We start from the raw sequence: 72089 nt of genomic DNA, 5'->3' as shown, positions 1-72089 counted from the left end.
TCTCGCTACCTCTCCACGGAGAAAGACAACAGGCCTTCCAAATGGCCGGTTCTCATAATTCCCATGATGTCATCAAAACACAATTATATGGCTTTTCTGCTCCAAGAGATATGTAACACTGATAAGGCTTTATATTTTGTTAGTATATCTAGATTTATATGGCACCATCATATTCCTTACAATCTAGACCAGCCGCGTAACTGTATCGCAGTGCGACCATTGCTTGAATGAATATTCTTACTAGACCTATGTATAGACTGACTGAAGAGCGAGCGGGTATGGTGGGAACGCCTAGCATCAGGACTGCGGCTAGGAAAGGTGAGGTGGAAGTCGGTAGAAGGAGAAGCATCCCTTCTGAAGTCTTGTTTACATGCGTAAGAGGAGAATTAAAAAAAACTTCACTCAGGTGGAATGAGATATGGAAAGATTCTACCATTTTATTGATTTACAAAAGCATAATTTAGTGCACCGATCATTGTATAGCTCATAAGACGACCCTGATTATAAGACGACCCCCCCAAAATCTGAATATTAATTTATGAAAAAAAGAAAAAGCCTGAATATAAGACGACCCTATAGGAAAAAAGTTTTACCAGTAAATGTTAATTCATGTAAACTATGTGAACTTTTTTTTTTTTAATAAAAGCTATGATTGAGAAAAATATTTTGTTTTTATTTCCTTTTTTTTCTTCAACCTGCCCCCCCCCAGTTATGCACATCTGCCCCCTGGCTTGCCACTCTGTCCCAGAAATGCCTTATACTAGACTTGTGCATTCGTCTTCGGGCGAACATGAAAACGAGCACGAAGAGGCCGTTTTTTTGTTCGTTCCGAAGGAACGTAGAACAGAATACAGTGCCGGCAAACCGTAGGCGAAGACGAAGACTCACAATCACGAAGATTCGAAGATTCTTCGTGATCGTCTTCGTTTTTGCCGCGCAACCGCCAAAATTTCAAACAGGAGTGAGCTGATCCTCGTCTGTCCAATCAGCTCACTCTTGTGACGTAACGCTAAGGGTCTCGTCCAATGCCTGTGCTGCTGTTTTTTGAATTCTGAAGGCGCCTTTATAAGACCAGAGCTTGCCTGAGAGATCCATTCATTTTTCGCTGTGACTGCTTTGGCAACACTGCTGTGCTGCATCCGAGCGTTACAGAGAGAGATTGTTCTGTTCTGTGTGAGACTGGTAAGCCTTAGCCTGCCATTTCTCACTGTGTACTTCATCCTCACTTCAGTGCTACTTAATTAATATATTTAATAATAATAATTTGATTAATTTAATTTTTTTAAAATTAATTTGTCATCAACTTTAGTGTAAGTGCTGTTGAGTTGACAGTGCACCCAGTGCCTCAGTGGCACTGGGGTGCCCTTGCCCTGGGCTGGCACTAGTGCCTATTGCCTGTCCTGCTTAAATAAATTAAATAGAATTTATAAATTACAATTTAATAGAATCTATAATTTAATAGTTCATTATAATATTATATATATATATATATTTGTCAGTCATATATATATATACTATAGTATACTAGTGTAGAGTGTACTGTAGACATTCATCTACTAGTGTCTAATTTAAAATCAGTAATATTAATTAATATAATTAATAATTGAATTCATTATAAAATTATATATATATTTGTCAGTTATAGTTAGTAATAGTATACTAGTGTAGAGTGTACTGTAGACATTCAGAACATCTACTAGTGTCTAATCTAAAATCAGTAATATCAATAATTCTCTAATTCTTTCTTATCTTAATAGTTAATTAAATTAGCTATAAATAAAAGTAATAATATTAATTAATTACTACTAGCGTATAGTTCAGCTAATCTTATTAGTACTGGTGCTGCAGCTCTATAGTTTGTGCTTTGTTTTAGCAACAGTAAGAGACCAAGTCAATTTTTCTTAATTAATCTTTCATTTTATTTCATTTGTTTTGCTCACCTCAGTCCATCAGTGAAGTGAACTTGTTGGGCTAGTGAGTGCAGCCGCATAAGTGCTGTGTTTTTTTTTGATCAGCAAGCAGTGACGTTAACTGTTTTGCAAAGATTTTCTCATTTATTTTACATTTTATTTCAATTTTATTAAAAGTACCCTTAGTGTTTTGCTCACCTCAGTCCATCAGTGAAGTGAACTTGTTGGGCTAGTGAGTGCAGCAAGCAGTGAAGATAACTGTTTTGCTGTGACATTTTATTTTATTTCTAATTCTTTTCAAGAAAAATTGACTGTGACGAGCTGTACTAAGCAAAGCTTCAAGCTACTAGCTGTAGTACTAAAATAATTCTAATCTTCTTTAATCTTAATCTATAATATATTATAAATAATAATATTCTAATTCATAATCTATAATATAAGTAATTCTAATTCTAAATTCTAATTCATAATCTATATTCTTCTATCTATAATACATAATATATAAGTAAATTAGTTCTAATCTATTAATATTATATAACTTAATATTAATTAATAAATCATATACTGAATCTGATTTAACCTCACTTTAGCTTAGTGGGTTTGAGAGCGTCTGCCTAGAGGTAGACTTATAGTAAGGAAATATAGCTTTAGGCTAGCATAGTGGTAGGCTAAGCTCTTAGGCCCGTGTAAATTCAAATTAAAAATAAAATACTGCTAGTTATTAAATAGTTAATCTTGAGTTAATAATTTCAATAACTTTAGGATTTTGGCAGATTGCACACAGCACAGTGCAGTAGTGCATAGTTTTACTTTTTAAGCAGTAGCACTGAAGAGAACTTCCTCTAATTTTTTTGTCTTTAATTCGTTTTTCCTTTTTTTTATTTTTATTTTTTTATTTTTTTTTTTATAGTTTTTTAAACACTACACTACACTACACTACACTACACTACACACACAACACAAAATTTGAAATGGATCCTCCTTTTGGGACTAAGGAGGGACAAGCTCCATCTACCACCACCACCACCACCACCAGCACCACCACCAGCACCACCACCAGCTCTAAGATGCAGCCTTTGCGTCAGTCTAGTCGGCCAAGTAGGCCAAGCTCTCGCTTATCATTTGGGGAAGCATTGCTTGAAGGATCATCAAGTAAAGGAAAGGCACCAAAAGCAGGCAGTAGTAGTGCGGCTAGGCCCACAAGCTCTATGGTTTTTTACGGAAAGCCTAAAGCACCAGAAGCACGTTCAAAGTTAAAGGGTAGCACAAGTAGTACCAGCCCAGTGACTAAAAAGAAGTGCCTTTTGCCCCAAGCAGCATCTTCCCCATCCACCAGCAGCATGCAAGGTACCAAGCAGAGCCAAATTAGCAGCAAGACTCAGAGGGGTCCCAAACCAAAGCGATCTCATTCCTTTGTAGGGAAAACCACCACCACCACCACCCCCGCCTCTACCACCACTAGTGCTGCGCCTACTGTTCCCACTGGTACCGCCACGCCATGTCCTCCTAGTACCTCTAGCAAGCCACCAAGTCCTTACAAAATTTTTGTAAAGACAGTTAGAGAGAGGGCTACACATAGTGGAACTCCACCTAGCGAGGTAGCAGAGGAGCCTGAGACTGAGAGGCCAAGTGCAGAGTCTATTCTTCCTGCTCGCACTACTACTAGTCACGAGTCTCACGACGATATCAGTCTTAGCTCCAGCCTAGCAGGAATTCCATTCGATCTGGCTAATGAAGAGCTAGACTATGAGCCAGAGGAAGTAGAGGAGATGAGTGGTCAGGAATCAGATTCCTCAGGGAGCAGTGTCCAAATGACTAGTGCACAATTTTCCCCTGAGCCTCCACCTTCTCCGCTACGATCATCACCATCACCACCACCAGCAGCAGCAGCAAAACCTAGCAAATCTAAAGCAATTAGCAGTCCCACTATGGCCAGTACTGTTACCACCAGTCCCACCACCACTAGTTCTGCCTCTGTTCATCCACCCCGAGCAGTAAGAGCAGCACCCAAGGCACACTCCAAGGCTATGCGCGCCCCAATTTGGGAGCACTTTGAAAATGTTGAAGAAGGGCGCTATGGAAAGTGCAAACATTGTGGGAAGCTAATAAGCAGAGGGAAAGTGTCTGGCCATTTTACCAGTGCTAGCATGAAGCATCACCTCAGCACTCAACACAACGCTGTGCTATTGGGGAAAGATGCAGAGGTAAAACTTAGTGCAGGCAGCATAGCTGGTGGCCGTGGAAAAACCCCAACAGCTTCTTCTTCTGAGCCAATAGCAGCAGCAGCAGCAGCAGCAACTAGTGCTGGCAGCCAGAGACCAAGGCAGGTTGGAGCACTGCATGCCCAGCCCACCCTGGAAGAATTTGGGGCATTCCACTCCAAGAGAACGATGCCCAAACAGCAGGCCAATAAAGTAACGCGACTTATTGGTCAGTTCATTGCTGTTGGAGGGGCATCCTTCTCCATGATTGAAGGGGAGCCTTTCAAACAATTGATGGCGGCTGTGGCTCCACAATACACAGTTCCGTCACGTTCCACTTTCAGCAGGAACATTGTCCCCTCGCTGTATCGGTCCTGTGTTGCAGCAGTGAAAGAGGAGCTTTCCAAGGCTGCTGGTCAGTGTGTTCATTTCACTACAGATTTGTGGAGTGCACCTAGCGCCCAGCATGCCTTTCTTTCTTTGACAGCACACTGGTGGCAGCCCGGTGTGTCTAAGGAAGTTGCTGCAGCAGGCTACCGATCATTCCTTCTCCATGCAGAAGTGATGGATGAAAAGCACACTTCCCAAAATATTCTGCATGCGATTAGGAAAATGTTTAGCCTTTGGGTGGGAGCAGAGGCGGGCACCAATGTTGAAGTTGGTTTTGTGGTAACTGACGGAGGTGCCAATATGGTGAAAGCGCTGCGAGATGGTCATATTGTTGGTGTGCGCTGTGCAGCCCACATCATCCATCTTGTAGTGAAGGCAGCAATGTCAGAAGGAACTAATGTGGCAGCAGTAGTTCTGTCCCGCTGCAGAAAGATCGCTGGGCACTTTCACCATAGTGTTAAGGCTAGCCAACTTTTGAGGGAAGAGCAAGAGAGGTCAGGTCTTCCCGTACACTGCCTACGTCAGGATGTCAGTACACGGTGGAACTCCACGTTAGACATGCTAGAGAGGATTTTGGAGCAGCAGAGGGCAATCCATAATCTTGCCTCAGAGCACAATATTGGGATTACCTCTCCATTGAATAGGGAGGATTGGACAGTGATCGCCCAGCTAGTGGCAGTCCTTAAACCATTCAGGGATGCCACAGAAAATTTAAGCTCAAACACTGCCAGTCTGGCCCAGGTAATCCCAGTGTTCTCCCATCTAGGCAGCAAGATGGATGTGTTCCTTGGAAACCGTGAGGCTGTTCAAGGTGGCACTCTACATCCTGACGTAGCAGCCATAGTCAGGAAGCTGAAGGATCTGCTAAAAGTACACCTTCGCAAGCGAATGGAAGAGAGTCCCGAAATGATGCTAGCGTGCCTTTGTGATCCAAGAATTAAGGGAAAGCTAGCTTTGAAATTCAATGTTCTCAGTAGCTACCGGGAGCAATTGGTCAACAAGGTGCGTGACTGGCAGCGTAAAATGGGAATGCTGTCCGAGGAGGGTGAGGTGCAGGAGGAGGAAGAGATGATGTGGTCTGCTACCCCTAGCAGCAGCATCAGCAGCAGTGCCACAAGCAGCACAACACAGCTGAGTGGAGCAGCTGCGTTTTGGGAAGAGGCACTTGGCAGTATAGTTGGACCATCTGACAGAGCTAGCAGCAGAAAGGAGAGTAGTGCTGCTGAAATGGTCAAACTTTACCTCTGTGAAGTTCCTTCTGCTCCTAATGTTGATCCTCTTAGCTACTGGGATGAAAAGAAGAGTGTGTGGCCTGCACTCTCATGGGTTGCGCAGCAGCTTCTATCATGTCCGCCAACCACTGTTCAAAGTGAGCGCGTGTTTTCTATGACTGGAAACATACTGAGTCCACAGCGCTCACGCATGGCACCTCATCTGATGGAGCAGATTGCCTTTCTTAAATTCAATCTGCCCAAATTGGGTTACCCAGCTCTTAGCTTGGAAAGTTAAATTTTTTCTCTCTAATGTTTAAGGTAGTTTCTCCCCCTGGTTGCACTTGCTGCGGTGTGGCAATGCCTGCTACCTCCGCTGGTGTAGCCAATTTACGCTAGGGCCTAGTGTCTGAGCTCTGTAAGTCCGCTCCCAAACGCCTAGGACTGACAGTCTTTGGATGCTTTGCCCTGGGGTGAAACAGGTGAGTGGGTCGTCAATTGCCCACTCATTCACCTTTTTCCGTTTCCAACGCTGCTGCTGGTGGTGGTGCCAGTATCTTTTGCCAGTTCGCTTCCTGGCTGAAATCATGCCTCAGATGTCCCTAATGGAAAGGGTAGTTTCTCCCCCCTGGTTGCACTTGCTGCGGTGTGGCAACGCCTGCTACCTCCGCCGGTGTAGCTAGCTTATGCTAGGGCCTTGTGTCTGAGTTCTGTAGGTCTGCTCCCAAACGCCAAGGACTGACAGTGCTTGGATGCTTTGCCCTGGGGTGAAACAGGTGAGCGGGTCGTCAATTGCCCACTCATTCGCCTTTCCCAATTCTGCTGCTGCTGGTGGTGGTGCCAGTGTCTCTCTTCAATGCCAGTTCGCTTCCTGGCTAGTGTCATGCCTCGAATGTCCCTGATGGTAAGGGTAGTTTCTCCCCCCTGGTTGCACTTGTTGCGGTGTGGCAACGCCTGCTACCTCCGCCGGTGTAGCCAGCTTACGCTAGGGCCTTGTGTCTGAGTTCTGGAAGTCCGCTCCCAAACGCCAAGGACTGACAGTTTTTGGATGCTTTGCCCTGGGGTGAAACAGGTGAGCGGGTCGTCAATTGCCCACTCATTCGCCTTTTCCAATGCTGCTGCTGCTGCTGCTGGTGGTGGTGCCAGTGTCTCTTCTCTGCCAGTTCGCTTCCTGGCTAGTGTCATGCCTCAAATGTCCCTTATGGTAAGGGCAGTTTCTCCCCCCTGGTTGCACTTGCTGCGGTGTGGCAACGCCTGCTACCTCCGCCAATGTAGCCAGCTTACGCTAGGGCCTTGTGTCTGAGCTCTGGAAGTCCGCTCCCAAACGCCAAGGACTGACAGTGTTTGGATGCTTTGCTCTGGGGTGAAACAGGTGAGTGGGTCGCCAATTGCCCACTCATTCGCCTTTCCCAATTCTGCTGCTGCTGCTGCTGGTGGTGGTGCCAGTGTCTCTTCGATGCCAGTTCGCTTCCTGGCTAGTGTCATGAATCAAATGTCCCTAATGGTAAGGGCAGTTTCTCCCCCCTGGCTGCCTCTGTCTGCGGTGTGGCAACGCCTGCTACCTCCGCCGGAGTGGCCAGCTTACGCTAGGGCCTTGTGTCTGAGCTCTGGAAGTCTGCTGCCAAACGTCTAAGACTGACAGTGTTTGGGTGCTTTGCCCTGGGGTGAAACAGGTGAGTGGGTCGCCAATTGCCCACTCATTCGCCTTTTCAATGCTGCTGCTGGTGGTGGTGCCAGCATCTCTTCTCTGCCAGTTCGCTTCCTGGCTAGTGTCATGCCTCAAATGTCCCTAATTGTAAGGGCAGTTTCTCCCCCCTGGCTGCCTCTGTCTGCGGTGTGGCAACGCCTGCTACCTCCGCCGGAGTGGCCAGCTTACGCTAGGGCCTTGTGTCTGAGCTCTGGAAGTCTGCTGCCAAACGTCTAAGACTGACAGTGTTTGGGTGCTTTGCCCTGGGGTGAAACAGGTGAGCGGGTCGCCAATTGCCCTCTCATTCGCCTTTCCAATTTTTCAATGCTGCTGGTGGTGGTGGTGGTGGTGGTGGTGCCAGCATCTCTTCTCTGCCAGTTCGCTTCCTGGCTAGAGTCATGCCCAAAATGTCCCTAATTGTAAGGGCAGTTTCTCCCCCCTGGCTGCCTCTGTCTGCGGTGTGGCAACGCCTGCTACCTCCGCCGGAGTGGCCAGCTTACGCTAGGGCCTTGTGTCTGAGCTCTGGAAGTCTGCTGCCAAACGTCTAAGACTGACAGTGTTTGGGTGCTTTGCCCTGGGGTGAAACAGGTGAGTGGGTCGCCAATTGCCCACTCATTCGCCTTTTCAATGCTGCTGCTGGTGGTGGTGCCAGCATCTCTTCTCTGCCAGTTCGCTTCCTGGCTAGAGTCATGCCCAAAATGTCCCTAATGGTAAGGGCAGTTTCTCCCCCCTGGCTGCCTCTGTTTGCGGTGTGGCAACGCCTGCTACCTCCGCCGGAGTGGCCAGCTTACGCTAGGGCCTTGTGTCTGAGCTCTGGAAGTCTGCTGCCAAACGTCTAAGACTGACAGTGTTTGGGTGCTTTGCCCTGGGGTGAAACAGGTGAGCGGGTCGCCAATTGCCCACTCATTTGCCTTTCCCATTTCCTTTTCCATTTCATTATTTTCCTTCTGATACACAACCAACCAAACATAACACACACAATAACACATATAACACATATAACACACAGTGACATCACACATAACACACATACACACACACTTACAATGCACAAAACACAAGGACCTTTTCCTTGTTATTTGCCCTGGCCTTCACTCACTAATAGCATTACATTAACACTATAACTCACACTTCACCCTATAACATTTTTCCATCCACATACCTGCCAACAGACCCAACTTTTTCAGGGACAGTCCTGCTTTTTTCCAGTCCTGTCCCATCTAATTTAGCTAAACTAGGTATGCAAAATGCAAATACACATAGGTAGTTATAGCTCGGTAGGTAACGCTACTATAAACATTTAATAAATATAATCAAGTACTAAATAATAAATCTAACTTTAAAATACATTTAAATAAACCCCTATTTTTTTTTAAAAAAAAACATTAAAATTTAATTATTATTATTTAGACATAATCCATCTTTAACCAAACCAGTGCACTGCTACTAATCTTAAACATAACCGTACATTAACCCTAAGCTATTTTTTAGTTCTTGTCCAACATTTTTCCATCAGCATACCTGCCAACACACCCAAGATTTTGGTGGACAGTCCTGCTATTTTCCAGTCCTGTCCAATAAGTAAGTTGGGTTGTTGCAAAGTATGCCATTGTAAATAGGTAGCAAATGTTAGGCATGTAAAGTGGTCCAAAATCAATTTAAAAATGTAAAATATTCCCTATTCTTTTATTAAACATCTATGGACAGTACACCTCGGTATGTGTGTGCAACTCTATTGGTCGTTTCGGCAGGGGGCTCGCCTGCCATCAACGAATGAAGTGCATTCTGCAGTTCTGCAATTCACTCGTTGATGCCAGACCAGCCCCCTGCCGAAACGACCAATAGAGCTGCACACACGTACCTTCACGGCAGCTGCTGCTGCTGTGATGTGTTATTAACCCCGTATTAACCCCTGCTAGGCAACCAGGAGGAAAACGAAGATTAAACGAGCACGAAGAATGTCCGCGAATATTCGCCCGAAGAGAAGACAGGAACGGGCGAATATTCGCGGAATACGAAGATTTTTTTTTCCCCGAAGACGAGCACGAAGACGAACACGAAGAGCCCCCTGGTGCCCAAGTCTACCTTATACCCCCTATATGCCACTTTGCCCCATGATATGCCTTTTAACCCTCTAAATGCCACTGTACCCCATGATATGCCTTTTGATCCCTATGTGCCCCTCTGCCTCCAGAATTGCCTTATACCCTATATGCCACTCTGGCATTTAGGGGGTTAAAAGGCCTATTATAGGGCAGAGTGGCATATAGGGAGGTATAAGGCATTTCAGGAGGCAGAGTGGCATATAGAGGGTTAAAAGGCATTTCTGGAGGCAGAGTGGCATTAAGAGGGTTAAAAGGCATTTTACAGAGCACTCTGCCTCCAGAAATGCCTTATGCCCCCCATTTAACACTCCCTCCCCCTCCCTCCTCCAAACTTACCGGTACTTCTGACTCCCGGTGCATAGTCCGGGCAGCGTGTAGAGATTTACGCTATTCGTGTACACAACTTCCGCTGCAGCCGGGAGGAAGTGCGTTTAGCAGCAAGGGTTGTCTGTGTCCATCGCGCAGACCTTCCCCGACTGTCAGAGTTCCCCGGCCGCCCCGGTGCGGGAGACTCTGATCTCTGACAGCCGGGGAAGGTCTGCGCGATGGACACAGACAACCCTTGCTGCTAAACGCACTTCCTCCCGGCTCCAACGGAAGTTGTCTACGCGAATTGCATAGAGCTCTACACGCTGCCCGGACTAAGCACCGGGAGTCAGAAGCACCGGTAAGTGGTGTGTGGGGGGGGGGGGTGACAGGAGGATCCAGGTCCCCTGCATTGCTGCGGTGGATCTGGATCTTAGTCTCACAGTCAGACCTAGTTGACGTCTGATTATAAGACGACCCCGATTATAAGACGAGGGGTATTTTTCGTCTTATAATCGAGCAAATACGGTATGTATTATTATCAAATTCAGTCTACAATTATAATACTGATGAGGGTGCCTGTTGGAAACAACAGACAATAAGCTTTATAGAAGGTACAGATCATTAATTAAAGGCTAATATAATCTATGAAAACCACACAAGTGTCTGCGCACCCAAATAATAAGTGAGTAAATTATATGTGCAACACAAAAATAATATGTACAAAGATAACCTTCCAGCGAGAGTTCCCACACACAGTATCCAGAAGGTTCATATATATAAAAGGAAGAGAAAAAAGAAAGAAAAAAAATTATGGTGTAGTATATCAAAGTAGGTCTTAAAAAAACGCTATTAAGCAGATCGGACCCTTACAATTTAAATGGCATAAATATGCCCCTACATAGAGTGTAATGGTCTCCTTAGCACTTCCTTTATCCCACACCGGTACTTGTAGATAAAGAAGGTAGGCAGCGGAGGGGAGTAGGTAAAAACGATAATTTTAATGTATAAAAGAAAGGCAAACTTGTTGTCCTCCGTTTCGGATGTAACAGAGTCCAGGCTTCAAACTTCGTAGCAGCGCTAAAACAAAGAGACGCCGTCTTAGTCCTCTGATCCACTGTTTGATTTCCTGGGCGGCCTTACACCAATTAGGATAGACCGGCTGCTTTATAAACCAGTAGGCAGAGCGTCAAGAGCATGCGCCAGATGAAGCGATAAGCGAAGCGCGCAGTGCGTGTTGACGACATTGGGAGGAGGAGTAGCATTACGGAAGTGGATCTTTGTTTTAGCGCTGCTACGAAGTTTGAAGCCTGGACTCTGTAACATCCGAAACGGAGGACAACAAGTTTGCCTTTCTTTTATACATTAAAATTATCGTTTTTCTCTTCCTTTTATATATATGAGCCTTTTGGATACTGTGTGTGGGAACTCTCGCTGGAAGGGTATCTTTGTACATATTATTTTAGTGTTGCACATATAATTTACTCACTTGTTATTTGGGTGCGCAGACACTTGTGTGGTTTTGATTGTATTTAATTTGGAACATTTTGGGGAGTTTGTTCCTGTGTTTTTGCAGCACCACTTCACCAGAAGGTGTAATACTTATATTTAATTAGAATATTGCGCTTCACTTTTTTGTATTTTGAGTAATATAACCTATGGTTGACATGTCTTTAAGAACAATGGCCCTGAAAGATCATGACATTTTAGAAATCTTTCATGTTAGAACTTCCCATCTTCTAGGAACCATTTGGCTATACTCGGGATGGTCTGGTAGACAGGAGCCTGCCTCAATGCTCTACAGACTTTGCAATAGCTACTAGGCCACCCTTCCCTTGTCCACACGCGGTACTGGGCTCTCCAGTTAAAGTATCTCCTGTATTTCTCGTCATCCTTGTCCAACTCAAGAAGGTAGGCAGCCAGTTCCTTGGGGCTGGAGAAATCGTCTACGTGAATGAAGGCATCTGCAGGAACAAAACGCTCATAGTTCTTCCGAGATGTTCCTAACACAACTGGCACAGCCCAGGAACCCAATGCGTTGGACCATAACTTCTCAGTGATGTAGTCCTTATAGATGGAATTTTCAAAGGACAAATAAAATTTGTACTGAGAGATAGTGCTGTGCAGATCAGCTTTGCTCAACGTCATGTATCCTTTCCCGTAGATGTCAATTGCAAGATGTTTCTGTAGCTCTTGATAATAAAGTACGCGAGGAGCACCTGGGTACCACTTGCTAACCACCCAAGCAACCAGCTTAGACTTTGTAGGAATGGTAATATTTTGAGGTTCTTTCAATGCTTGAAGCCGACCGTAAGGGCTTGCAATGTCAGAGTCTTGCCGGAATGTCAGGGTCATGTTGAAGAGATTATCTAGAAAATGCAAGTTTCTTATAATCAATGGAGGTTCCAAGTTGAACCAGACCCAATGTTGGTGATGAGGTCTTGGTTGCTGTGGCAATGACTTTTTGTCATACATGATATCTACATGATGCATGACCACAGCATCAGCTATATTGTAAAATTTCCTGTCTACCGTCAGCTTACACCCAGGAATATCGAAAATTGAGTGGCAAGTGTCCAGCGGGAATCGCATTCCATAGGGCCAAGTCCACAGTAGGACAACAAGCTCCTTCTCCATCTCTACCTTCAAACTTTGAATTGTCACATTTTTTTGGTAAGCTGTTTTTTCATTGGCCTTAAGTGGTGGACACCGAAGCATATTTGGGACAATGTCATGTCTCCTCAAAATAAACGAAATGAGGAATATAAAGAAGATGGCGGGGAGGAAGATCACCATCCGCGAGCAGGTTTGTGTCTGAGCCATATTTAAACTGTCGAGAAAGAAAACACTTCAGAATTTATTCATAAATTAATACAGACACACATAAAACAGTAATATACGCTATAAGCAGTGGCGTATTTTGGCTTTGACCCACCACTGACCACTGCAGCCGCCATCTTGTATGTCGAGCGCCAAAGTCATATCGCAGCGAACTGTATTTTGAGGATGTTTTTTGCGATGTAGCCTGGAGCCTGCGCCGATCAATGGAGGGGCAGCAGGCTGTTAAGCCCGATCATCCAATATGACTATTTGCCCCCCCCTAGTTTCTCAGTACAGGGCTGCCGCCCCCTGCAACTGCCACCCTCGATGGCCTAGACCAGAATACCCCACTTAATATAGGTAATCGTGGACACCGACTAAGGTGCTGTATGGGTATGTATGTATATTTCTGGTTTATCTTGTGAGATAGGTGGGCTCCATACCCTCAAGGTTATTCTTTTGCTTTCGAACCTTCATCCCACCAGTACTGGATGTGGGTCACGGGGTATTGGGTAGCTCCTGTAGGTTAATTATATGTCAACACCACCATTCCACTGGTAATTGTTATGGTATCGGCATGCCTGGGAACTTTCACCTGTCATTATTTAAAGATACACTTAATTAAGTCACCTGCATTCAAGCAGGAGATCAACAGTAACATTCTGGGAACAAAAGGACCAATTGGGAGTCTTATATATGATCACAGAGGGGGGGAGGCATAGAAAGGAGTCAGCTCCAGTCTGTGTGACCCGGACAATCTGCCCTTTCACCCTGCGACTGGGGCAAAAACCCTGATAGTTCCCAGGCACGGGTATAAGTTATTCTTTCACTTTAAAAAAATATTACCAACACAAAAAATATTTAATACAGTATTTCATATGAATATAATTGTAACATAAGAGTTTATCCCACCATATAAACACAAGACTCACCGACACAAACTCACTCTGATCACCCTTAGCCAGTGGCGTTGCTACAGGGGGGCAAGGGGGGGCAATTGCCACCCCTAGGTTATTCCTTGCCCCCCCTGTTGCCCCCCAGCCGAATTTGTAACCACCCAGGACAGTCCTTGACTGCTAACGACGGCATGGTGCCGTCGATGGAGGTCTGTGGACCTCCATCACCACCTACCCCGGCGATCTGCCCCTCACACTGAAGGGCATCACCGGGGCCACCCGATCTGCCCGGTGACGTCTCGCGCAATGACGCGATGACGTCACCGCGCAACTTTATTAACAACTGACAATTGTCAGTTAAAGAGGCATGGGGGCATGGGCGCCGGCGTGGTCTTCGGGAACAAAAAATCTTTGTATTCTACGAATATTCGCCTGTTCCTATGCAGAGTAGGGGTTGATAGGGAAATCGGTAGGATCGCACAAGCATTTAAAGGTCCATAGGAGCGACTCTATTGGTCTCCGGCAGGGGGCTCGTTTACGTTTATCCGTCGCCATATTCATTTGTTCCTTATTCGGTTTCAACAACTCAAACACAACATTTTTGTTCGTTTTTTAATTTTCTCCTGAATACAAATACACAAGTCTAATAAATAATCACAAGGCGTGGTTCTTTGTCTTATATTGCATGGTTTAATTAACTATAATAACGCCAGGCTTCGTAGAAAAATTCAGGTAATTTCCCTCATGAAATAATGCAAATACTAATCTAATTGTTATCATGGTCACTGTCATGTCATTATAATACCGCATCCACCCTAGTTTGTCCTCAAGCTCTTCTCCATTAATGAACTTTAAACATACACACAAGTCAGGCTGGCATGCATTCTACCCCGTTCTAACGATCCAGTACTATGTACTATGTTGACCTCAAAAATTCTTTCCATGGTAAATACATTTGTTAAAAGGGTGTTCAGCGTGAACGTTTGTGGGTGTCAGAATTCCAAAATGCGGTTTCTCCATCAACCCGAGTCTTAACGAGGGATTCACCTGCAAGCTGACGTTATCGGTACAAGGACTGCAATAATGGCTTAAGGTAGAAGCAGAGCTGGTGGGTTTGACCAAATCTTCATCCTTGAGAGGGCGTTAGAACTTCAATGTTCTAGAAACCACGTGGCTATACTTGGGATGGTCTGGTAAAATGGAGATTGTTTCATGTACCTGCAGATTCCACAGTAGGCTGTGTCTAGCCCTTTCCCATTCCAAACCTTGTACTGGGTTCTCCAGTTAAAGTATCTCCTGTATTTCTCGTCATCCTTGTCCAACTCGAGAAGGTAGGCAGCCAGTTCCTTGGGGCTGGAGAAATCGTCTACGTGAATGAAGGCCTCTGCAGGAACAAAACGCTCATAGTTCTTCCGAGATGTTCCTAACACAACTGGCACAGCCCAGGAACCCAATGCGTTGGACCATAACTTCTCAGTGATGTAGTCCTTATAGATGGAATTCTCAAAGGCCAAATAAAATTTGTACTGAGAGATAGTGCTGTGGAGGTCGGCTCTGCTCAGCTTCATGTTTCCTTTCCCGTAGACATCGATATCAATGTGTTCCTTAAGATCCTTATAGTAAGCTATACGAGGAGCACCAGGATACCACTGACTAACTACCCAAGACACCAGCTTGGTCTTGAGTGGGATGGTTACGTTTTGAGGTTCATTCAATGTTTGAATCCAACCATAAGGAGTTACAATATCAGAATCCTGGCGGAATGTCATAGTCACGTTGAAAAGATTATCTAGGTAATGCAAGTTTCTTATAATCAATGGAGGCTCCATGTTAAACCAGACCCAGCTCTGGTGATGAGGCCTTGGATTCTGGGGCAATGACTTTTTGTCATACATGATATCGGCATGGTGCATGACCACAGAATCAGCTACATTGTATAAATTCCTGTCTGCTGTCAACCTACAATCTGGAATACCATGAACAGGGAGGCAAGTGTCCAAAGGGAATTGGGTTCCGAAAGGCCAGTTCCAAACTAGGACAAGAAACTCCTTCTCTTGATTCCGTGTGGAGCCTGTTCCATTTTGTCCATCTACTGTTTTTGCAACGGCCCCGAATTGTTGACACACGAGGTTTTTTGGAATAAGATTGTTCCTTCTCCAGGCATTTGAAATTACAAACACAATGAGGATGGCGGCAAGGAAAATGATCACGGTCCGAGAGCAGAATGGTGCTAGAGCCATTGTTAAACTGTTAAGACAAAAGGAACTGTAAAATACCAACTCAAGCACATAATTTTTTGAGTGGGGAATACAATGTACCCAAAAGCCATCATACATTACGTTTTGTTTTCTACTATCACATCACACCAGGACAGACGAGGTCTAGACCTTCCGTTCTTGCCTTTTTGTACCATTAATTACTCTAACTATTCCTACTCAGGGAAGAGGCATGAGTGTCTGCAGAGTTTTTTCAAGTGGGGCAAAATACCCTTCCCCTCTCCCACCCTAATACCTCCTTACCTCATCCCCATTGGCTACCTTTGTTGGTTCAAAAGAGGGGTTTCCTGATTGGAGGTAAATGTCAAAAAAGGACTGAAGACTTCTTGTAGCCCCCAAATAAGATAAAAACTAACCTTTGGCACTCCAGTTGTACTCACTTTCCCATACCAGACTGTCTGAGAGTCATGGGAGCTGGAGTATTAACTAACCCTAGCTGCAATACATGTTAGAAATAAAACTACCTTCTGTCTGCAGCCTGCAAACTGTGTCTCTGCCCAGGCGGGGACTCTGTGTCTGTGAAGAAGCAGCTACCAGAGTAAAGGGGAGGAGAGCAGACCAAACCACTCTGACAGCAGAGGGGTGAACAGAATTAAATGAAAGCTTTTTGCCGATTACCGGGTGTTTTTTCTGTCTCTAAGTCTAGCTAAACAGTCCAAACAGCCTATTGTTTCTCCCTTCTCTGCTGCTGCTTCAGTGGGCCTCTTTGAATTTTCTTTTTTAATGTAATACAATGGCATGGAATAGTGCACCATGTGTATAATGCATAGCTACCAACATTCCTGAAATTATCCAGGCTTTTTAGCTGTTCTGGTAAATGTCCTAGCTTTTGAACTAGGTGTGAAAATGAAGACATGATTATTAAAGCAAACTGCTGGCGAGAAATATTGCACTTGGCCAGGCCAACATGTCTCGGTAGGTGATTGCAAGAAGGACCAATTTTATGATGAGGTCGCTATTCAACTAGATGCTGGGTGAGAGTTGTGGGAGTTTTATGTCACCACTTTTTTGCTGCTCCTGGAGATGTAGGCTCATTTTACAGTCAACTAGAGGGAAACAAACCAGAAGGGAGTATAAAGAACCCCCTGCTGGCAAGACGTAGTACTGCAATAGACCGTCTCTGTGAGTCTTATCCAAGGGATGAGTGTATCCAGTTGCACCATTGTTCAGATACATGACCCTTCTACATTCTGACTCCTCGAGCCCGAGATAAGCATCGTCCTAAAAAAGTCCTCGTTACTAAGGTGTTGAGGACTCTTGTTCAACCTGTTTTTCTTAGGGATGTGCCTCTGCCCTATGGCTCAAATTCCATGCATTATAAGTTTCTAAAACTGTAACATACGCTGGTAAATAACAATGTTACTTTGAGCTTTGAATTAAACGGCTTTCATTCAAGTTGCATAAGTGATGCGATATTTAGAAGACTAATTGTATGATGGTTTAAGGAACGTCGAGTCCCCACATAACTGAATAGATAATCCTCATTTAATAAACTCCAGTAATTATAAGAACACGGGCAGAAATACTAAGAAACAAGGAAGAGTCCGTAACAAAATGTATAAAACGGTGACTCTGTCCCATCAATTAACAAATGACAGCGTGAAATCCCTTGCGTCATGCCAAATTGCCCCAAAACAGGTGCGTTTATTCTGGAGGAGTGATAACCTCCGATACATAACATTTTTGAAAGATTCTGTTTCACAAAATCCATTTTATTAGCAGTCAGTGATGGGGTATTCCTGTAACAACACGAAATCTTTAAAAAAAAATGTTTTTAACTGTACATTTTACATTTTGATTTTTTTTTTATTGTTACACTTGTTTTTTGCGGTTTTGCTTCCCTTTTATCCCGTTAAGGACAAAGGCTGTTTTATATATTTTTTTTTATTTAAAGACCAACGCATTTTCAGTGATATTTATTTTTTAATAAAATATAATTTATTTAGTTTTTATTTAGTTTACCCGCCCAAATTATACATTTTGGCTTTTAATGAAATAGGAAAAAAAAAAAAAAAGAAACTAGAAATACAGCGCTGGTATTGCTTGTATATATTAAATTATATGAAAATATGCGAAACAAAAGTGAAAAATGTCCACTACTATTCCAAAAAAAAGACTATTAGTAGTAAATAATTACATATGTGAAATGAAGTGATAATTACCAGTCTTATCTCTATCGGTGGGAAAATTGTGATGAAAAAATAGTAGATAGTATTCCATATGTAGATGTTTTTAACAAAGCAGCTAGTCCTGAAGGGTTATGGAGTTCCACTTGGTTAGGGAAAACCTATAACGACAAAGAGTTAACCAAAAGAAGACAGCGCTCAAACAATATATGAATGTAGAAATATATATATTTTATTATAGAAAAAAGCAAAGAGCATATATTAAAAATATATCAATCGAAACATAGACAAAAAAAAAATGTAAAAAAAATGTACAGAGATGTAAATACTGGGATATATATCTCCAAAAAATCCAAGACAGAATAAAACAAACAATAAACAATAAATAGGAGGTTTAAAACTCACTGTCGAGTAAGTTATGCCTGGCCAGGCTGGCGCCAAGTGCCGGACGCGTTTCGTTCTATGACTTTCTCAGCTGCAAAAACGGCGCTTAACTGACTCAACGGAGACGTGATCTATTTATTTAGATGAAGCCTCGCAATGGCGACACGGCAACCATAGCGACCGACGTGGAGACTCGCATAGTCGGCATAGCGAGGCACAACGTCGGAAGCCAGGAGACCGTCCGCCATCCAAGCTTTTTGGAGATATATATCCCAGTATTTACATCTCTGTACCTTTTTTTTTTTTTTTGTCTATATGTTTTGATTGATATATTTTTAATATATGCTCTTTGCTTTTTTTTCTATAATAAAATATATATATATTTCTACATTCATATATTGAGCGCTGTCTTCTTTTAGTTACCTCTTTGTATATATAATGTATTAATATATATATGATTAATATTTATAATATACATAATATATAATTAACCTATATAATATATATATATAATACATAATTCATATGTATAATATATATAATATATAATGAATGTATATTTGTATATATTAATAAATAATTAATATATATTTATATTTGGTCCAATTGTCCCAATTTTATAATAACCCTGTTTCTCGATGATTTTAACCTTAATTTATGTATATATTAACCAATTATTTTGCCACTTATAATTATGCAAATTAATTTATATTTAGCAACTACCCCCCCCCACACACACACATAAGGAGTTTCGTTACTATTATTTTAGACGATATTAAAGGGATAGAATTTTTTTTTATTATTTTTTTAAATTTTGGGGTTGTTGGCCAAAGTAGAATTCTTAATCATTTTTTTTACATTTGTTTTATTTGTAGGAGCATGGAGTTTTTTATTTTCATTTTTTAAATCTTTTTTTTAATTAAATTATTTGTTCTGCTTTTTCAGTAACAAGTGCAACATTAATTAGAGGTTCTTTCTGGTCTTGTGTTTAATTTTTGGATTTGGATTTAGATACAGAGGCCCCGCTCTATGGATCACAAAGTGATTTTATTTCAGATTACAGCAAACAAATGTTTTAAAGCCATTGTTCTGTGTTTGCTCTGCAAACAGTGACTTTTTGTCAGTTTGTACCTCTGTGCCTCCATCTGCCAGCGTTAACCAACCCGTTTAGCTATTCATCTCCTGGGTAACTATAACTCCCATTACTCTAAGCTGGCATTCTGGTCCCTTGGGGGGCAGTAGGGCAGAGGCCGGGCTCACTGGGCTCCTTATGTGAGCGTGTGGGGGGCAGAGGGGCCACTAAACTTTATATGCCCCCCCTCCCAGGCTATACGTTGCCAGGTGATGCCCTTGACCTTTCACCCCCCCACACACACAACCTCCCCTTTCTGTGTATTTTCGTGCCGTGAAAGAATAATTGACGTACATTTATGGAGGAAAAGCTTTATATCTACCGGAATTGGGTAATAAGGAAATAGCTGAATATGAAGCAAATATTCGCTCGTAAAACTGTGTAATATAGTGGAAAAACAGGCTCTATACAATAAAGTGCAATAACATAAAAGCTGCTATAGGTGCTGTAGGTTCCGTCTAAAAATGGGTTGGAACGAAAAACACGAGGGGGACCTGACTGGTCTCAAGTCTAGGAAGCCTCGTAGTTAGGCCCAGGAGACTCGGGGCGAAGCGGCGAGCGCACCTCACTCCCCGACCAGTCCCCGTTAACGTCATTGGGAAAGAAAGTTGTGTTTTACCGAGAGGGTTATAGATAAGTGGAACAGCCTCCCAGCAGAGGTGGTAGAGGGTAATACAGGGAGGATATTAAACATGCATGGGATAGGCATATGGCTCCTGAATCCAGGCCGAGACAGACGACCGTCTCTTGCAATGCTTGCTTTCACCCATAAATTTATTTAATGGATCCTAACTAGATGTCCTACGGATAACTTACACCGGATCCTCTCTTTGCTGATTGGCTACAATGCTTTAGGGTTTGTGAAAACTTGGGGGAGAGGGGGAAAGACTATCAGTCAGATGATGACAGTGTGCAGGATACGTGGACCTCTCCCGCCGAGGAGTGATGATTGCAAAGGGCAAGGCTGGGCAATAAGCAGAGTAGATTGAACAGATGCAAGGAATGACGCAAAGGTCCTCGGTTCTTTTGAGTCCCGCCCATTACATGTATGAAAACCGACACAGTTACAGAATCATTTCTCTGGCATGCGGTGCTTCACGGCCTGACCAGCAGCAGATCAGAGTTTGTGCCGTGTGACTGTCCGCTGGATATGCCTGTCCGGTCAGGGGCCGTGCTAATGTCATTTTGCCATAAAGCATCAGCTCAGTGTGGTGTTTGAGCCGGGAAAGTCACCCAAAATATCACATGACTGACAGCGACGGCGGCTCCAGGTCGGCAGATAAAGGGAGTTTATTGGAACAAAATGTGATAAAACCAGACATTACTGTGTACAAAATAACCCAGGTTGTAAAGGGGTTAATGTAAAAACCAACATAATAATGGAGAGCAGGAAGAAAACACGTACAAGGAGGAAATGTAATGTGTTACGTGAGAAACCGGTCGCCAATAAATTTTATATGTATTGCAGAAAACAAACAAAAAATAAATAAATACTGTCGAGAACTAAAAAATAAAAAAAAAATCTACTTTTGTATCAATATTTTAATGTCGGATTCATAATAATAATGTCATAAATTTCCTTTTACAAAAACTCACCAAATTGCAAACTGTTAAAAAAAAAATTAAATACAGTGCCCGTCTTCACACACATTCATATTGATTAAAACTATCCCCAAAAAAATAACTCTTTGTTTTTTTATATATATATTATACATTTTTTGGACAGCTTTTTTTTTTTTTTTTAAACTTTTAAAGTTTTTAAACTTTCTGGTATCTACTACCTGTTCTTTAACATAGATTTTCCAAGTATCTACTAACATGCCGGCATTTTTCTTAAAATTATTATTATTATTTTTTCTACATAAAATGAGATAAAAAATAAAATAAAAAAACTTTTCGATGTCGTGCTAGCTGATGATATGGCGGCGAGTAGACTGGCTAGCCGGAGGTTGGTGCGTGAAATGAAAGAATTATTACGAAAATTGTCCTGCATGCAACACCCAGGGATTTCATCATTCGGAATTAACCCTTCGCCTCCTGCAGTAGATTACGACGCTACTGCAGGAGGCAAAGGGTTAATGCATGCATGGTCTTTTTCTATATCATTCATTGATTTCACATAGCGCCATCGTATTCCGCAGCGCTGTACAACGGATAAACGGGGCAAGCGGCGCATCGTGTAACAATACAGGTTTATGGAAACAAAAGGTAAGGAGGGCGCTGGGCACAGGAGCTTACGATCTAGAAGGAGTTGGGGGGGTATTACACAAGAGGTAAGTGTTTTAATAAAGTCTATGCATTATTTATATCATTTGAAGTTTTTCCCCTTAAAATAAGCATTTTTTTTAAAAAAAAATCATTTTATTAATTCATTTTAATTTTGGATTATTATTATATTTTTAATTCATCCAAAATTAATGGGAACAATAAAAATTAAAAGGAATCAACCAAACAAAAAAGGGACAATTTTACCCGCTTACCTGTCTCTCTCCTTATAAAACATCAATGCGGTGATGCCAAGGGCTATCAGCGACTGTCTTACTTCCATAGGACTACAATTCCCACTATCCTCACCTCCCCCCCCTGTTTGCGCACCAAAATATGGACACGATCCCCAGTCCCTGTCCTTTTTTTCAGACCAGTGATGGAAAACGACCACGCTCATCACTGTCAGCCAGACTATGAAGATGAGCCACGCAATAAAAAAAAAACAACCCTTGTAGTTTAAATATCCAAGCTGCTGCAAAACTAAAATTCCCATCATCCACTGCACAGCTGCAGCAATCCCTACCACCTTTAGGTAGATCTACTAAACGCAGCAATAAAGCAATTGTGTGATAATGTTCTCTTACCTGCGAGAGCTTTGAGGCGCAGAGTCTGTTTAAAGGGCATCCAGCGTCCAGGGTTCTGTCTTACCTCTGGGTGCAGTATAACCATTCGTGCCTCGTACCTCCGCCTTAATCTGCATTAAACTATACTGGGTTTTCCTGTTCAGTTTTGGGACAGAACGTTAATGTAATGACTCAATAATTTATTTATTTTTTAAATACACATATATATATATATATATATATATATAATAAATGAATTAAATAAATAAAAAAAATTAAAAACTACTCGGATTTGTAAAATAAAAAGTTTAAATACAGGAAAGGGTTAAAAAAAAAAGAGGCAGGTATATTTTGGAGGTGGAGAACGGCCGTGGCGATATGCCACAAATCTATTCGTTAAATCACAAGCTGTACAAAAGTTTTTAACAGGATGTTTTATGTAGGTAACTTTACTGAGAGGGTGGTAGATACATGGAACAGCTCCGAGCAGAGGTGGTAGAGGGTAATACAGTGAGGGGACTTAAACATGCATGGGATAGACATACGGCTCCTGAATTTAAGACGAGACCAACGACTGATTAAGGTTTGAGTTTTAACAGCAGGAGAAACGGGCGACTAGACGGGGGCCGGATGGGGCCGATCTGCTTATACGAGAATGTTGGAAAGAAGCCTAAAGCAAATGATCTTGCAGCTGTACAGTCTCTCATTACATCGCTATCGTGAAAGGGAAGTCCCATTGAACAAAAAAAACATTCCTCTTTGAGCATAACCCCCAGTGCTGTATACAGTAATATAACCCCCAGTGCTGTATACAGTAATATAACCCCCAGCGCTGTATACAGTAATATACCCCCAGTGCTGTATACAGTAATATAACCCCCAGCACTGTATACAGTAATATAACCCTCCAGCGCTGTATACAGTAATATAACCCCCAGCGCTGTATACAGTAATATAACCCTCCAGTGCTGTATACAGTAATATAACCCCCAGCGCTGTATACAGTAATATAACCCCCCAGCACTGTATACAGTAATATAACCCCCCAGCGCTGTATAAAGTAATATAACCCCCAGCGCTGTATACAGTAATATAACCCCCCGCGATGTATACAGTAATATAACCCCCAGCGCTGTATACAGTAATATAACCCCCAGTGCTGTATACAGTAATATAACCCCCCAGCGCTGTATACAGTAATATAACCCTGTGACAGGGCCAGGCTAGCTGGCTCATGCGTCATATGAAGTTTAGCCGGGTCACGGAGCACTTTTGTGTCCGGTTCTGTATACTGTGACCCGGTAATATATTATATTGTGTTTATTGTGTAACCGGCCCAGAGACTGATGTGGATTCAGCCCCAGCCTTCAAAGAGACGATCCTATAATCTGGCTGGGGCTCTTAATCAGCCAGCACAGCCCTGACTGCCCAGACGGCACCCGCACTACAGGGGGGATAACACAGGTGGGGGAACCCATTGTATTCTGTAATCCCCTCACCTGATACATCCCCTGTATACTGATGGGATTTGTGATGGGATGTGGCTGATGGGATTGGGGGCTGGGTTTTGTGTTCATTGAATTAAGGATCTATATAAGTTTGGTTTGTTGTGCAATAAAGAGTTCTTCTTCTGGTTGTACTCAGAATGGTGGTCTGACCAGGGCCGGCCCTATAATGGGGCAGACTGGGGCAATTGCCCCAGGCGGCACTTTAGAAGGGGCGGCACTTTGCCGCCCCAAGCGCTTTTTTTTTTTTGAAGCGGAGGAGAGAGAGAGGGGCACCGAGTGGTTTTCGCTTACCCGCTCGGCGCCCCTCTCTCTCCTCTGCGGCGAGTCTCCCTGTTCGGTCCCGGTGCCGGCTTGTAATGCAGAGCGCCGGAAGTGACGTCAATTTCCGGCGCTTAGCATTACAAGCCGGCACCGTGGCAGCGCAGGGAGACTCGCTGCAGGACTGTTTAAAGGTAAGTACCGGGGGGGGGGGACCGTAGATTATGGCGTCGGCGAAGTTTAAAATGCCGCCCCCCCCCCCGCGGGGGGGGGCGGCGTTTTAAACTTCGCCCCAGGCGGCGTTAAGTCTTCGGCCGGCCCTGGGTCTGACTGACCTGTGGATAGCTGAGTGCTATCCGTATGAGGGACTGACTGGTGATTCCTCAGCCCTCAAACAGGGGTACCCAGCCTTGGGTACGGTGACCCTGTAACAAACCCCCAGCGCTGTATACAGTAATATAACCCCCCAGCGCTGTATACAGTAATATAACCCCCAGCGCTGTATACAGTAATATAACCCCCCGCGATGTATACAGTAATATAACCCCCCCAGTGCTGTATACAGTAATATAACCCCCCCCCCAGTGCTGTATACAGTAATATACCCCCCAGTGCAGTAACAAGGTTAATGTTTAATGCATGGCGTTTGATGTTTCCGTGCCCTTTGTTCTCTTGTGGTCTCCCCTTGCTCTCGACTGGTAACTTGTGGTTGCCCCCCCATTCTTTTTTCAGCATCTAAACTCTGCAATACAATAAAGTCACAAAGATAATATTTGAAGTCACCTAACATAGACTTGGATCCAACAAATATAAATACACAGATCCAGAGAAACCTGCTAGACCCGCTCCATCTAAACACACAACATTTTATCTGTTACATATTACATGACCCTTGCACTGCCCATACCCAGGAGGTTCCCCATTTCCAAACCCGAAATAAGAGACAGACACCAGCAGGATTGGATTTAGAGAAGGCCGAGACATTTATTTAACAAATGTCTCGACATAACTTTATTTAACATCTTATAAATTGTTGTAAAAACACTTTAATAATAACTTCTGTATAAATAGTATACAGTCTTCTGTACACCTGTGTACAAACAGCTGAGGGTTCCCAACCTAAACACAAAACAATGGCTTCACACTACCCCTTCCGCCGGATACCACAATCGCCCAAGCGACCGCGGGTCGGATAGGGGAGCTCCACCTTAACGCTTTGGTTAATCCTGTACAGGGAGGGCATTAACTCTAACCTCTAACCAAAACCATCAACTCCCACTCCCATTATCCTTCAAACTTCTCCAGGGAACTCCTCCGCCAACAGCAAAGAAAACAGATCCTGCAAAAAGAAAGAGGGAAAGGGGGAAAGAAAAAACACACAAAGCCAACACAGAAACACAAAGCCAAAAGACAAAAAAGGGGGAGGGCGGGCGGGAAACTGCTCCTGTGGTGTTCAGTAATTGCCCCTTGCACGTGTGCTTAGAGGGGCTTTATAGCCCTGTCCCCTTCCCCCTACAGTCACTTTCCTTGTGACTTCCCCCTCGTTCCCTGTGCATTCTCACCTCGTGCTAACCCTTGCTGGGTTAACCCTTTCTTGCCCTAATACCATGTGCACCGTCCTGTAGTGCTGGCAGGGTCATGTTCCCCTTACGCCTATGACTCCAGGGCTTCTGGAGTGGCATCTTCTGGCCTGGTGGGCAAATAAAACCTATGGGCCCCTTTTCCGCCCTTATATATGCACTTGCACACACATGTATACACACTTACACAAACTTACATGTACTCCTCCTCAACACACACTTGCACACTCATGCTAACACAAACTCCTTCACACATACATACATATTCATGCTCACACACACTTACACATTCATGCTCACATACACAAGCTCTTTCATGTACATGCTCACACACATACACATACATGCTTTCACACACACTCACATACATATTCATGCTCACACACACTTACACATTCATGCTCACATACATATTCATGCTCACACACACTTACACATTCATGCTCACATACACAAACTCTTTCATGTACATGCTCACACACATACACATTCATGCTTTCACACACACTCACATACATATTCATGTTCACTCACACTTACACATTCATGCTTACGCACACACACACACATATTCATGCTCACTCACAAACCTTTACACATGAATAATCACACACAAACCCTTACACATACATGCTCACACACAAGCACACTAATACATACACTCTCATTCTTACATACATAAAGTCGATTAAAAAAACTGCCTCCTACCTGCTTCCCTTACCTCACTCGGAGCTGGAGAGCGAGCATGACAGTCCCCGGAAGCAGGCAAGTAGGGCAAGGGGGCAATGGCCACCCGTGCTGCCCTGGTTTTAGGTCACAACTTAAAACTTTTTTTGTAATTTCACTCTAATTTGCACATAAAGCTTGATTTCGCTTTATGGATTATTATTTTTTTTTAATTTATGGATTTTTGACTTTGATACAGTATCCATTGTGTCTTTAAGAAAATTCAGCCAACGCTGTGCTGTAGGGAGAAATCACGTAATGACTGCTCCCGGTAAACTTTTCAGTTTACTTTGCTATTATTTTTAGGTGGTGGAAGCTTAAAGAAATTAATTACGTAAAGAGGAAGCGTCCGTGCCAGAGCTTTCAGCCTAACGAAATTAATTAATCCTAAGGATTGTTTTTCTTGTTTGACAACAAAAGTTAGGCAGCAGCTTGCAGCAGAATCCATCAATATTGAATCAGCGTTCCCAAAGTGCTCACCCTTCTCTTCCCTACTGTTACAAAGGCTGCCTGACAATGTAATGGGGAGGAATAATCATGCAGACGTTACACAGACAATTAAGCCATAGATTTGGGCACCAGGGGGCTATTTATCTTCGTCCATTCCACGAATATTCGCCCGTTCCTGTCTTCTCTTCGGGCGAATATTCGTGGACATTCTTCGTGTTTGGTTTTTCTTCGTTTTTCACTGGTTAAGGGGTTAATACCCTCTCACTCGCGGACATTACTTCTGTCGAGCTTGCAAAGTTTTTTTTTTCTATTTATTTTGGGGGGGGGTTGTATTAAACTGTTAGACAAAAGGATCATGGGAATACATTTTATTTGAATAAATGCAAATGAGCACACTACCATATATTGCTAATATATCTTCGGGCAGACTGCTGCCATCTATTGGTAAGATACATTGAGTAGCATAATAACTTTGGATTTCAAGCATATGGAACAATGCTACTCAATGTATCTAACCAATAGAGGACAGCATTCTGCCCGAAGCTATATTAGCCATATATGGTAGTGTGCTGATTTACATTTATTCAAATAAAATATATTCCCATGATCCTTTTGTCTAACAGTTTAATACAGGGCAATAAACTACAAATGGGTTAGTGATTTAATAATATCTAATTATCCTTGCTCTATCACAGCTGGAATCCCTGCTTGAATCCCTGCTTGAATACAGGTGACTTTATGTCATAGTTTCCGTAAGGTCGCTGCAATAACCTGAGCATCCCAATAGCCTTAACAAAGAAAATCATTGATAAAATAGAGAAGCAGATATTTTATTTTTTGTTTTGTACATTTAAAAATATATATTTTTTATTGTTATTTCCCATAAAATAGTATTTCCTGCCAGCATTTCCTGACTGTCCAATATATCTATAAATAATGAAATATTATGTTTAAGGGAATATGTTTTCTGTCCCGGTTGACCATTTGGCAAACATTGGTAACCATAATGCCAATATGGCATATTGCTTATTCTTTTCCAAAAAGAAAAAAAAAAAAAAAAAAATAATGCCAATATGGCCTCCTTGTGATGTATCAAAGATTGTATGACATCATATCCTGCCTTCCTGCTTCAATAAATCGCACAATGCCTTGACAAGTATGGTAGGTGGATACTCTTACCCCCGACCCTGCCTCTTACCAACCTGTTCTCTGACACCCTTATACATAAGCCCCGCACACTGTAGCCTTTAAGCATCTAAGCTTTTGTCCTAAGGCCGACTTCACCTCCCTGTTTCTTAAGCTATAAATCAGAGGATTCAACATGGGGATGGCAGCCGTGTTAAAGAGAGAGAACAATTTGTAAGAGACCACGGCGTTTCCGGACGCTGGCGTCAGATATTGGCATCCGAGGGTCACGTAGAGGAACACAACAACCGCCAGGTGTGAGGAACACGTGTAGAAAGCTTTACTGCGCCCGACGTCCGAACGTATTCGCAATACAGCGACGATAATAAACCCGTACGAGACGACGGTGAGAAGGCAAGGCGTGAGGTTTAAGAGCAACAGTCCGTCTGTATAAATTAATAACTCTGCACGAGAGTTTCATGATGGGAACGAGGTCGCAGTAGAAATGGTTGATGAGATTAGATTGGTAGCAGGAGAATCCCGATAGTAAAACTACGTATGGGATGACATGCAATAATCCCAAAACCCAACAGATGATGGCCAAAAGAAGGCACCTCCTTTGATTCATGACCAGCGGACAATTTAAAGGCACACAAACGGCGACGTATCTGTCATAACTCATGGCCGTCAGGAGCAGAAGCTCATCGCCGGTAAAGCTCGAGAAGAAATACACTTGGGCCATGCAAGATGGAAAGGAGATGGTGTTGTTGCCGGTGATGTAATTCAGGAGGACCCGATGTAGAGTGACCGTGGTGGAAAAGATATCCAGGGTGGACAAGTTCCCCAGGAAGAAGTACATGGGAGTGTGCAGGCGACGATCGACACAGACGAGGAGCAGGATGGTCAAGTTACCCCCAAGAGTGACGAGACAGATGAGAAGAACCAGGAGGAAGATCGGAAGCTGATGCTCGGGGGCGTCTGATATCCCTTTAATAATAAAAAACGTCACCGAGGACTCATTGGGGTGTCCCATATCTTCACAAATGTTGATTTGTTTAGTAAAAAAAAAAACAAAAAAAAAACCTCAACCCAAGCATCTCTATTCTACATCTCTGTCTCCACCAAAGCCCACCAATACTGTTCCAGAAGTAACTCTTGTAATACAAACCAACGTAGACCACCGAGTCTTCTGGCACATGTTCCATGGAGCTCCTGGACCAATAAGCCAATAATGCTGTTCTGGTGATCAGCACAGATTTCTGGTGCGTTTATCCAGTTTTTTTATTTTTTTTTTATTTTATTATATATCTTTATGGTGTTAATTAATACTGTTATACACAATGTGATATACCGGGGGTCACATTATTCCTCGCGGGAGGCCAGGCCAATCAACTTTTGTTGATTTACTCTAAAAAAGAATTAGGAGATAATCATAATCAGGACAAAGCAAGCTATGGATAGATATTTAGTTTAAGGCAGACTGTGCATTACATCATATAATAAAAAATAAAATACATTATTTGATCATATATGCCTAACCAAATAATAAATTGCCTAACACGAAATAATTTTCTTAAAAGCCTCCTCCAAAAACAACTATTACTACTATAAACTGCAAATGAAGCCTCAGTAGGTGGCGGTATACATAATAATGCAGCATGGGCCTCAGATAAGAAGGGGTTCAATTCCAAAATAATGCTAAAGGCAGAAAATCCTCATTTCCACAGGAACGCTAATCTTTTTTGCACCTGTAGTGCAAGTTTTTTGATGGTCACCCTCATCCTCAAAGTAATTATTTTAAAATATGTATTTATAATCTAATATTTCATTATAATATTAAATACCGGTAATAGTGATATAATAATAGAATGTTTGACTAAAAATACCTTTTTGGGCCTAGTTTCCAGTTGATTAGAGAAGCAGGACAACGTTTGACCATAAAACCAGAATTCTGTCATTTTAATAGCCATAAATCATTTCATGCCGTGTAAACCATTTTGCCTAAAAAAATGAAAATATGTTTTTTTCTGACAAAGAATGAAAATAAAATCACGAAGATCTCAACAATCGTAAGACACCGGCCAACAAATACTGATTATTCTTTTTGTTTCTCTGTAACCAACGCTGTTTTAAATGCTTGGCGTCTCATTGTTAAAGGCGGAATGATGGTTCACCTGCGGTTTTGATTTTGAAAGCCTCATCCTGGTCAATTTGGGAGAAGCTCCTTGGAGAAAGCGACGTCCCAAAGGCCGGACTCTCCAATTAGCTGAAAAACAATGGCAATAATCAGGTATTCCTTCGTTGCGTAACCTTTCTGTTATTAAATACCAGAGCATGACGCTTGGCAGCAGTAACATTGTTGCCAAAATCTGTCTCTTGTCCATCTGGATGGAATGAGATGACATTTGGTGAAATTAAGATGGTTCGGTAGCATGCGTCAAAAAGTGCAATTTCCACTTTTTTTTAAACTATGTCTTCTATTAGTTTAATTATTCTACACAATATATGGTTCATTTGGCAGTTAATTGTTTTAATAACTGATATAAGGGATGGACTGGCTGGATGGGCCACTCATCCCAGGGGCAAGTCCATTTATGTCGGCCCCAGTAATGAACCTGTAGAACACATTAGGCAGACACCATGCTCAACAAGGGTGAGCGTAGGGTTAACTGTGCCTGGGTGCAGTATTTCTACAGCACAACTTATACATGCACATACTAACACACACCCTCACTTTAACATCCACTCTTTCTAATGCCATACACTTACACACACACACGCTAACTCTATACACTAACACACATGCGCCCACTCTGACACCTTACGCTTATTCACACTCTCTAACACCATGCATGTCCTCTATCTTCAGGTCCTTCTTTCCTTCTCCTATCAATGAAGCTTGCGCAGATCTTCCTCCTTCTCTCTTACCTCTCGCTAAGTCCTGCCTTTAGTGCACCTTGAACTCTAGCTGCTGCGCTACTACCACGGGGGTCACATAATGCATTCAGCAACCATCACAACACCTTTCTTTCTCGTTGTTAAGGACTGAACTCACTTTACAAGTTTGGAAAGCTTTAGAGAAATGTGTCCTTCCATTATAAGTCTCCTCTACAGCAGAACTTTTTAGAGGCATTTTTTTTAACAATTCTCCAAAAAAATAAGAATTTCCAGGTTAAGAAATGGTTAAGAATTCTTGGAAAACAATTATCAAGTGTTTAATGTAAGGACGTGGATGATAACTATTTCCCAAAATAAAAAATCATGACTTTAGATTCCATAATTATGCATGTGAAGTATGAGATGATGGACACTTGGCCGCCCATAACCCCAAACAGGTACATTGAAGTGCATGTGTCTAATTACATGTATGTTGTCTTCTAACTCAGTGCTGTTTGGCTGGAAATTTAATCTGAAGAGTATCTTCAAAAAATCTTTCACTCCATCAGATGCCACTATTTTCCCCAACGCCCAATTTCTGTAGACTTTTGAATTCACGCCCCGTAGACTGAATGCATGTCAGCTTACGTAGAGTGTTTAAAATTCAATATGATGTTTATTTCTCATGATAATGTAACAGGATATCCAACTCACTGAAACGTGGGATGAAAGGACAGATGATGTGCGGAGTCCTGGTGTCGGGATTTAGAACATGGTGTCTGGTGGGAAAAGAATGGGGTTGCAAGTAGAATGTTCCTTCCTGCCCAACGAATGTCACGGGCAGATAACGATCATGACCGACCCTATGTTTTCTTTGGTAGGTGAGGCTCAACATCAGGAGACGGGCTCCCTGCGAACTGCCCTAGGGGGAAATTGGTCTAGTGGTGGTATAGCGGTCCTACAGACGCCATTATGTTGGTGGAATTTGTAGACCTTCTGTAATTTTACTTATGTTACCGTAACTAAATATTTTGTATTCAGAATTCGTTACATTTTGTTTTCAAGCCGTTATATGTTACTAAAATTTTTTTTTTTCTCTCATATTAATCTGTGCTGTCCATTAAATAAATACAGAATAGTTTTTTTTTCCCCAAAAAAAAATTCACTAGTTTGTATGTCATCCCATATCAGTTTACCCAAGAGAACTTGACCTATAAATTAGACAAGCAGGTTCATTAACATCCTTTATACACGAGAGGTTTGGAATCCTGAGAGTCCATTGCCGGCTGAGTGTCGGTCCGTCTGGGTGTTCAGTCTCTCAAAGGACGTATATTCCGGGATTAACCGAAACGTTATAAATTCTGGTGCTGAGAGCAGATACAGCGTAGCGGAGGATGACCTTGCATGGGAGCAGGTAGGCTTCGGAACTTGAATTAAATATCAGAGCAAATCTATTTTACTTGCTGTGAAAAATGTATATACAAATTCTTAAATATGAGACCCTTTTTTTTTTTTTGTTTGACAGCCGAAGGAAGCCAACAGGTAGTGAAAAAGTGACACAGATATCCAAATTTAGGATATCAAAAGCTACACATTTTTACACGAATAATTACAAAAATGTTTTTGTTTTTTTACTACATTAACATTTTCTCCATAAAATAAAATGTAAAAAAAACATTAAGGCTCGTTACGTTGGTATAGACCGAGGAGAGGACCCTGTCCTTGAAAACCTGCTTTTTTTATTGGACTAACATGTCGTTTTGAGTACAAAGCTTTAAAGAGGATCACCCCCCATTTATCAAGCTAAATTATGCCATATAACTGGACACCTATCCTCAACAACACATATATATATATATATATATATATATATATATATATGTATATGAAAAGAATAACAATAAAAAAAATATATATATACCGTGAAAAAAAAAAATAGTAAAAAAAAAAATATATATATATTAAACAGATTGCAGCTTTAACAGTGGTAGCATGAACCTTGGTAATGTAGCCTTGCAATATATATATGTTTTGTTATTTTATTAGACCAGTTATTGTATATCAGAGGAACACTTTTTTTTTCTTTTTAACCTTAGTTTTATATACAGCACACAGGTTGAGAATCCTATTTCGTTGAACCAGTTTAAAATGCCACCTCCCCATACTCTGCGAAGGCACCTGTTTTAAGGAACCCCTTCCTTATGTTTGGGTGTAATAAAAAAAAAACCCAAAAAACATATGATTAATAAAAAAATAGTAAACTAGTTAAACAATATCAATGTATCAATATATACAAATAATAATAAGAGGCAAACAATTCAGCTTCCATAAAGCGGTAGAGCAGAATATTTCGTTACTTAAGATGTCCCAATTTTTTATTTTTTTTTTAAATACGAGTTTAGGAGAATTAACATATAATTGAGTAATTGGTTTTTTTATTTAAATTTTAGAGTTTGCTGACTCAAGGAGCTCCCACTGTATTTTTATATCCTTCAGCTATTGTCCTATGATTGTAAGAGATATATATATATATATATATATATATATATATATATATATATGCAATATTTGATGCAAAAAATCTCATAAATAGTACCATTTATTATAAATATATTTCTATGTTTCATGCAAGTGCTCGCCTACCCATGACCCTTTGCTGTTCTCAATCTGCAAGCCTCTCGGAGATCTGAACACTGCACTGATTGGATGACACGAGCCACGACGGGCAACACAACCGTGTCAAGATTTTTTATTTAAGAAGTCACGTATTGTCACAAAAAGTGCAAAATGTATCTTTAAATACCACAATAGTCTGCTTTCACATACGTCAGCTCAGGCTAGTGCCATCCGCTGGTGTCCGCTTTCCACACGCAATCTCAGTTCACGCTGGGGATAACAGAAAACGAGAGACCCCCGTGCAAAGTTTTCCTGCCCTTCTGCTTGAAGTAACATAAATCTGCTCGGCGCACGTTTCCAGGTACCTGCCGAAAATGTAAATATGGCACATACAGCTAAAAAAAAATCGTGGAAATTCCTTTTTCTTTTCATCCAGAATATCATCCAATGAGCATTTAGTAAACTGTCCAATGGAACATCAGTACCCAGCCCTTAAAATTCTAAGGTTACTTTTTTAACATCAACCGCAATGGAACTTAACAACCAGACCATGGTGACATATTTTATTATTAAAGGGATTTCGGATGCCCCAGAGCTCCAATTCCCGATCTTCCTCTTGGTCCTTCTCATCTATGTCATTACTCTTGGCGGTAACTTGACCATTTTGCTCCTCGTTTGTCTAGATCGACACCTTCGCACTCCCATGTACTTCTTCTTGAGTAACCTGTCCATCCTGGACATGTGTTCCGTCACCGTCACGTTACATAAAGTCCTTATTATCTTTATAACTAAGGATAACACGGTGTCCTACTTCCCCTGCATGACACAGATGTATTTTTTCGGCTCCTTGATTTGTGACGAGCTGTTGCTCCTCACGGCCATGAGTTATGATCGGTACGTGGCCATCTGTAAGCCTTTGCATTATCACACGTCCATGAATGGCAGGGTGTGCGCCTCCTTGGCCATTGCTTGTTGGCTGTTTGGGTTCGTCGAAGTTATCCCTTATATCGAGTTATTAGTAGGGTTCTCGTGTTACAGATCCAATATCATCAATCATTTCTTCTGTGACCTCGTGCCTCTTATGAAACTCTCTTGTAGCGACACCTACCTTTTAGAAGTCTTGAGCCTCACAGAAGGTCTTCTCCTCATTACCATCGTGCCGTTTATGTTCACCTTCATCTCCTACGTTTTCATCATTATGACCATCGTAAGGATCCGAACCAGCTCCGGGAGACTTAAAGCCTTTTATACATGTTCCTCACACCTCACGGTTGTCGTTCTCCTCTACGGGATCCTCTTATCCCAATATCTGAGACCAGTTTCCACAAATACCTCAGACTCCAATAAGTTCTTCTCGCTTTTTAACACGGCTGTTGTCCCCATGCTAAACCCCCTAATATACAGTTTAAAAAATAAAGATGTGAAGAGGGCATTAGCACGACGGCTGGGGTGTTATCGAACTACAAGATGAATCGCAATAGATGACCTTCTCATAGGAAGAGAAGTTAATTCCACCCAAGTTCCGCAGGGGCCTCCTTCTGGTATCAGGACCGGCATATTTGGGTTTGGACAATGTCTTCGGGTTTTTTGCTCTTATGCCAGGCCAGCTCATGATGATGATGAGGATCTGGATTGGGTTTCTAGAACTGCTACATTGTTTCTTTAAGAGAACTAACTATTATTTGCTGCACAAATGTATTGCCATCGCCTTGGAGAGGATACACTTCATGTAAGCAATTTCTTCCTCTTTCATGTGGAATGATATCATAATAGATTGTAAGCTCATAGGAGCAGTGCCATCTTCACCTTCTGAACCAATATCTCTTAATGTGCTACTCTTATCATCGATCTGTATATTGCCAATTTTTTATGTTATTCTTCATTTTTACAACACCCTCCTCCATCATAGCGCTATGAAATCTGCTACATTGTATAAATAAATGTAACTAGCGATCTAAGCGCCTCCCTCCCATTTTTTCCCCTGCAATAAACACAATTATAAATAAAATAGATAAAAAAAATATATATATAATTCATCTAAATAAAAAAAAAATAATTAAAGGTCATAAGCTTGACGGAGTAAAATATTGTAGGATTTATTTAATAAGCAAAGAAGTGTTGAGAATTTTCCCAAATCAGACTCAGTTTTGAAAATCTCGTACAATTCTCTTGAAATCGGTAACCCCGCATTGTCTCCCCATATCTTTTTATTTAAATTAACCATCTCTTTTACTCCCTCTTTTTTTAACCCCTCCTAATTTACCTCCCCCCATTTCTATTTTTTATTAAACTCATTGGTTACTCTTTTTTTGCCTTTTCTTATTATTCCCCTCCTTTATATTCCCCCCTCTCATTAGTTTTTTTTTATTAAATTACTCCTTGTTTCACTCGGTTTAACCCTCACTATGTCAGGGCATTGAGGTCCGTTGCTACCAGCCTGTGAACAATGAGGATACTTAACTGGAATTAAATACTGAGTTGATTTTTGTTGTGTTACGGCCTCCTCTTTACTGATCCATCAAAAATGTATTTTAAAAAGTTACATGAAGTTTTTGGGGTTTTTTTTTTTCTCATTATTCTTTTTCATGCTGGAAGATGTATTTTCTGTAGCTACAGTATCAGAGATCATTAGCGTGAAATAAATATCATGGAACATTCGCCTCTATTTACTAAACTGCGAATGTTTGCATGTTACAAAAGCCAAGTTGCGCATGAACTCACAGAGAGAAAATCACCCTTCTCACCCAACATCCATGCCTGACCTCACAAGTGCTCTTCTGGCTAAATTTCCCATAGACGCACACAAATTCCCCCCCGACACCAAAATCTTGGAAAACCTTCTCAGATGAGTGGAGGCGGTTATAGCCTCAAAGGGGGGGGGGCAACTCATGGAATGGGATGTAAAACAAGCTCATAGGTGTGATGGTGAGGTGTCCACATTTTTGGTCATATCGCGTATACATCTTTACTAATTAACTACCTAGCTCTCAATACCTAATTTTGCTCACGGCGTTCCCGGCGTCACGTAATCCTTCTCCTTATTGGACCGTTTACGAGCCCTAATTAAAGATAACAGGATGTTCGGAAAAATTGGTCTCAGGATACCGACACCTCCAGGAATATCCACCGTGTCTTCCAGAAGGTTATAAATCCTCGGTTCAGGGCAGAAACTTAACCTACGGATTCATTATTAGAAGGTAAGCGGGACAAATTATGCAGTAGAATATATTAACCCCTCAAGGACAGATAGGGCTTTCTTTTGATCCCGCTTTGAGATGTCCAACATTTACTATGAATAATATATATAAAAAAATAAAAATATATTTTTTTGTATGACCAAAATACATGAATTTAAGTGTCTTAAGTTTGGAAATATCTTATGTGTAAGAATTACTATATCTTTGTGGCAATTACAGAGCAAATATAAGAGGGAATACATTACTGGTTCAGCGTATATTTTTTTTCTCATTATTTTCGCAGTTCGTATTCGGGTTTGTAACGGTATTCACGATAATTGAATATTATTTATTATAATATTATTAATAAATAACGCACATATTGCATGTTTCTGGAAAGTACGCAGCCTGGGGGTATTTCACTAGGAGCTTTTAGGCTCTTCTTATACAGCCATTTGGCCACCAATCTTCCCCGAACTTGGAAAGTATTGTGGGGTTTTTTTGTGTTCTCTTTTAAAAAAACTATTTTATGTTTTGCACTAAAAATCACCAAAAGGTATTAAGCTGCCCCTCCAGATTACAGAAATACCCCCTATGAATAGGTTATTATATAATTTTTGTGATCTACAGGGCATTTTACACATGGTGTAGGGCAGGCTGGGCACATAGAAAATAAAGGGTTAAAAGGCAAAATACACTATACAAAAGCAGTTTAGATTTTAAAAAACATAGGGGCAACCGGGAGGGGCTAGCCCAGGAGCAGAGGGGCAATTGCCCCTAGGCCAGTTCAAAGCTCTTCACAAAGGGAGCGTCCAGGTCGACCCGGCCCTTTGTGAACAATTTTGGACTATTTCATGCATCCACAATCCTTCGTGGTTATATTTTGTAAAGTCTCTTATTATATTTGTTATTTGTAAATAAAGATTTTTATTACACTATTAAATTCCAGAAATATGGGTGTCTGCTTTTAATTAACTTTTTTTTTAACAATATTTATAGTATTTCAGTGTAATCAGTTATTCTGAAATGGGGTGAAAAGTGAATTATCACTATATTTATTTTGTTCTTGCATAGAGTGACTATATATACCATTTTGTTTTGTACAACCCCTGTGTTAATGAAGGGGTTAATTAATACCCAGAAAAGTGTTTTTGTTCGTAGATAAATCATTTTTTTGTAAATTTAGTATCTTGGCTAATCCTATATTGTTATCATACTTTGTCATATTATTAGTGAATGAATACAGTAGCTTTTTTCCAAAAAGTTGAAAAAATATTGTTCCAAAATTGTTGGATAAATTAAATATTTATATATATATATTCTAAAACAGTACTGTGTAAATATATAGAAATATTTATTATTGTAGATCATTGCTAATTGAATAAAAAATAATTAATTAAGAATTTTTTAAAATGAGTATTGTAATTCTAGTAATATAAACTTTTATTTCAGTTCTAGCGCATGGATAATACTCTGCATCGTCAGCAGGAAAAATAAACAATATTATCCTTATTTTATTGGTGTCATTTTTTTCTGATTATATTATAACACGTAGAGGGAAGCATATTGTGTATATATTTATAATATATGTACGGCACTGCAGAATATAATAGCGTTATATAAATCAATGAATAATAATAATTAATAATAACCTGTATCATTATATATATATATATGTATTGAACTTGTGCATTCAGATTGGTGCAAATTTTACCCAATTCATGCATTTTTTGAAGTTTTGAAAGAAAAGAAATGAGAAATGTCTGAATATTCTTTAGAGATTTATGCTTTTATGCTTTGTTTTAGCAGGCTTCCCTTGATCTGTAGGGAGAGGAAAAAAATTGAATTAAAAAAAAAATAAAAAAATGATTCTGAATTATTGAAATAGAAATTAAATTAATTGTCCAAAAATGAATGAGGCAAAAACAAAAAAATGATCCGAATCAATTTTGCTCTCTATATATACAAATATACACACTAAAATGTTTCTGCCAACTAAGTCTAATATTTTTTTGACCTTTCAGGGATCTAAACAAAGAAGCAAACTACGCACCGGGGGGCCACAAATACAAAATGTAAAAAAAATGACAAAATAAATAACAAAAATTATTTTTGACTTATTTTTGAAATTGTGTGTGCAGAAAAGAAATGTAAGGCAGCCAATGAGAAAAGGGCAGATTTAAAAGAAAACAAAATAATAATAATATACCAATTGTCCAAAAATTGTATCTGGCCATAAGAATCCCCCCATGGCGATTTATGTTTAATTCTCACGCCATGACTTAATTATTCAGCCTTCTCCCTTTTCAGATATCTGATCTCCAAAGTCATGGAGCCTTTCAACCAAAGCATGGTGACGTATTTCATTATTAAAGGGATTTCAGAAGACTCCGAGCTTCAGCTTCCCATCTTCTTCTTGGTTCTTCTCATCTATCTCATCACTGTCGGTGGTAACCTGACCGTCCTGCTCCTCATCTGTCTGGATCGGCACCTTCACACCCCCATGTACTTCTTCCTCGGGCTCTTGTCGTTGGTGGACGTGTCTTCAGCCACGGTCACTCTTCACAAGACCCTTTTCACATTTGTATCGGGAAATAAGACTATTCCTTACGCAAGTTGCTTGATACAGATGTTTTGTTTTGGGTGCTTCCTTACCGTCGAGCTGTTTATCATTACAGCTATGAGTTACGACCGCTACATGGCCGTCTGTTACCCATTGCAGTATGTAATGATCATGAACCATCGAGCTTGTGTTCTGTTGGCCAGCGCCTGCTTTATTTTAAGCCTCTTTGGGAACATGCCTATTGTGGTCTTAATTTCCCAGTTCTCCTGCTATAGATCCAACATCATTAATCACTTCTTCTGCGACCTCCTGCCCATTTTAACCATTTCTTGCAGCGACACATCTCTCCTAGAGACCGTGTTCCTTATCGAAGCAACTGTGTTTTTCAGCATCATCCCCTTTCTGCTCACCTTCATATCTTACGTTTTCATTATTGCCGCCATACTGAGGATCCGTTCCAGTATCGGGAGACGCAAAGCCTTCTACACGTGCTCCTCACACCTCACGCTAGTCATTCTACTCTATGCAACCCTTGTCTTCCAGTATCTACGCCCCATCTCAGAAGACACCTTAGATTACAATAAGCTTATCTCTCTGTTTAACACGGCTGCTGTCCCCATATTAAACCCGCTGATCTACACCGTAAAGAATAAAGATGTGAAGTCGGCATTCAGGCGAAAACTCTCTTATTTCCAAAATACTTTTAAGCGTTAAAAATATCTACAATGTGTTTTTGGATTCTCTTTTACGCTCAATGCCATTGTAAAGATACCTTTTAAAAGTTATAAATTAAATAAGGAAGTTATTGTTCCTTAAAGTGAAAAAAGTTTATATTACCAATGTTAGCATGATTATCCGCATCAATGGATGTTGCCATATTGGGCCAAGGGAAAATGGCGTCTTGATATCTTTTTATTTTGGCCAATTTAGAAACATATGTAACGTTACAAAGGCTTCTTGGACCTCTCGTCTTCAGATGGAATGTTACAGGGTCACCGTACCCAGCTGGGTCCCCCTGTTTGAGGGCTGAGGAATCACCGGTCAGTCCCTCATACGGCGCTCCTGCTATCCACGGGTCAGTCAGACCACCATTCGTAGTAAAACAAGAACAACTTTATTTACAAACACACAGAACTTTATTTATAATCTCAATTCAATGAGCACCGAACCCCCAATCCCATCAACCACATCTCATCACAAATCCCATCAGTATACAGGGGATGGATCAAGTGAGGGGATTACAGAATACAATGGGTTCCCCCACCTGTGTTATCCCCCCTGTAGTGCGGGTGCCGTCGGGGCCGACAGGGCTGTGTTGGCTGATTAAGAGCCCCAGCCAGATTATAGGATCGTCTCTTTGAAGGCCGGAGCTGCAGCCACATTCAGTCTCCGGGCCGGTTACACAATAAACACAATATAATATATTACCGGGTCACGGTATACGGAACCGGACACAAAAGTGCTCCATGACCCGGCTAAAGTTCACACGGGCATATGACCCGGCTAGCCCGGCCCTGTCACATGGACCAGGATCAAAGGATTTCTACCTGAAAGCGGGGTTCTATTAGACATAAACTGGTCATACCGGTTCTCGAGACAATTGCGTTACTATATAAAACCCTTCTTAAATCATTACAGGTGACAATTATTGTTTCCATTGTTGAATTCTTCATGTAATTATATGAAATAGAATACCCACAAAAAGAGATTATTTTTAACGCCAATCCACACGTACACGTTGGAAGAGAAAAGGGAGTAGGTCCACGTGATATAAAACTGTTACTGTAAATCAAATTGTTTCTAGTGGATAAACACACATTTTATACAAACCTAAATTAAAGAAACATACACTCTGAAAGTTATTAAACTGTAACATTTATTAAATTAAAAGAAATTATTTGTTTTATTATTTTTTTCTGATTTTTCCTGTATATTTCCTTGGGGGGAGGGGACATGTTTTTTCTTTAAAAGGAAATCTTCACCATGGTTTTTTCTTCGTATCAGATTAAAAATAACTTTTCTAAAACATTGCTCTGTTTTCTTCATTAAAAAGTTGTATTTTTTGCCCTATAATATAATGCTTTCTTGCTCTGTTATCCGAGCCCCGATCTACTAAACCCCCCGACTCGGTATCATACGATAGAATGGCTCATGTAAGAGTAAAAGTACTTACCTGATGTATAATCTGCCCCCCAGGGGGGCACCTCAAATGTACAGGGACCATGCAGCGATCATATGTATTAAAGTGCTTTTTTAAAGATGCAGAAGGGGCATCAGAATGAAATAGACGAGGAATGAGGGCAATTTATAGACAAGGAATGAGGGTGAAATTTACTGTCACGGTAAAGTGGTGGGTTTTAGTGAAGCCCACCTTTGATTGCTAAGGTACCCCTAAATTAAAGTGGGTTCATGTTCTAACCTTGTCCCTAATCCTAGCTCCCTCTTATTCTTAATGATCATCCCTTCGTAACCGGCATAAAGCACTTTAACAACAACGTCGGCTATGCTGTCACGTCTAGATTTTCCTTAAAAGGTTCCTCTTGGTTTTCTCTAGCGCCTGTTTGACCTCGTTATTTCTAAGGCTGTATATTACAGGGTTCAGCATGGGAATACCCAAGGTATACAGTACAGAGAAGACCTTATCCTGCTCTATGGAGTACGCAGACTTCGGCCTCATATACATCGTGAGGATGATGCCAAAGAACATGATGACCACGATGAGGTGGGACGAGCAGGTGGAGAAGGCTTTGCGCTTCCCCTCCTTGGAGCGGATCCTCAGGATGGTGGATATAATGAAAATATAAGTGATGATAATAAATGCAAGTGGCGTGAATCCAAAAAGCGCTCCTGAGACTTGTATGGCAAACTCTACACTCTGCGTTCCGCTGCAGGACAACTTGAGTAGAGGTTTAAGGTCGCAAAATAAATGGTTAATGGCATTGGAGCTGCAGAAGGAATATTGAGACAACAAAGACACATAGGTTGTAGAGTCCAGGAACCCGAAGAACCAAGAAGCCACCGCCATCTGCACACAAACCCTGAGATTCATGAGCTGGGGATAATGTAGAGGATGGCAGATGGCGGAGTATCGGTCGAATGCCATGACCGCTAACAGGCAATACTCCGCCACGACACAAACGACAAAGAAAAACATCTGAGCCACACAGCCTGCGAATGATATGTTGCGTTGACCGGTCAGGCAGATATGCAAGAGCTTGGGAAGAATGGTTGACGTGAACGTAATGTCGAGGAAGGACAAGTTACACAGGAAGAAGTACATGGGCGTGTGGAGAAGGGGTTCCATGCCGATCACCAGGACAATCGTTAGGTTTCCAGACAACGCCACCAGATACGCCAGGAGGAACGCCACGAACAGCAGACGTTCTAGACCTGGAAGCTCATAGAATCCCAGGAGAAGAAATTCCGTGGCCTCCGTGTAATTTTCCATCTAAAATCAATGCAGAGTGCGCCTGTTAAGATGACCATTGAATAAATTAAAATAACCATAAACACCATGTAATACATATGGGGGGCACATATGGTATTTTCACGAGGGGAAGCTACGTTGAAGGGACCCCTCCCCAAGCATGAGCCCGTTCTGGATCTAAATATTATGGAGCAAATAAATACAATTGTGGTCAAAAATATAACCCGGTGGTACATAAGAAAACATCCTGGGATGTCATCAAAAAGATTATGGTCAATTTTTGAAGGGCTTGCTTATGTGCCAAGAAGCCTCAAGGGACCCCTTAGGACTTGGGGACCCCAAGTATTGAGAAATTAATTTAGGGTTATAATGCTCCCCCTCTTACCTGTAAATTCCTTGAGCCGACAAAATGTATTTAATTCAATCAAAAAAATATCCTGAAAGACAAAAAATATAATTGTTATTTTTATTCTCTATTTAAATTGCAAGCTCTCAAGCCCACTTGGGCATCTTTTTTATTTAATCTTGTGTTAATTTTGTAACTTTTTTTCCACTTGTATTTTCATACATTTTGGCTATTGGATGTACAATTAATAATTATATTCCACTGGGAGAAAAAAAAAGAAATTTCAAAGATTTTTACATTATTCAATGATTTGCCATTTTTTCTAAAGGTTTCCTAGGCTGCAACATTTAATTTGCATGCTTCATAATAGGAATTATTCTATTATATATTATATATATTGTATATTATATTATAGGAATAAAAAAATAAATAAAAAGCTTGCAATCCAACGCAATTCATTTGTGCTAAAAAGGTGACATTTTTACTCCAAATATTTTGTTATAAAAATGTTCATTACTTTTTATGGAGAAACAAGATAAATATTTCACTCCAACATTCTACTTACTACTGTATTCCAACATTGCAAGGAGGTCACGGTCACGGCTGGAAGAAATTATTCCATTCCATATTAAATCTGTTACAGAACCGTGGGTTAAAATAATCCAGGGCCAGGCTCTATAAACAAAGAACTGTCGCTGGAAATCTGGGAGAGTTGGCAGGTATGTGAATCTATCACAAAGCTTTTCTGTATGACCTCCGCCATCGTCTGTCTGTAACGCAGAGCAGGGTGACTTTATATGCTCAGGATGACAGTCCCAAAGGTTTGCTTTGCCGAAGCGCTGGGATTCAGGCATCGAAAACCAGTTTCCGACTATAACAGCAGAAGTAGAAATGGGGACACCTCGGAGCTTTGGTACTTAGCGCGAGACCCAAACTGGAAGCACGTTGGGGGAAATGGGCCAAGAGCAGGTCTGGTGAAAAACAATAAACATGGAGCAAGAGTTAGGGGTAGAGTAGGGGTAAGGTTGGGGTTGGGTTAGAGTAGGGGTTAGGGTTATGGTTGGGGTAGGGTCAGGGGAAGAGTTAGGGTACAGTAGGGGTAGGGTTGGGGTAGGGTTATGGGTAGAGTAGGGGTAGGGGTAGAGTTAGAGTAGGGGTAAGGGTAGGGTTACAGTAGAGGTAGGGTTAGGGGAAAAAGTAGGGTTATTGGAAAGGTTATGGTTAGGGTTGGGGAAGGGTTAGGGTAGGGTTGGACTTTGGGTCATACCTGATAACTGCAGAACTCTTCCAAATAACACCAGAATTACCATTATTACTTTCAGGGGGCATAGGCAGAAAAGATGGCATTCTTGCCCGCCCTCCATTCTACATGCCACCTTTGCCAGTTTTCCAAAAACATTTCTTACAGCCCTAAAAGTCACAATAATTGAAAAAATAGAAATTAAATTGTGTAATTTTTTTTTTCTGGGGGCCCCCAGTGGCAGTTTTGGAATTGAGTGTGTTATCGCGCATGTCTTCACCCACAATCCATCAGCAGGCCCGTGTTGTCCAATTACCTTCCACCAAAGCATTTCGGTGAATCTTCCAATTTGTGTTCCTGGAATTTTCCCTAACCTATCAATGAAGAGCTGAGATGAGCGCAGAGCCAGGCTACAGACGATAGAGCCAATCTCAGGCAGGTGACCAGCAAGACTAAAGGGTTAAATTGCCCACCCAAATCCTAAGAGCTTGCAAGAATGGACTAATGAGGTCACCATGTCAGCAGATGACATCATATTTGCAGGATAAAAATTGTCAGGAAATATTAAATGATCTCAATATGTACGACTTGGGTGGAGAGAAGAGAGAGGGGGATGGGAGGGAGACATTTAAATATAAAGGGATTTAACGAAGGACAGGAGGGGAGTTTATTTCAAAGGAGGAAAAAAGTTACAACAACAGACCAGAATCTAACACTAGAGGATCAGAGACTGAGATGGAATGGAAGGAAGTTTGACTTCACTGATAGGGTAGTAGTTAAGTGGAACAGCCTCCCAGCAGAAGTGGTAGAGGGTAATACAGTGAGAGGATTAAACATGCATGGGATAGACATTTGGTTCCTGAATCTAAGACGAGACCAACGACTGAAGGTTTGAGTCTTTACAGCAGGAGAAACGGGGCGACTAGACGGGGGCCGGATGGGGGCCTGATCTGCCGGCATCTTCTATGTTTTAAAAGTGAAAAGCTAAATTGGCCCAAAATGAATTCTAATTAAGAGTGAGTCTTCATCTTTTAAAATGTTATCTTCGGAAATCTATGCAAAGAAGCTACCAACACCAGCTGTCCATCCAAGCACCCTTTGGATGCCACAAAACAATCTGCAGGGCCAAAAAACGAGTACCATTAGTCCTGAAGTTTCAGCCCAAAGGAAGAGGCCGTCGAAAAGTAAAAGTATGGGAATAAAAGCTGATGCACCAGTGTTTGGAAGCCGCATTATATCCTCCATGGACCCGAATGCTCCCCAGCTTTCAAACAATTTGTCCGCTGGCACATCGTAGTATATCTACATTATACATGCTCCTGCACAATGGGTGAAGAAGAATTTATTTTACATTTTTTATGTTTTTACTTTTTCATTGTTTTTTTACATAAAAAGTAGCCCTTCCTTACACAATGGCAGTATATTAAAAAATAGCCGTTGTTTTAAAGCTGTATTAAATCCTTCATTGCCTTGAATAGGGTCTCTTCAAGCCTATGGACCCTATTCAAATCGATGGGGCTCATGCAAATCGATGGAAGATGCAATGCAGCTTCCAAACACTAGGGGTCGATGGTGTACAGGAGTATATACACATTCCTGCGCATGCAATGGCCAAACTTGGGGGGGGGGCGTCATATTCTTATATTTCTTTATTTTTAATGCTGCAAATAGAAAAGAAACACACAAAGCAACAAAGATTTATATAAATGCGTTTGCTTTATTTTTTTTACATGATGATGCAGCTTTGCGGACTACAACTCCCATTACTCTCTGCCATAATGATGATTAGTGATGGGGATTGTAGCTCTAAAGAGTGCTAAAAGCGTACTTGTAGATACTTTTTTTTCTTTTTCTATAATGATAGAATTTAACCTCTTCTTGCATGAGCCAAATGTATAATACCGTATATCATGTACTGTCACCTATATCCATAGTATGTGCAATCTACATATATGTAAAAATAAATAAATAAATACATTTACCAAGGGTGGTGAGGGCCTTTTGGGTTTTTTTACCCAAACTGTTTAATTTTGCATTTATACCATTATATAAGACCCATAGTTAAAGCTGGGTTAAAAATTAGATATACGTTCAGCCATATCCCTTTCCCACGTATGTTTAAATTCTCTCACTGTATTTGCCACTTCGGCTGGGAGGCTGTCACACTTATCTACCACCCTCAAACTGAAATAACATTACTAACAATCCAAGCCCTTTTCTCTGGCAATGCTCAGCTATAAATCAAAAAGTAAAATAAATATTATGGTACGTTGATCCATTTAAAGGTGCCACAAGGTTCTATGGGATATCTTTACGCTGCTATATGTTCTATTACTTGGCATATGCTTCATCACTTTTTTTTTCTATAACTGTCTAAGGTGAAAGTGGTATATGACTAAATATATCTCCAGTAATAGAAAATGACCAATGATTTCAAGGAGGAATGTCCACATTCACACTCTCACTCTATCATACTCTCATTTTCGTTCCTGCCAGGTTATGTCCGCGGAGATGCAGGTGAAGAAAGAAGAAAGCAGACTGAACAGAGAAAGGAGAAAAGAGAAGGGATACCATAGAAGAAGATGTGGCAGTGGAATTTGTCAGCAAAGAAAGTAAGGAAACATTTAGAGAGCGTAAGAGGTAGTGTATGAGAATGCGAGTGTGAGAGAATGAGAGAGAGAGTGTGGGTGAACGTGGACCCACAAATTTCATACGAAAATTCAGAGCTTTTGCTTTGTTTTCTTCCAATTCATGGGGGGTTTGGCCTCGTTTTCGGGACCTTGTATGAATCACTTAAGTTACCAAAATTCAGTAAATTTGCAATTCGTACGGAGACAAATGCACAGGTCTGTTACAAACATACTTATTGCGGTTTCGGATTTCGCTTTCAGTTTTCAGACACCGCCGCATCTCAGAACGTTCCTCTTGAGTCTCCCGAGAGCCTCTTTCACCTCTTTATTTCTCAAGCTGTATATAATGGGATTTAACGTGGGGATACACAGGGTGTACATGAGAGCGAGCGCCTTATCCTGCTCTATGGAGTACGCAGACTTCGGCCTCATGTACATGGTGAGGATAATTCCAAAGAACAAGATGACCACGGTGAGGTGGGACGAGCAGGTGGAGAAGGCTTTGCGCTTCCCTTCTCTGGAGCGGATCCTCAGGATTGCGGAAATTATCAAGACATAAGACACGAGAACGAAGACGAGAGGGACGACTCCGAAGAGGACAGCAGACACTTGGACGGCTAGCTCCAAAATGTCGGTTCTGCTGCAGGACAGCTTGATGAGGGGTTTGAGGTCACAAAATAAATGGTTAATGACCTTGGACTGACAAAAAGAGCACTGGGAAATCAATCCAAGAAACAAGAAGGATTCCAGGAGACCAAAACACCAAGAAGCCATCGCAAGTAGAGCGCAGACATTCAAGTTCATCAAATGCGGGTAAATGAGCGGGTTACAAATGGCCGCATATCGGTCGTAAGCCATGACCGCCAGGAGGAAGTATTCTGCCACCACGCATAAGACAAAGAGGAACACTTGCGCGATACACCCCGCGTACGGAATAGACTGGTCTCCGGTTAGGCAGATATGTAAGAGCTTGGGGACGACGGTCGACGTGTAGGTTATGTCGAGGAAGGACAAATTACACAGAAAGAAGTACATGGGCGTGCGTAGACGCCGGTCCTTAAATATCACCAGGATGATGGTCAGGTTGCCCGTTAAAGCCATAACGTAAATAAGAAGAAGGATGGCGAACAGAGTAACGTGCATATCCGGCCTCTCGTAAAATCCCAGGAGGATGAAGAAGTTCCACGTTGCGTTTCCTGCTTCCATTTATTTTGCAGCCTCGTGAAATACAGAACACAATTATTTCACAATTTAAACAACTAAAATTGCCAGTAAAAAAAATGGCTATTTTAACTGTATTTTCCTCTACGAGAGTCAGAAGGATATTGAACACATCGGGGGTCTATTCACTAATGGGAGAGTTTGCAGGAGACTTGTGTTTCAGCTTTTTGACCTCACTATACATTCTGAAGGACCAACCCCAGTGAGCTTCTGCTGCCGGCCCTGTACAATGTATAGTTATCAGTGAGATTTCGCTGTCCATCGACTTATACATAATACAGGGCCAGCTCTGCCTTCATAATCAACAGTGAAGTCATAGCTCTGAAACACGACTCTACTTTTAGTGAATAAACCCCACTGAGCAATGTTTCAATGAAAAGGAAATACTTGTAACCTTCCAAACCTGGCCAAGCCTGCGCCTGAATGTGGCTGAGGAAAGTAATTTGAGTAGCCATGTCCCTGTAACACGCCGGATTCTACTCTGCATACATGACGTGATACATGCATACATACACTACTGCACAAAAGTTTGGGATCACTTAGAAATGTCCTTGTTTTTTTAAAGAAAAGCAGATTTTGTTCAATTAAATAAAATGAAATGGGTCAGAAATCCAGCGCAGACGGGGTTAATGTTTTAAATTTCTAGTGTAGCTGGAAACGGCTGATTTTTAATGCAATCTCTTCAAAGGCTACAGAGGTCCTTTATCACTCCCATCACTCCTGTGTAACAATGGCCCATTATCACTCCCATCACTCCTGTGTCCCAATGGCCCTTTATCACTCCCATCACTCCCGTGTTCCAATGGCCCTTTATCACTCCCATCACTCCTGTGTTCCAATGGCCCTTTATCACTCCCATCACTCCTGTGTCCCAGCGGCCCTTTATCACTCCCATCACTCCTGTGTCCCAATGGCCCTTTATCACTCCCATCACTCCTGTGTTCTAATGGCCCTTTATCACTCCCATCACTCCTGTGTCCCAATGGCCCTTTATCACTCCCATCACTCCTGTGCTCCAATGGCCCTTTATCACTCCCATCACTCCTGTGTTCTAATGGCCCTTTATCACTCCCATCACTCCTGTGTCCCAATGGCCCTTTATCACTCCCATCACTCCTGTGTCCCAATGGCCCTTTATCACTCCCATCACTCCTGTGCTCCAATGGCCCTTTATCACTCCCATCACTCCTGTGTAACAATGGCCCATTATCACTCCCATCACTCCTGTGTCCCAATGGCCCTTTATCACTCCCATCACTCCTGTGTTCCAATGGCCCTTTATCACTCCCATCACTCCTGTGCTCCAATGGCCCTTTATCACTCCCATCACTCCTGTGTGCCAATGGCCCTTTATCACTCCCATCACTCCTGTGTTCCAATGGCCCTTTATCACTCCCATCACTCCCATCACTCCTGTGTTCCAATGGCCCTTTATCACTCCCATCACTCCTGTGTCCCAATGGCCCTTTATCACTCCCATCACTCCTGTGTTCCAATGGCCCTTTATCACTCCCATCACTCCTGTGTGCCAATGGCCCTTTATCACTCCCATCACTCCTGTGTTCCAATGGCCCTTTATCACTCCCATCACTCCCATCACTCCTGTGTTCCAATGGCCCTTTATCACTCCCATCACTCCTGTGTCCCAATGGCCCTTTATCACTCCCATCACTCCTGTGTTCCAATGGCCCTTTATCACTCCCATCACTCCTGTGTGCCAATGGCCCTTTATCACTCCCATCACTCCTGTGTTCCAATGGCACGTTGTGTTCGCTGATCCAAGTTTAAGCTTAAAATTTGCAATTATGTTACAGCCAGAAATTCCCTTGTTTTCCATGAAAACAGCCGAGTGACCCCAAACCTTTGAACGTTGGTGTGTATAATGCATACATGTAAACTGGTAGAGTAGAAAAAATATATGATTTTAGTAGTGAGAATATACTGGGTTTTGTTAATGGATTTAACACACATCTGCCATTTCCCCAAATCCTTCATTTTACAGCTTATTATATTAAAAAAAAAATTGTATAATGCTGTTAAGAAAAAAATTGGGAAAAACGGATATTAGTAACGAAACCCACCTTATGTCTATACCACGGAGCAGTCATCTTAACTTCCTCCAATGAAATTCTCTCATTCCTATCGTTAAATCGCTGATCGTAAGAGAGGAGAAAACCTAAGAATAGGAAACCGGTGACATAACGCTCGCTCCCCTGCGGTGAAATAGACAATTTATTTTTTATTTTTTTTTAATTCTCCCCCCCACCCTAAATAAAAATTATACAAAAAAAATACAAGTAGTAAAACGGGATATTTTCATATAGCTGCGTATATAAAGTGAGTGGACGTCAGGCGAACGCAGACCTTCTAAAACATACTGTTTTGTGGGCTGATTGGAGACGAGCGAGATTCAGAAACATATATTTTGTGGTAAATTCCGAAAACTGCAAAAACAATATACAAACTTTTATTTAAAAACTTAGAAAATTCCATTCCATATTAACATGATAAAGTATGACTAGTAGCAATATTTAGTACAATGTCTTAATTACTATATATATATATACACAATAGATATATTGTAAATGTTCTATTATCTATAGTATTATATATATAGACAGGAGACAGTGTATACAGAAACATAGATTTTTTTGGACAGCGGATACAAACCGTTCATCCAATCTAGTTCATTATATAAAGGATTAATCAGTCGTTGGTCTCGTCTTAAATTCAAGAGCCGTATGCCTATCCCATGCATGTTTAATACCCTCACTGTATTACCCTCTACCACTTCTGCTGGGAGGCTGTTCCACTTATCCACCACCCTCTAAGTAAAGTAAAGTAAAACTTCCTTCCATTCCATCTCAGTCTCTGACCCCTCTAGTGTTAGATTCTGGTCTCTTGTTGTAACTTTTCTCCTTCTTTGAAATAAACTCCCCTCCCGTCCTTTATTAAATTCCTTTTATGTATTTAAATCTCTCTCCCATCCCCTTCTCTCCCTTCTCTCCCCCAAGCCGGACAGATTGAGATCTTTTAGTCTTTCCTGATATTTTCGTCCTACAAACAATTCTCTGTTTGAGATATAAAGCTGTAGGCAAACAAATTAAAGTAATTACGATGTTTTATAGTCGTTACGCAGGATTGTAACTCTATTCTTTATAAGGAAGTTTAAAGCACATGAGACCGCCTGCGGCGCGTTACCTGGATAAACGTCTTCCTGTCCGCGTATCCTAATGACTTGCTCTGGATTACCGGGCTGGAGCAGGTTCTAGTTATATACAAAAGAGCAAAACTCCAGTGGGATATTAAGGATGAGTGACAGATACTTTGTAACAGGGTTACTAGCAGTTACAAGGTTAAAACGCTGGCTGTAACCACGTTCTGCTAATGAGATGCGGCAGCATCTGCTCATTAACCAACCAGACTGGTCTCAGTAGCTCATGGCTGTGTAAGGGTTAAGATAGACGCATCCTCCATATTGGTTGGACTGCATAAAATATTTACAAACAAAAAAGTAGATTTAATTTAATTTTTTTTTTTTTAAGCTATATTTGTTTTTGACAGCCATGGGCAACGGGGGGAAGGGGGCAAAAGGGGGAACCCCCCCAACCAGGAAATTCATAGAGGCTCACTAGAGCAGCAGCAGGGGAGGGAGCTATTATTTAATACTCTATACCCCTCTGCTGTCAGAGTGGTTTGGTCTGCTCTCCTCCCCTTCACTCTGCTAGCTGCTTCTTCACAGACACAGAGTCCCCGCCTGGGCAGAGACACAGTTTGCAGGCTGCAGACAGAAGGTAGTTTTATTTTATGTATTGCAGCTAGGGTTAGTTAATACTCCAGCTCCCATGACTCTCAGACAGTCTGAGGCATAAAGACATTGCATGGATGGCCATTCAGGGAGGCCTCCCCCTATTTATGCATGTCAGAAGATAGACATATATGCAGATATAGACATTACCCACAGTGCATTGTGGAATAGGAAACTGCCCTGGGTTTTGCTCAGAGATTCTAAAGGAAGATTCTGTGTCGCTGGGCTAAAGGAGCAGTGTTTGATACCCCGTTCCCAGCTGACATCCCCATTAAAAATAGTATTTGTTTTGTGATGTCAGTGTGACCTCCTATCCTCATCCTGCAGGGGGTGCTCTGAGAGTGACTGCTTGGCAGTATAAACAAATTCCGGTGGTCTAGTGCCCTTTCACCTTTCCTGGCTCTTTCAATACTCTTGATTAGGCTCAGGTTGCTGTTATAATGCTGAAAACCACTGAAACCAGTTTAGCCCCTTAAGGACTTAATTTTTGTGTTTTTGCGCTGTCTTTCTTTACTATTATTTCCCTATTTCTCATCTGCCCAATCCACAAAAAAAGATATTACTATTATTATACATTTTCATATATATATATATTTATAGTATCTCACAAAAGTGAGCACACCCCTCACATTTTTGTAAAGACTACATCTTTTCATGTGACAACACTGGAGAAATAACACTCAGCTATAATGTAAAGAACCAATCGCAAAAGTCACAGTAGGTAAAAGTGATTGAAAACCCTACCACTTATAATTAAGAGGGTAGTAGAAGCATTATCTACAACACAACCGTTTGGGTTTTTTTGGAAGCCCGAGGTGCGTGCTCATTTGGTGCCGCATTTTGTGCACAAGGCAGCAGAAGCCAGACTACGATACTGAGTTCCCTCACGGAGAACTCGGACAAATTCCATCCCCCCCTCCATGGGAGGGTCGGATCTTGAGTCTCACCCCGAAGAGTGAGACTCCTTGCTGGCCTTCTTGAAGAGAGGAAGGGGCCAGAAGGCTCCCAATCCTCCTCCAGCAAAGTCCGGGCTTCACTGCCTTTTAAAAAGAAAAACAGTGTCCAAAACGTAGTGACAAATTCGTGTGCCGAAGAATAGTGGGGGTCAAACCGTGAATTTTCAAGCCGTGAATTCAATTTTTTTTTGTATTTAAGTTTATTATACAAACTGGTTATGATAAAACAGACATCAACCTGTTTTAGCAGGAGTACATAAATCGGTATTATCGGTACAGGTAGACGATAAGCAGTACTGCGACGCAGCGCAGGGCAATACACGTTACAGTATGACTTCAGTTACGGAAAGCTCAGTAGAAGCAGTGTACAATTACATTCCCAGACATGGCGCATATGGTTAGCACTTGGTGGAACATAACCTGGGGAAATGGGGGGGGGGAGGGTGCCGAGGAGAATGGGGCTAGTCTTCAGCCTCTAGACTGTCCTTGAGAGAGTAGTCTCTCAGCAGGCTGTGGATAAGCCTGCGGCAGTCACGGACTGTGACCTGCTCCCTCCTCAGCACCAGGCGCTTCCTGGCAAACCATAGAGCGTCCTTTACACAGCACATGAGACGCCAAGCATCCTCAATGGCGCTCTCCGTGCGTGTTCCTGGAAAAAGTCCGTAAAGTACCGAATGGTAAGACAGGTACTTTCTCTCGATAGAGTCTTTGAGATCCAGCTCCAGGGCTCTGAACAAAGCCTGTGCAAGAACAAGTGAAGGGAAGTCTCCTCCTCCACAATGCACTGTGGTAGTGTGTCTATATCTGCACAGCCCCCTGGCATGCATAAATGTCCTTAGGGGGAGGCCTCCCTGAATGGCCATCCATGCCATGTCTTTATGCCTGTTGGTTAGCCTGCTCGACGACACGTTAGCCCAGACAGTCTTGGCTGTGGCGTCGGGGAGCCCTGGGATGTTCTCGATAGTGTCTTTGGCTCTGATGAACTTGTGGATCACACGGGGTAACCACAAATCTGGTTTAACTCCCTCCAGTTGGTGCTCCCTTACAAATTTGCCCACATCCGAGTAGAACCAGGGCATGGTCCAATTGTAAGGGACGGAGCTGTCCCACTTTTCCCACTTGAGCTGCCTCCACAGGGGCAGCAGGAAGAAGCGAGACATGGAGTTTCCAGCAGAGCCTTTCGCTACGTCTCTGAGAGTCCTGCGCACGCAGTTGCACACAAAGAAGGTCCTCAACATGGTAGGGATGTCAGGCACTCCTTTGCCTCCCTTGCCGGGTTCCTTGTACATCACTGCGCGCTTTACTCTGTCCATTTTGGAGCCCCAGATGAAGTGGAAAACTGCTCGGTTTATGGCTCGGTGAATGGTGACCAGCAAGGGCCAGGCCTGAGCCACGTACTGCAGCACGGGAAGAATCTCGTTGCGCAGCACCAGCACTTTCCCTTCGATGGTGAGGTCTCTGAGGCTCCACAGCCCAAATTTCTGCTTTACTTTGTTGAGTCTCTCCTCCCAGCTTTTCAGGGCCGCGCCGTCTCTGCCGAACCAGACTCCCAGGATCTTTAGGAAGTCGGTTTTGACGGGAAACGGGATCGGCTCAGAAGTCAGGTCCCACTGCACGAACAGCATGGTCTCCGACTTCCCGCAGTTGACCTTTGCGCCTGAAGCTCGGCTGAAGTGCTCGCACGTCTGGACGAGCGCTCTCACCGACCGGCGATCCGCGCAGAAGATGGTCACGTCATCCATGTAGAGCGAGCACTTTATCTCCTTCTTGTCTCTGCCCGGCGCGGTGATCCCTCTGATCTCTGGATTCCGTCTTATGCACTCGGCGAAGAGCTCTATACAACAGACAAAAAGAAGAGGTGAGAGAGGGCAGCCTTGCCTGACCCCAGAGAGGACCAGGAAGGGGTCAGTCTTCCAGCCGTTCACCAGCACCGAGCTGCGGATATCAAGGTACATCAGGTTAGCGTAAGAGCAGAACATCTCCCCCAGCCCAAACCTCCGCAGTACCTGACCCATAAAACCATGAGACAGTCGATCAAATGCCTTCTCTTGGTCTAGGGTGACCAGAGCGGCACGGACGTTGCGGTCCTTGATGTAGTAGATCCTGATGAGGGCCAGGCTGTCCGCGATCCGGCGTCCTGGGATGCCGCAGGTCTGGTCGGGGTGGACGATCTGCCCGATGACTTTCTTCAACCTGGTGGCTAGTACCTTGGCGAGGATCTTGTAGTCCACGTTCAGGAGACAGATGGGACGCCAATTTTTCAGGTCGCATCTCTCCCCCTTCCGCTTGTACAGGATCGTGATCATTCCCTCTCTCAGCGTGGGGGGCATCCTGCCCTCCACCACCATCTCATCGTACAGGTCGAGGAGGTCCGGGCCGATGAGGTCCCACAGCGTTGTGTACAACTCGGCTGGGAGGCCGTCACTGCCCGGTGTCCTGCCCTTCCTGAAGGATTTGGCGGCAGAGTGCAGCTCCTCCAGCGTCAAGGGGGCGTCCATGGCTGCGCGGGCTGCGGGATCAATGGTGTTAGTGATACCTGACAGGAACCGTTCAGCAGCCTCCGGGTCTGTGTCTTTGGGGGAGTAGAGATCTCGGTAGTAGTCGACGACCACTTTCTGGACCTCCTCCTTCCCCTGTCGTACCACACCTTCGCTGTCTCTCATTTCCGTCAGGGGCGTGTGGGCGGAGTGGAGCTTCCTGAAAAAGAAAGAATTGCATTTCTCACCCTTCTCCAGGTTCTCCACCTTGGAACGGAAGACGATTTGCTTGGATTCCTCCTCAAAGTGCCTTTTCAGGCCCTCCTTGGTCTCCTCCAGCTCCTTGTCCACGTCCCATCCGCATTCTTGGAGGTCCAACAGGGACTGCAGCTTGCGTTGCAGCGTCTGAATTTCCTCTTCCTCTCACACGCCTGGAGTCTTCCTTTAGCCTGAAAGAAAGAGCGCAGCTTTACTTTAGTAAACTCCCACCACTGGGTTACAGTTTTCATGTTTGCTCGAAGACAAATGCACAAGTCTAATATATATGATATATTTTGTTACTTAGGGCTTGCTTTTAACCATTATTCACACACGGAAGACATTATTCAAAAATAAATAAATAGAATCACAGTATTAACCTCTACCACTAAGATAATAATTATCAGTATTCATTTCCATACTATAATGATAATTATATCCGGTGATAATTAACATTTTACTCTATTATGCTACTGATTATTTTATTATAAGACAATCTAATCTATCGGTTCATTTTTTTTCTATTTGCTGATACTTTGCGGCAGCTTATAGGGAATTACAGAAAATGTTTGGCTTTAAAACACAGTTGAAGTCATCAAAGGAGTTAATAAGAGATACATTTACCGAATCCACCGTAGAATTCGGCACCCAAACCCCTCTGCCAATTATTATACTTTCCAATTAAAAGCGATCCACACGCACACTCTCCAAGCGCCGATCGCACGCCGTTCTATTTTGCAACATCGCGGGTAATTAAAGTTATTGTCGACTTTAAATTCCACGTGGGATTTAATGGTAGACGAACCCTTCGGGGCTAATTATAAAGTGATGTTTGCAAACCACGGAACCCTCGGCGGGGTATTTAAAACTTATGAGCAAACTGGCAAAAGGTTTAATGGTGAAAATAAAGACTTAGCTTTAGACTTTCCGGATATCAACGATGGCCGTCCAAAGTCACAAAGCTATTGTGATTCAATTTAAATGGGATATTTACCAAAACTCTCATAAAAAGGTGTCTTTATTTTCAGGATATTATTCATTAAATGATGCTAACCTGTTAAAGGTGCTGTTCCACCTAAAGAAAGTATTAATTGAATGCCCCTAGTCTACTAAACTCAGCAGGTCCGCCATTTTACACTTTCCTCCAAAGGTTCAATCCTTTAACTACAACGCCAACACTTTTGGCAAGGGTGACAATAAAAACCTCTATATGTGGTGTTATTACAGATTATATGGCACATACAGTATGTATGGGGATGCACATAGCACCAAAAGCAGCTGGCTGTCCTCGATGAGTTAATATCAAACTTTTAGGGTGATACCAATGGGTTTTCACCAATGAACGCTTTGAAGGCTGTAACATGCATCCAAAATTGTTCATTCGTTTATGCAAAGAGCTTGTATGCCCTAATGCACTATTACAAAAATCTCAATTACTATACCAGCTAGTCCCTACAACAAGGGCAGTCCAGGACAAAAAAAATATAAAAAAAATAAAAAAAAATCACAAGCTCATACTGGCTCATAAGCAGGGTCCAGTAGGGGCTCGCCCTAAGTGAAAGGGTATGTCCAAATGTTGACCTCCTTCCTGTCCTGTGCTTAACAAGCTTTTTACTTTGGATTGTTTCAACTTGTTTGCTGAAAATTGTTCACAGGAGTTACTGGTTTCCACTACCTCTGTGCAGCTGCACTAGTGATTGGCCCTGCCCCTTTCATTAGTCAATGAACCCTCCTGCCTACTTGAGTCATGTTAATGAAGGCAGAGAGTCATTCAAAGATCCGAATCTTACAGGGATCCGGGGCAGTTATGCTTAATGGGGTCTTCAGGGTTAATTTAGGGGCAGTTATGCTTAATGGAGTGTTTAGGGTTAATTTAGGGGCAGTTATGGTTGATGGGGTGTTTGGGGTTAATTTAGGGGCAGTTATGCTTAATGGGGTGTTTAGGGTTAATTTTAGGGGCAGTCATGGTTGATGGGTTGTTATGGGTTAATTTAATGCTGAGGGTTAATTTTATTAATTTAATAAAGTTAACTTAATTTAAGGTGCAGTTGCAGGTAAAGGGGAATGTAAATTCTGGGGGCAGTGATTATTAATGTATTTATTTATAAAAGTATGGTGATATTCTCTGAATCATTCGAATCATTGAACGACTCTCTGACTCTATGAGTCATCGTTCCTCTGTGAATGAATGAGCTGTAACCTGACCCCAGAGTCTGTGTCTGAGTGCTCTGCAGATGACTCACAGCTCTAGGATCAGGTTACAGCTGAATGATTCACAGACTGAACCGCTACAAATGAATCATTCAGTCAACTGAACCGATTCATCCGGATCACTAAAAAGATTCGGATCAGATTCGTTCATGATCCGGACATCACTACTGCGATGCTAATTCACTTAAAAGAGAAAATGCACCCTGGGGGGCTGACGACTTCAGAGCAAATTTCCAACTCATGAAGAAACGCAGTCGTCGCAAGTCGCTATGTCACGTAGATCGTGGCCGTGCAGATCCAGTCGCCAGCCGCACCTGGGTTATCAGGAGACAGCTGGCCTTAAAGTGCCAGGGCCGCCGCATGATCGCCAGTCCAGTGATTATTATGCAGGGACGGCACAGCCCCATACCTACCAACTAGCACCGCACGGCTGTTCGGCGGGTGGGTGACCGGACTAAACAGCAGTCATACGTTTAATGCTCCTTTCGAACCATTGATACCCTGCCCTGACAGCGATTCAATGTGTGCACTGCATATGAGCACTAAAAGCTCTTGCTTATTTCAGAGAAACGATAAAACACACACAAGTAAAAATAAACCACAGCAGGCACGTTTAACCCTCTCAATACTGACATTCTGTTTCACTTCTGAGAATAATAGACTCCCAGAAACATTATGGTTGTGAGTTGGCCAAATTATCAGACTTCTTGGAACTTAGCCAGCTCTTTAATTGGCTTCTTATAAATTACTATTGAGCTGGCAAAGTTCCAAGAATAAGTCTGGGAACTCTGCCAACTTTTTAATATATAATATTACTTCCCCACAACCTTCACCAACTGCGATGTCCAAAAGTCCAGACAGACCAGAGGCTTCTCCAGGCTGTGATTGCTCCCTTAGGAGCGACTGTCTATGCTTAACCCTGCAGGCATAGGAAATGTCAGGGACTAAGCCATGTGCTTATGATACGATCACAGGTTTCTTCAGTCACTAGCATTGAAAGAGTTAATAAAAAAAAAAAGCCAACTAGTTTGGAAACAGTGACGCACGTCTTTCATATTTAGCCTCATAACTCCCAAAATAAATAAAAGTACCAGGTGTGCAGCGGTGGTCTCAAAATCTATACTTTGTTTTGTTTTTGCTGATTTCACCTGGCTATATATAGCCAGTTTTTTTTATTTTTTCTGTACTAGATAATGATAAATAACTATATATACATACATATACACAGGGTCTACTTGTCCTAAAACATTGGGAAATACAATATATAATTGGTGTGGTTAAACTAAATAGTTAAGTGTGAAAACAGAAACATCAGCCTTAGTCCTTCAGGGGTTAACTGGCCACCTACAGCCCCGCACTGGTCATCTGGCACACGGGCTGATAGACCCGGCTGCATGAGCATAAAACACATAACATGCCGCCGCACACGTCTAGATGTCGGCCACACGTGTGTCATCAGGTGGCCGCTGGTCTTAAAGGGCCAGGGCTACCTCTTCACCGCCAGTGCGGCCCTGGGCACAGCCAGATCATATGTATGAATTGCTGTATGTTAGAAGAAAGCTTATGTGATCGTAAATATTATTCCTGACAAAGACATAAGAAAGCAGGGAATGCCTAGTCAATGATATATGGACGAGTTCCCGCCAACACGTCTACTCTATGTTGTTCTATATATATGTGCAAAGGGTCAAGTCTAGGCCATTCTTAATTATGCAGCTTAAAGAGGTGTAACTTGCTTGAAAAGTAACCAATCATAATAATGCATGCTATTAGAAGTAGATAAGATGCTATATAAACCATGTAATTCAAACATGTAAGGAGACAACGCTTCGACTTTTGTGTGTTGTGTGCCTTGTCTCGATTATGCGCATGATCTAATTAAAGGAAACTCTTTCTGAGGAGAATTCGACCATTATTTCAACCAACACTGTATATATTGTATTTTTTTTATTAATAATTTTTAAAAATCCATCTAATGAGGTTAAACATCCTATATCTTGTTCACATCTTTCAACAGAAAGTTTTGCTGATAGAAACTTAAATTATTTTTATAATGACAATTTATAAAGTTACCGAGGATCTAGAGTACAGTTTATATCTCCTCCTACTACGAGAATTTTTGTTTTTTGGCCTTAGGTGTTCATCTTGTCACAGATTAATTTATATCCTGAGTAAACAGGTATCTAATTACAGGTTTGGTCATCAAGGTCCCCGTTCAGACGAAAATCTCCCCTATCAGGTTCTCTGCTCTATATTTATATATATATATATATATATATATATATAATTCATGCCATGTACTATGGGGTCTGTATTAGGGTGACCACATGTCCTGTATCGTCCATGACAGTCCCGTAATGGCATTTTAAATCCCGGGCAACCTCAATCTGGGCCAATACATCGGCCTGGAATGAGACGAGAGAGAGAGAGAGAGAGAGAAAGAAAAGAGAGAGGAGAGAGGTGTGTGTGTGTTTAGATTCACAGCCGTGCATTTAGCAGCTTTATCCACCAGGTGTCGCCACAGAGCCTGACGCTAAAAAGAAATCGTTTGTTTCCTGGTTTAACCCCTTTGTGGACCAGAGCGGTTTTCATCTTTTAATATATACGATATATAATTTGGCATTAAAAAAAAAACCATTCATAAATGTAAGACCTAAATTCTTATGAATAACATTTTAAAAATTGGGATTTAAAGAAAACATATTCACAGTTTTACGGGTATATAAATTATCTACAGCTGGTATAAATGCGAAAAATACCAAAACACATTATTTTAACCTGCCCTGATTTGGAAAACGCACAATATTTCTACATTATTTTCAAATTTTCTTTTTTTTTTTAAAACAAATGTTTTAACACCACCTAATGCTAAACCTATCCCTAAACGTGTGTTCCTCACCAACTACAACATATTTATTAAAATATATAGAGTATAGGTTGTAGCTGTGTTAGTCCAGTGGTGTGAATATCAAATAACAGATGGAATAAGTATCCTGTGATAATACTTTTTTTATTGGACTAACAGAATTTTGGAATGTCGAGCTTTCGGGAGCTCTTCTCCCTTTCTCAAGTTTTAAACATTTCTGAGCAAAAGGACTCACAGAATTCAATGTTGCGTGGCAGGGGAGGGGGGCTTACTGCCCAGATCTGATAAGGGGGATGAATATAGGGGTGGGAATGTATATGTCCACACATGTCGTCATATATACAGGTAAATATAGAAGAACATGGTGCACTTAAAAATACAGTACATATAGCAGGTGGGGGGTTCTGTAAAACCTGCATAGTGGGACAGGAAGCCCAAATCGGCACTGAGCCCTCTATTCTTGCTGTTGATTCATTCTGACTTCAAAAGTTTGTCTTTCTTTGGTGTTACTGAAGTCCCCTTTCAGCACTTTGATTTTTAGGTCCCTGATTGAATGGTCATGTTGGGTGAAATGGTGTCCCACAGGGGTGCAGTAGGAATTTTCTTAGTGGTGTTTAATGGAATGTCTGCGCATGTTCATTCTGCCATTTAATTGCTGGCTGGTTTCTCCAACGTAGCATCCCAGGGAACTGCTGTTTTCTGGCTCTCTCCAGCTCAAGGAGGGATGCAGAGAACGGGGACACAGATGGTGTTTACAGGCATCACTTATGTCACACATACCCTGTGGTTACCGCAATTGCAGTACCGTGGGACTGGTGTCATGTCTTTGGCCCTCTAGGGACATCATTTTTTTTTTCTTTTTTATTGAATTTTATCAGTTTATTCCTCCCCAGTAGCAGCACTCAGCAGAGCTCCATGTGGCAGCAGAGCTCCTGTGGCTGATCTGGTCGCCCTTCCCAGCCATAGTTATATTACCCTATAGAGGAGCGCCAGGAACGGGGAGATTTCCCACAATGCCATCAAACAGCTTGTGAGAGCCACCTTTGCCCCCAAGCAGCTCATCAGACCCATCTTAACCCCAAACACTCTGCTTGTGTCATCATTGCCCCCAAAAAACTTGTCTGTGCCATCTGTGCGCCTTGCAACATACACTCTGGCACACAAACGTAAACACACTTACACAAACACATGCTAACACGCATACACTTACTCATACTCACAAACACTCCCTCACACCACTTACATTCATACACATTCATGCTGACACATAAACACACTCATGCTAACACACACTCCATCTTACACCACTTACACGTACATGCACACACACAAATATTTACACATACATGCTCGTGCATACAAATGCTTTCACACACAGATTCATGTTAACAAACACTTATACATAAACATTCACGCTCACTTATACACCCCCTTCTTCCGAAAGTCAGGGCTGGCCTACAAAAGATGGGACACTTGGAAGGTATGCACGCCTCTAACCTCACCTAATACCCCCCACACACACACAACCTTCGCAGGACACGCTTTCCCTGCGCTGGTCAGTAATATGGCTGATGACGTCACTCCAATAAACCTGGGTTTAAAATCCAGAATATTAATAACAGCCCCGCCGGAAATAAGCGGACTTTCACTTTCACTTTCTGGCTCTCACAACCTTCAGCGCTTCCCTCTGCCCGGTAACTGTTGATGCGCAGAGGATCTAATTTCCTATTGGTCTGAGTTCCTGCTGCAGCCAATCAGTGCCGAGCTTTTGACTCACATGGGATTTCCCGTTGACTCGGGCTGGTAGTTAGGGATCAGTCTGTGTTATTCTCGTTCCGGGGCCCCGATATGTCCGCATACAGGGGGGTAAAGATGTGGCCCCTGCTGCTCATTGTGGGGGTGTCCGGGGTGTATTGTGGTGAGTATAATGGGGAGGGGTCCGCGGCATACAGAATGTGTATAGAGTGTGAGCTCTGCGGGTCAGTCTGTCTCTGACGTGTCTGTCTGTCTCAGGTCACTCTCTCCAGTATTATTACACCACGGTCTCGGCTCCGGGACACGGACTGCCGGAGTTCGTTTCAGTCGGGTATGTGGACGGGATCCAGATAGATAATTATAACAGTGACCGCGGCCGGGCTGTCCCTGTCGCTCGGTGGATGGAGAAAGCGGGACCGGAATACTGGGAGAGAGAGACACAGAACGGCAAAGGAAGCGAGGCTGTATTTAAACACGGTGTGAGGACATTAATGAGCCGCTTCAACCACACCGGAGGTGAGACCCAGCACTGTATCAACTACCACAAAGGCAGCTCCCCGCACTGTATCCACTACCACAGTAACAACTCCCTGCACTGTATCCGCTACCACAGCAGCAACTCCCAGCACTGTATCCACTACCACAGCAACAACTCCCAGCACTGTATCCACTACCACAGCAACAACTCCCCGCACTGTATCCACTACCACAACAGTAACTCCCAGCACTGAATCCACTACTGCAACATTAACTACTAGTGCTGTATCCACTGCAACAGTAACTCGTGGCGCTGTATCCACTACCACAACAGTAACTCCTAGCGCTGTATCCACTACACCAACAGCAACTCCCAGCGCTGTATCCACTACCACAACAGTAACTTCCAGCACTGTATCCACTACCACAACAGTAACTTCCAGCACTGTATCCGCTACCACAACAGTAACTCCCAGCGCTGTATCCACTACCACAACAGTAACTCCCAGCGCTGTATCCACTACCACAACAGTAACTCCCAGCACTGTATCCACTACCACAACAGTAACTCCCAGCACTGTATTCACTACCACAACAGTAACTCCCAGCACTGTATTCACTACCACAACAGTAACTCCCAGCACTGTATTCACTACCACAAAAGTAACTTCCAGCACTGTATTCACTGCCACAGCAGCAACTCCCAGCACTGTATCCACTACCACAACAGTAACAACCCCCTCCCCCCCCGGAATGTATCCACTACCACAACAGTAACTCCCAGCGCTGTATCCACTACTACAACAGTAACTCCCAGCACTGTATCCACTACCACAACAGCAACTCCCAGCACTGTATCCACTACCACAGCAACAACTCCCAGCACTGTATCCACTACCACAGCAACAACTCCCCGCACTGTATCCACTACCACAACAGTAACTCCCAGCACTGAATCCACTACTGCAACATTAACTACTAGTGCTGTATCCACTGCAACAGTAACTCGTGGCACTGTATCCACTACCACAACAGTAACTCCTAGCGCTGTATCCACTACACCAACAGCAACTCCCACCGCTGTATCCACTACCACAACAGTAACTTCCAGCACTGTATCCACTACCACAACAGTAACTTCCAGCACTGTATCCGCTACCACAACAGTAACTCCCAGCGCTGTATCCACTACTACAACAGTAACTCCCAGCGCTGTATCCACTACCACAACAGTAACTCCCAGCACTGTATCCACTACCACAACAGTAACTCCCAGCACTGTATTCACTACCACAACAGTAACTCCCCGCACTGTATTCACTACCACAACAGTAACTCCCAGCACTGTATTCACTACCACAAAAGTAACTTCCAGCACTGTATTCACTGCCACAGCAGCAACTCCCAGCACTGTATCCACTACCACAACAGTAACAACCCCCTCCCCCCCCGGAATGTATCCACTACCACAACAGTAACTCCCAGCGCTGTATCCACTACTACAACAGTAACTCCCAGCGCTGTATCAACTACCACAACAGTAACTCCCAGTACTGTATTCCCTACAACAACGGTAACTCCCAGCACTGTATTCACTACCACAACAGTAACTCCCAGCACTGTATTCACTACCACAACAGTAACTCCCAGCACTGTATCCACTACCACAACAGTAACTCCCAGCGCTGTATCCACTGCGACAGCAGCTCCCCGCACTGTATCCACTACGACCGCAGCTCCCCGCACTGTATCCACCATGACAGTAACTCCCAGCATTCCCATCCGAGGGGTTTATAAACCGGAGGGGAAGGAATGAACTTTAACCCTTTATTGTCCGATGCTCTGATTGGCTGCTGTATGAAGGGCTGATAGAGATGGAGCCCAATACAGTATAATGAATAATAGCCCCGAGAAACCATCTTTATGACATCATACGGATGACATTACTTATTACCGGAAACATGATATAATAACCGGCAAAACAGGCTCCTCAGTCCCCCCAGTAACCGGCTCTGCTCCCAGTACAGCGAGGGTCTGTATACTGGGGCCCCGGGGTGTGACCCCCACGTCACTCACACTCAGCCGGGTGTAATGAGTGCCGCTCTTTGCAGGTGTCCATTCTGTGCAGCTGATGTACGGCTGTGAGCTGAGGGATGACGGCAGCACCGGGGGGTACGATCAGCACGGATATGACGGGGGGGATTTCCTCGTCCTGGACACCGAGCGCTGGGTTTATGTTCCGGTCGTTGCCGAGGCGGTGATCACCGCACAGAGATGGAACGGCCCGGAGGAGCGAGTGGGAGAGAGAAAGAAGAATTACCTGGAGATCGAGTGTATAGAATGGCTGAAGAAATACATCGAGAACGGACGGGAGGAGCTGGAGCGGAGAGGTGAGAGCGGGGGGGAGGAGCTGGAGCGCGGGGGTGGGAGGAGCTGGAGCGCGGGGGTGGGAGGAGCTGGATCACAGATGGGGGAGCTGGGGGGGTAACGGCTCCTGGGGGCTTCATCTGGTTTATAATTTCATTCTCCATACCGGGTCCCACCAGCCTCTCTTGGATTTGTGATTAACTGTTTATCTTCTGCATGACTCCCAACTCTCCTGCTTTGTGAAGAACAGTCCTGATTTTGGCAACTTTTGCTCCAGGTGTCCTGGGACAAAAAAAGGAGTAAAGTAGGCGGAGTTAGACAGCGCAGCATTCTGGCTAGTGATGTCCGGATCATGAACGAATCGTTCATTTGATCCGGTTCTTTTTAGTGATCCGGATGAATCGGTTCAGTTGACTGAACGATTCATTTGTAGCGGTTCAGTCTGTGAATCATTCAGCTGTAACCTGATCCTAGAGCTGTGAGTTATCTGCAGAGCACTCAGACACAGACTCTGGGGTCAGGTTACAGCTCATTCATTCACACAGGAACGATGACTCATAGAGTCAGAGAGTCGTTCAAAGAGTCGAATGATCCGAAGATTCGAATGATCTGAAGATTCAAATGATTCGAATCTTACAGGGATCCGGATCTTACAGAGAATATTACTGATACCATACTTTTATAAATAAATACATTAATAATGTTCAAACTGCCCCCAGGATTTAGATTCCCCTAAGTTTGCCCCCCTTTACCTATAAGTGCACCTACAGTTAACTTTATTAAATTAATTAAATTAACCCTCAGTTCTCAGCATAAAATTAACCCTTATACCCCATCAACCATAACTGCCCCTGAAATTAACCGTAAAGATCCCATTAACCATAACAGCCCCTGAAATTAACCCTGAAGACCCCATTAACCATAACGGCTCCTGAAATTAACCCTAAATACTCCATTAACCATAACTGCCCCTAAATTAATTGCATGTACTCCAGATAAATTACCTAATAAATTGGTATGGTTGATGGGGTCTTTAGTGTTAATTTAGGGGCAGTTATGCTTAATGGGGTCTTTAGGGTTAATTTAGGGGCAGTTATGCTTAATGAGGTGTTTAGGGTTAATTTGGGGGCAGTTATGCTTAATGGGGTCTTTAGTGTTAATTTAGGGGCAGTTATGCTTAATGAGGTGTTTAGGGTTAATTTGCGGGCAGTTATGCTTAATGGGGTGTTTAGGGTTAATTTGGGGGCAGTTATGCTTAATGGGGTGTTTAGGGTTAATTTGGGGGTAGTTATGCTTAATGGGGTGTTAAAGGTTAATTTTAGGGGCAGTCATGGTTGATGGGGTGTTTAGGGTTAATTTTAGGGCAGTCATGGTTGATGGGGTGTTTAGGGTTAATTTTAGGGCAGTCATGGTTGATGGGGTGTTTAGGGTTAATTTAATGGTGAGGGTTAATTTAATTAATTTAATAAAGTTAGCTTAAGGTGCAGTTGCAGGTAAAGGGGAATGTAAATCCTGGGGGCAGTGATTATTAATGTATTATTTATAACAGTATGGTGACATTCTCTGAATGATTAGAATGCCAATGAAGGCAGAGAGTCGTTCAATGATCCGGATCTTACAGTGATCCGGATCTTACAGTGATCCGGATCCCTGTAAGATCCGAATCTTTGAACGACTCTCTGCCTTCATTGACATCACTGGAGGCAGGGGGGAGGATTCATAATGAAAGGGGCGGGGCCAATCGTTAGTGTGCCTGCACGGAGTTACTGGAAAACAGTAACTCCTGTGAGTCACACTGAGTGATCCGAAGATTCGGATCATGAATCGGATCATTTCAGTGAACGAATCGAAATGATCCGATTCACTTTAATGATCCGAACTTCCCATTACTAGTTCTGGCTCCCATTGGCCAGCGTTCTCGTTGTGTTTATCTCTCATATACCAACCAAGATCCCTCTTTCTCATCCAGCGAATGAATTAAATAAATATTTCGGGGAAAGTAGGGATTTTTTAAGCTGTTAATTATACATAAAAATTATAAAAGTTGGAATTTATGAGAATATAAATTATCCGCAGCCGGATACCAAAATATATTCATTAACCTGATTTCTGTCATTTTCATTTATTTTAAGTTGTTTTTTTTAGGTTTTTGTTTATTGTGTTTAACCCCTACCTAACCCTGTCCAACAAATCCCCCACTGACTACACCATATCAGCTAAAAGGAAATATAAATAATAACCCCTTATGGTCAAGTTAGAAAAGTGATATATATATATTTTATTAAAGCCGGGAATTTAGGGAATTCATGGAGAGATTAGCAACAGTGGTGGGGGGCATTTTTAACCAATTACATACCAGGTACGTTATGAGTCCTGTAGGAGCAAATTTATCATGACGTACCTGTTATGTCATTGGTTGCAGAGGGTTTAACCTCTACCTCTTCTGCTGGGAGGCTGTTCCCTTCTCTCTCTCCGGCAGATTGTACGCATTCAGATCTTTTAGTCATTTTGAGAATTTATATCCTGCAGATCTTTCCCCGTTGTAGTCGCCTCTTTTGACCTCTCTCCAGAATGTTCCGGATTCTTCCAGACTTGGGGTCTCCAGAACTTTACATAAAACTCTACAGGATCGGCTCCAACCGAAGTGGAAGCGCTGACCGCGCATGGGGTGATGCAGGGGCATAAAGCACTAGCAGGGGCCACACATCCGGATGGGGCAAATCTTCTAAACTGCAACCCCATTGTGACGGAGACCGGTACTCGGACTTCCTTGCCGCTGAAAGGGGTTAACCCTTCGTATTCCCCCAGGCACTAGCCGATACTTAGTGTAGGGTACAAACAGAACGGAGTTTATTGAGGACGCCTCAGATATTTATACGAAACACACGGCGGGATTAGGGATATAATCTCATCAAGATTCAAATCGGTTGAATCCGACCAGCACAGGGAGCCCGCAGGGTCAGTAAGTCCTTATTCCTTGGGAAAGTCGGTGAATATACTCGTTTGGCTGAGGGGGTAACACACAGGGATAGACGTACAATACATGAGATCAGGAATGGGGCCAAAACAACGTTTGGGACAAACGGATGGACTGTCACACCCAATAACCGTTATTTTACCCTTTCTGTGATCTCAGTTGCCCCGGAGGTGAAGGTTTCAGCCCAGACTTCAGAGGGGGCCACAAAGCTTCACTGCCAGGTGTACGGGTTTTACCCCCGCGATGTGGACGTGAATTGGAAGAGGAACGAGATCGATATTCCCTCGGATGAGGCCAAACAGGTTCTCCCCAATACCGACGGCACTTACCAGATCAGGGTCACCGTGGAAGTGACCCCAAAAGAGGGGGACAGTTACTCCTGCCACGTGGACCACGGCAGCCTGGCAGAGCCACTCATTGTGATGTGGGGTGAGTGTCACAAGGAGAGGGGTAATTACCCCAACACTTACATCACATTCTCAGATTGCCCCCGACTGATATCTCCTCTCTTGTGTCACTCAGATCCGAGGAAGGGCGGAAGCAGCAGCACCGTGTACATCGTCATTGGAGTCGTTGCAGGGATCGCTGTCGCTGTCGCTGCTGCTGTTGGGTTTATATTATGGAAGAAGAGAGGTTCGCAAATTACTGCTTCTGAATACTCTATAGAGGCTTCTTCACATCACTGATAATTCTGATTGTAAATGACGGGGAATGTTATGTCACCTTATCACCATAGCAACCAATAAAATAACACTTCTGATTGGCTATTCCTCTGGTTGCTATGTAGTTTCACCAATTTTCATACTTTGCCCCAGAATCCCTTCCACGTAACCCCAGTATTAATTATTTTTAAATCTCTTTATTATATTCTTTTCTCCTTTATTTCAGGAAAACGTCCCGTTTACACCCCGACTGGCAGTAAGTAATCCTTTCGCCTCCCGCTATGTTGGCGTTTCTGTGCGCGGGTATAATGGCTGGCAGCGGAGGTTGGCGGGTGATATTATAATATACAGAGTACTGGCGGTGGGTGGAAGTGTCACTCGGGGGTCACGTGTCTGAGCTGTCTTCAGATAACTCTGGTGGGTTATGGGTTGCGGGGGCAGGTGGGGGGGCATTGGGTCTAAAAGCCCCGTTGGAGGGAGACGGGCAGTGCCACGCGCCACATACCTGTGCTGGGTATCTAATTAGTGATGGGGAGATTGGCGTCACCTTTTATAACAAATATTTTTTTTCTTTTAAGCGTCAGAAGGGTCTCCAGCCGCATCCACGACGTAAATGTAAGTCCGTAATGATAACGGGAAGATGGTTTTTGTCTTCATATGAGGATGATTCTGGGAAAATCAGAGCAGAAAGAGACCTCCGAGCCCAAATATTTCTAGTATAAACCGTGTAACTATACAGACATCCAGAACACGAGCCGGGCAGAGCGGCTCCATTATTACTCCTATTAGTTACGCGTCATCCTGTTGGCGCAGAACCTGCTTTCCAGAGAACTTTCTACAGATCTACATAAAAAAATCTGTTCCGTGTGATTGATCTGCGAGCGCCGTCTCACGATTTATTTATATTACATGGGGGATCGCGTACTTTTTTACTGGGAGACGATAAAACAAACCACCTTAAACTGGTTTCAGTTTCTAAACCCTCCATGTTTGTTCTCCTTTCTCTCTCCTATTGACTAATATTTAAATTATCAAGGAAGTTAATAAGTGAAGTAAGTTTAAGGCGACACATTAATGTATTCTCTATCTTTGCAGCTCCGCAAACAGAAGGGATCCGTACCGGGAATTCCGTGTAGGAGACGGGAGAAAATCCCCCGCCTGGTGCCAGTCCCTGCGTCCACTTCTTATAACTCACAGAAATCAATAGCTTTTATGGGAATTGCTTAAAGTCATATAATCTGCGTTATACTTGCAAATATTCTTATATAAATACCTGGGAACTCTCCGGGTCAACACCCGAATCCTCCGGGTCGCAGGGTCTTGACATGGCCCACCCATTTCCCCTTTAAATAAGGATATTTCCTATGATGTCAGAGGGTAGTCCTGGCCGCGTCCCTCTAGAGTAGGGTCTGGGTAGCCGGAGCCCAGACGTTCCCAGGTTTGTTCATATACAATAAGTTTTAGTGGGTGATTCACTGCTTTGCTACAATAAGATACCCGGTAATATTTTCGGCTCATTATCTATAAATAAGGGTAGAATATGGGGGTCTCGGGCTGTAATAATCTCTGTTTGATGAGGGATATGTAAATGAGAAGAAGGGAAGGAACCTCAGACAGAAAGCACTGAGACGCGTAAAACATGGAGGATTCCGGGGGTTCTGGCGACTACAGACCAGTAAGCCTTACATCAGTATGTTGGCAAGAGACAGGTTGTAGTTGATTGTTCAGAGGAGGCCCTTCTTACTAGCGGGGGACCTCGGGGACCCTTTTTTTTTATATAAAAGAAATATTACAGGTGGTCTCGAAGATAAGGCGCGTCTCTTCAACAATACAGAGGTCTGTAAGCCATCGGCTGATGGTAAACGGGATCTGTGATTGGTGACAACAGACGAGATGGGGCTCGGAAATAATTATTTTAAGAGCTTAAGGATTGGCGGGTAATTAATTATTTTTGTGATGTTTAGATCTGTTTAACATGCAATAAAATGATTACAATAAAATATATATAAAAGTTCTACCTTTTTTCAGTATTTGATTTGGTTAGAATTGTGAACTTGGCTTTGTTTCATATAATAATAATTTTAATAGCAAAAGAAAAAGTAAATGAATAGATAAATAAAGCTAACGTGTATCTTGGGATAACGAGGTCTTTAATATCTGCCGGTAATATTGTTATTAATGTAAACTTACATCTGAGTGAAACAAAGCACGTGGTGCGGGGTTGGGGGTTGAGATCCCAATTCTTGCTCATCTGGGTGTATAGACGGATGCATTAGTAGCAAAGTCAGACTTCAGGGTATCGGGGACGGTCGTGGAGACCCCATCCCCAGAACGATATTAACAGAAGGAGGGCGACTAAAATAGGAAACGGTTTTCAGGATCAAAATGATGAGGAAAGACTGAGGGAGCTCAATATGTCCGCCTTGGGGGAGCTCTGTAGTTACAGACAAGTTTTATGGGCTACACACTTAAGCGCTCGGCAGCCCCGCTCTGTCAGCGTGCGCGGCCTACTGCTTTGTGGCTGAGCTGTTTCATTTTTTTAAATAGATCCATGCCCCCCAAAACTCCCATCACCCCCAGCCACGAAGATGACAAGGATGATGGGAGTTATAGTCCTGCAAATCAGGTACATTAGAGGTGCACAAAGGTTTGTATACTTGTGGACATGTACATGTCTTTAGCATGATTACCCTTCTTACGTGTGCCTGATCTACATTGTATTCTGTATGAGGCCAGGTTAAGGAGTTTGGGCCCTTACACATAAAGGCCCCCTCTTTTATTTTGGATAATTTTCCTCCTCAACACAAAAAACATTATATGAAATAAAGCAAAAAAGCAGGTTATTGCAGTATTCCATTCATTTCTGTCAGGGCGTCACGTCACTCCCTGCTCATATTAAGCTTTGGCACCACGCTGATAAATTACTAATTCTATTTATTTAATACCACAAATATATATATTTGACACAAGCGACATTAAAAACCAGATCCACTTCATACACGGATCCTTCGAAAGTAATTGGCTGCTGTACAAGACAGACTTTAACCAAAACTCAAGAAGAGACACAATAGCCAGATCACTGCTCAAGGACAGCTTCTTTTTGTTTCGGCAAGGGACCACCCAGATCTCATCAGAAAGTCAGGGACCAGCAACCCACCTCAAGCTGTGTGGACTTCTAATGTAAAAGCCTTGTTATTCTTTTTTTGTATTTAAGTTTATTATACAAAACTGATTATGATAAAACAGACATCAACCTG

At 42.6% G+C, this 72089-nt stretch overlaps 7 protein-coding genes across 7 annotated transcripts; 3 read left to right on the top strand and 4 right to left on the bottom strand.

The window, feature by feature from the left end:
- Positions 1 to 11532: 11532 nt before the first annotated feature.
- Positions 11533 to 12606, bottom strand: LOC149275430 (3-galactosyl-N-acetylglucosaminide 4-alpha-L-fucosyltransferase FUT3-like). The gene has a single exon (XM_089504738.1). The coding sequence runs from the start codon at positions 12604 to 12606 to the stop codon at positions 11533 to 11535; it is 1074 nt and encodes a 357-aa protein (XP_089360864.1).
- A 2071-nt stretch (positions 12607 to 14677) lies between these two features.
- Positions 14678 to 15766, bottom strand: LOC149275429 (3-galactosyl-N-acetylglucosaminide 4-alpha-L-fucosyltransferase FUT3-like). Its single transcript, XM_089504737.1, has one exon. The coding sequence runs from the start codon at positions 15764 to 15766 to the stop codon at positions 14678 to 14680; it is 1089 nt and encodes a 362-aa protein (XP_089360863.1).
- Positions 15767 to 33944: 18178 nt separating this feature from the next.
- LOC149275428 (olfactory receptor 8D1-like) lies at positions 33945 to 34886 on the top strand. The gene has a single exon (XM_089504736.1). It carries the CDS (start codon positions 33945 to 33947, stop codon positions 34884 to 34886), a length of 942 nt encoding a protein of 313 aa, XP_089360862.1.
- A 4034-nt stretch (positions 34887 to 38920) lies between these two features.
- LOC149275427 (olfactory receptor 8D1-like) lies at positions 38921 to 39868 on the top strand. The gene has a single exon (XM_089504735.1). It carries the CDS (start codon positions 38921 to 38923, stop codon positions 39866 to 39868), a length of 948 nt encoding a protein of 315 aa, XP_089360861.1.
- Positions 39869 to 41669: 1801 nt separating this feature from the next.
- LOC149275426 (olfactory receptor 9G19-like) lies at positions 41670 to 42602 on the bottom strand. Its single transcript, XM_089504734.1, has one exon. The coding sequence runs from the start codon at positions 42600 to 42602 to the stop codon at positions 41670 to 41672; it is 933 nt and encodes a 310-aa protein (XP_089360860.1).
- Positions 42603 to 47061: 4459 nt separating this feature from the next.
- On the bottom strand, positions 47062 to 47940 carry LOC149275425 (olfactory receptor 5AP2-like). Its single transcript, XM_089504732.1, has one exon. The coding sequence runs from the start codon at positions 47938 to 47940 to the stop codon at positions 47062 to 47064; it is 879 nt and encodes a 292-aa protein (XP_089360858.1).
- Positions 47941 to 62466: 14526 nt separating this feature from the next.
- LOC149275424 (class I histocompatibility antigen, F10 alpha chain-like) lies at positions 62467 to 69096 on the top strand. Its single transcript, XM_089504731.1, has 6 exons — positions 62467 to 62512; positions 62608 to 62865; positions 64938 to 65216; positions 68330 to 68599; positions 68693 to 68803; positions 69059 to 69096. Exons 1-6 carry the CDS (start codon positions 62467 to 62469, stop codon positions 69094 to 69096), a joined length of 1002 nt encoding a protein of 333 aa, XP_089360857.1.
- Positions 69097 to 72089: the final 2993 nt, after the last annotated feature.

The sequence above is a fragment of the Sceloporus occidentalis genome, unplaced genomic scaffold (assembly GCF_023333645.1).
Source record: "Sceloporus occidentalis isolate IW3139 unplaced genomic scaffold, rSceOcc1.0.p SCAF_288, whole genome shotgun sequence".
NCBI classification, from domain to species: domain Eukaryota; kingdom Metazoa; phylum Chordata; class Lepidosauria; order Squamata; family Phrynosomatidae; genus Sceloporus; species Sceloporus occidentalis.
The sequence above is the reverse complement of the archived record's forward strand: the minus strand, read 5'-3'. Positions and strand labels throughout refer to the sequence as shown.

Coding starts and splice junctions, on each gene's coding strand:
- LOC149275426 (XM_089504734.1), bottom strand. CDS start 42,602: ATGGAAAATTACACGGAGGCCACGGAATTTCTTCTCCTGGGATTCTAT.
- LOC149275429 (XM_089504737.1), bottom strand. CDS start 15,766: ATGGCTCTAGCACCATTCTGCTCTCGGACCGTGATCATTTTCCTTGCC.
- LOC149275424 (XM_089504731.1), top strand. CDS start 62,467: ATGTGGCCCCTGCTGCTCATTGTGGGGGTGTCCGGGGTGTATTGTG. Junction 62,866..64,937: donor CCGCTTCAACCACACCGGAG/GTGAGACCCAGC, acceptor CGCTCTTTGCAG/GTGTCCATTCTGTGCAGCTG. Junction 68,804..69,058: donor TATATTATGGAAGAAGAGAG/GTTCGCAAATTA, acceptor CCTTTATTTCAG/GAAAACGTCCCGTTTACACC.
- LOC149275430 (XM_089504738.1), bottom strand. CDS start 12,606: ATGGTGATCTTCCTCCCCGCCATCTTCTTTATATTCCTCATTTCGTTT.
- LOC149275427 (XM_089504735.1), top strand. CDS start 38,921: ATGGAGCCTTTCAACCAAAGCATGGTGACGTATTTCATTATTAAAGGG.
- LOC149275428 (XM_089504736.1), top strand. CDS start 33,945: ATGGAACTTAACAACCAGACCATGGTGACATATTTTATTATTAAAGGG.
- LOC149275425 (XM_089504732.1), bottom strand. CDS start 47,940: ATGCACGTTACTCTGTTCGCCATCCTTCTTCTTATTTACGTTATGGCT.